The sequence below is a fragment of the Tamandua tetradactyla genome, chromosome 2 (assembly GCF_023851605.1).
Source record: "Tamandua tetradactyla isolate mTamTet1 chromosome 2, mTamTet1.pri, whole genome shotgun sequence".
Taxonomy (NCBI): Eukaryota; Metazoa; Chordata; class Mammalia; order Pilosa; family Myrmecophagidae; genus Tamandua; species Tamandua tetradactyla.
The window spans coordinates 145,839,912-145,912,000 of NC_135328.1; positions in this window are offsets into that span (position 1 = coordinate 145,839,912).

Here is a 72,089-nt window from a genome sequence, read left to right on the forward strand (position 1 = left end):
GCACTGTTACCTTAGATGTTAATCTTGGGATCAACTTGCAAGAATTTCAGATAAGCTTTATATGGAAATAAATCGAATCAAAGACCGTAGAGAACTGACATAAAAGCAAACACCTGCCTGTAGAAATTTCAAAAACCACAAACATTGTTATTAAGCATGAAAAAGGAGGATTCAATCCTAAATTGTGTGACCATGAAATGTACTGCAAATGCACCAAACCCCCCAGGGGAACACAGATCCCCAAGACTCACTCAGAACATGGCCAAAGAAGATAATGTACCAAAGAATGGAGCCATTTGTCGTAGGTAATAGATAACTATGCAATTACCATGGAGCGGATCAGGTTAAACAATGGGAATTTATTCACTCATGGTTTTGAGGCTAAAAGAAAGCCCAAGTCAGTATGTCATCAAAGTGGTACTTTTTTTGCAAAGACCAACATTTTGGGTTGCTGGTGATCCTTGCTTCTCTGTCGCATGGCAAGGCATTGGTGGAGTCTCCTCTTCCAGGTTCCTAGGATGTCCAGCCTCTTGCTTCCTGTGGGTTTCTCTCTCTGTGTCTGAATTTCACTCCATTTATAAAGGGCTAAGTAATAGTATTGTTTGAGATGGGCCATACCTTCTTAACTGAAGTAACCTCATCAAAATGTCCTACTTACAATGTATTCACACCCACAGGGGGGAAGTAAATTTAAGAACATATTTTTTGGGTGGGGTTTGTACAGTGTCAATTCACCCTCTGGACCTCTAAAAGACAAGTTCTTTCTACTTGCAAAATACATTAATTCTATCACAGCATCCCAAAACCTTAAGTCATTTCAGAAACAATGCTAAGTACAAAGTCTCATCAAAATTGGTATGCTCTGTTTTGTAGCACAATTCTCCTCCATCCATGGACCTGTGAAATCTAGAGAACAAGTTATCTGCTTCTAATATACATTGGAGGGACAGGAATTGGATAAATACTCCCATTCTCATAATGGAGAAATTGGAAGGAAATCAGGGGTTACAGGTTTTAAACAAGTCCAAAATCCAGCAGGGGATACTCCATTAGATTTCAAAGTTCGAAAATAAACTATGGAATGACTTCCAGACCTGAAGAAGTGGCAGACCACAACAGCTATGGTTTTCCTGATCCCTGGGGTGAAGGCACCACCCTCTCTAAGTATTGAGATGGTGGCCAGGCTTCCCACAGACTCTCAGACCATAGGCTCCACTCTCAGAGCCCTGGGATGATGGTTAGGCTCTCTTCAAGCCGAGGATACAGGATTAACATCCTCAGATCACTGGGGCCCATTCAGATTCTCCACAAGCACTGGGGCACAGGCAACTCCCTCTCAGAGCACTGGGGTGGCAGCACTTTTTTGGAAAAATGGGGCAGAAGTGCAACCTTCTCGAAGCATCAAGACAGACTCACACTCTCCCCATCTATAGGGTCTGGCCTAGAAATGATTTTCTATCAATTTGTCCCTTCTCTATACCTTTCGGTCCAGGCTGGCAGTCATGCTCCTCATAAAATTATACAAAAAATTTGTTGGCTTTGCACATAGTTCACAGGGGTCCAAACCAGCAGACAACAGAGCCTTCCACAGATCTTTTTTGCATAATTTGTCTCCAAACCTGAATTCCCCTGAAATGGCTGACTTGTTCCGTGTTCAGTTGTAACCTCACCTAAAGCATTAATCTCTGGGGACTTGGTTTCCAGAAGCTCAGATTTATTCAAATCATTAATTTCTGGTTTCTTTGTGACCATGAGTTTAGTTTGAAGCTTAACTCTTTCCCTCACATTTTAATATAAGCTGCAAGGAGAAGCTGGGCTGCACCTTCCACACTTACCTTAGACATCTCCACAGCTGAATATCCAAGTTCATCAGTCTCAAGTTCTGTCTTCCATCTGACATAAGAACTCAATTTCTCTGCCACATTAAAGCAAGGATTGCCTTTCTTCCAGTTTCCAAAAACACATTCATCATTTCCAACTTAGGTCACAACAGAAGTATCTTTTAGCAACCACATTTCTAAAAATGATCTCTTCAAAGCAATCTAAGCCTTTTCTAACAAGCACCTCAGAATTCTTCCAGCCTCAACCCACTGCCCAACTCCAAAGCTTTTTTAGCATTTGCAATAGTAGCACCCCTTTTTCTTGGTACCAAAATCTATTTGAGTTTCCTAAATTGTTCAAGCAAATACCATGAAATGAGTCAACTTAAATAATGGGAATGTGTCACTCATTTACATTTAAAGTAAATAAAAGTCCAAATCAAAGTGTTACCAAGGCAAAGTGTCCTGGGCTGGCTGCTAGTGATCCTGGGCTCCTCTGCCACATGGGGAAGCACATGGCAGCATCTCCTATTCTCTTTCTTCTCTCCCAGGTTCCTGTGATATCCAGCCTTTTACTTTCTGCAGTTTTCTCTGTGTGTCTGAAACTTACCCTGCTTGTAAAGGACTCCATTAATAGGATTAAGACACATCCTGATTGAGGTGGGACATGCCTTAACTGAAGTAGCCTCATTAAAAGGTCCTACTTGCAATGACTTCACTCTTAAAAGATGGGAGTAAATTTAAGTACATGTTTTTCTAGGGTACATACTGACTTAAACCACCACAATGACCTTCATAATATCAGCCCATAATATCAGCTGATTCTTCATAGAATCAGCAAAATTCATAATTGCACCACAGCAATGATTGCTGCATATATTTATTTTTTCCCTCCTCTTCATGGGAATTCTTACTGCATTTTCTATCCTTGTGCCATTGTTGTATATTGAGTGTATGAAGCCAGGTTCAATAATTGTCATTTCAGATCATGTAATATATTTGGTTCTAAGAGTGAGGATTACACATCAACCACGGATCTGAGAATCCAAACTAAAGGACTTAATTAGATGGGGATTTTAAGTGTCTACCTTGGGAATGAGATGAGTATGTTCTACTCATGAAGAAGATGAAATCTATTTTGGGAGAGAGAAGGGTAAGCTCTGACAGGGACTATCGGCTTATGAACAAAATTATTCTCTTTTCTTGAGCACACAGCTAAAAGACATCTCTCAGTTTCTCTTCTCAGATGGTTTTTTACCAACCACTGGAGCCAAAATGGGTATTTAGTGTGCCAATTCCAAGCCGGCCCATAAAACTTTTCCCTCTGCAACCTACATTTTCTTTCCCATTTCACCACTTGATTCAAATGAACCCAGATATTTTAGATGCCGTATATACAAGATTGCAGGGCCATGTTTTGTAAAAGCCTACAATTCCTGAATCTTAACTTGGAATAGAGTCTCCAGCCAATGATATATGTATGTTGGACTTTCTGTGAGAAATAAACTGCTATCTTCTTAGGGGCTGTGGTAGTTAGATTCAGTTCACCTTCAACTTGGCCAGGTGAAGGTGCCTAGTTCTATTGCTGTGGACATGAGCCAATGGCTGTGAACCTCATCTGTTGCTGATTACATCTGCAGTTGTCTAGGAGGCATGCCTGCTGCAAATAATGATGTTTGATTTAATTGGCTGGTGCTTAAATGAGAGAACTTGATGTAGCACAGCCCAAACAGTTCAGCATACCTCATTTCAGCACTGGCAGCTCAGCCTAGGCCTTTGGAAATGCAGAAAGGAATCATCCCAGGGAAAGTTGTTGGAACCCAGAGACCTGGAAAGAAGGCCAGCAGTGATTACTCTGTGCCTTCCCTTGTAGGAAAGAACCTCAAATGAAAGTTAGCTGCCTTTCCTCTGAAGGCTATATGTTATCTAAATAAATCCCCTTTTATTGAATGCCAATCCATTTCTGGTGTTTTGCATTCGGGAAGCTAGCAAACTAGAACAGGGGCATTCGATATTTTTTTGTTTGTTACCTTTTGGAGGCTTCCTTGTTTAGCAATCTCTATTTTTCATGAGCTGTTGAAGTTAACATTCAACATTTTCTATTGCTGCAATCCAAAGACTCTTTCTACTCCCCCTATTTTTACTCTTTAATACCACAAAAAAATGAAAATGGCTTTTATTTCTTACCTAAGCTAAGCAATAGATAGTGATTAATGTGACAATATTCTCCATGACATAATTCTAATAGGAACAAAAGTTTCTCTTCTGAGAGATAATTTCTAAGCATTTGAATTTAATCAGACTGTAACATATTTTTTGCCCTTTCACCATGACCACTAGCTTCTATGTGGGTGAAGTAAATTTTAGACATAAGAGAAAAAATAAAACCATGCTTGACTTGGGACAGTTAATATCATTTATTTGAGTCATAGTTTAGTAGACAACAACTAAATATGTAGAGGGCTTGAAGAAATTTAAGACTCCTATGTGATTGTAATAAACTAAACTGATAAGGTCTAGATGAGTGATGGGACCTGACCAAGGGCAGGCATAATTAGCAGTAGAGAGGCAGAGAGAGTTTCAGAAACCTTTTGAGATTGTGTGGTAGGAGAGAAGGAGGAGTTAATAGCAAATATGGGATTCAGGCTCAACCCAAGTGAACACAGGAGGAGAAAAATTTTACAAAATAATGAGTTTTAAATGTCTTCGGGATAGCCAGATGGAGCTATCTAGAGGCAGTTGTCTAGGAGAGAAGATTGGCTTAAGGATTTGAGGATCAGTAAGATGCATTAAGTAAACCATTGTACAAGTTCCTCCAGGATAATGTTATAGAATTTCAAGAGCGGGACTCAAAAGTAGCTTTCTTGGACTTATCTACAATTAAAAAATGGAAAAAAGCTCCCCCAGAAAAGACCAATATAGTTTCCCTACTTCATAATGCAATTAATTTATTAAATACTTATAAAGATCAAGTAGAATTGGTTTATGACAAATATCAGGGGTGGAGGGGTATAATATATTGAGGGAGAAATGAAAACAAAAAACAAGTGGCAATAAAAGACAAAAGGAGAAAATGGAAGCATAAGGTAGTCCCTGAGAGAAGGAAATAAACAAAAGACTATAGGGAGCAGTAGGAGAGAATTCACACTGAACAGGATGGAGTTGTTTTCAGAAAGGCAAAAGAAAATAATACTTACAGGTACAAGAATTTCGATCAGAACTGAGGCAACAGTGAGGTTAACCATGGCTACTGGATAAACAGTCTAAAAAGGAGACCTAGTTACTGCCTTCCTGTCATTCTGAGTCTCTTTAAATCACTTTGTAACACCTAATTAGCGATTTTTAAAATAAATCATGCTACTATTATAACAATCAGATTTCATGAAAATCTTCAGATGTGGAAGACTTGGGGTCTTTAATGTTGCTGAAATATATATAACTGAACGTGGTTAAAAGGGGAAATGTTAGGTTGTATATGGGTTTTGTGTTACCCAACAAACGTGGTGGGTTTTCTGCCCGATGCACTCAAGTGACCAATTCCTGAGACACAGGAGTTTCAAAAAAGAAAGGGTTTATTGCTGGGTATGAAGCAGGAGATCAGATGGCCTAGTGGCCTAAAAATTCTGTCTTCCCAAGTCTAGAGAGTTTCTAAAGTAAAAAAAACAGATAAAGGAAGTACCAGTGCTTACAATCACAAAGGGCCTTTATAATGATTATCAGAGACCAGGGCAGCTCTATCACAAGTTCAGAGATTTCAGGTATTTCCTCTTTATTCAGATATACTACAAAGGAAAAAGAATATTTATATAATGATTCAGTGATCATACTCATTCATTAAATCCTAACTCCTCGGTTACAGTAGCAAAATACAAATTTTTAAAAAACTCCATGGAACAGTACTACACAACGAACCCTGATATGGGAATCCTGTATCTTATGCATGACAGTTCCATAAACCCACAACTTCTCTAATACAGAAAAAAGAAAACAAAGAAAAAAATCAAAATATCTGTTTGCTTAGTGCAAACTCTGCTAAATATTGGATTACCTTCTGTAACCCTGATAATAATCCCATAAAATAGAAACTACCATCATCACCAACTGAGAAACCTGTGGTTTATGGCAGTGCAGTGGCTTGCCCAGGGCCAGGCAGACAGCAAACAGAGCCAGACTTGAGTTTCGGTCTGATTGACTGCAAATCCCACTAACTGCTCCCTCTTGTCTCCATCTGGCAGCTCTGAGAAAAAGTGCTTTTCATTCCCAGTGGGGTGGCATTAGAACCATTAGCACACTGCACCATTAGCCATGAAAGGTAGAAGAACTATTTAAATGTGTTCCTTAATAGAACAATGAGGAATAATCAAAGACAAAAGCACCAGTTATGGTCACTGTACTGAAATGGTGACTTATTCATTGTTCTGGGCATCTCTTTAGCCAATTGTTTCAACCATTTCAATGGAGTTTCTGGTTATGTAATATTTTCCCAAGTGTAAATGTTTGAATCCATATACATATTTGAAAAAGAGAGTTAGTTTTGTCTAGTTACCCAGGAAAATCTGGATGAGAATGCTAAAGACATGATGATCAACAGTTAAATGCAATGAACTTGCTAACATACGCATTTGGCCTTAGTGTAGTCTCTGATTCACAGTCATTTCTCAGCAAAAACTGGTGTGCATGGTGGTGAGATGGTGGCTCAGCAAGCAGAATTCTCGTCTGACATGCGGAGACCCGGGTTCGATTTCCAGTGCCCGCCCATGCAAGAAAAAAACAAAAAACAAACAAAACAAAACAAGACTGGTGTCACAGAATAAGTATAAGTCTTCAATTAACATAAATCCAATTTGTTTTCAGAAATTTTAGAATTTTTGCTGACGATGTCATTGTTTGGGAATACGGACAAACTGCTTTTTTTAATAGCATCTATCTAATTATAAGATGAAGGGATTTCTAACGTAATTCTAAGAGAAACTGATATTTAATTTGTGCTTAATGCATTCATAACTTTTGCCGTTTACTAGCTCTGTGACCTCAAACGTGGTACTGAAGCTTTATGCAATTAGTTCTACAGAATAAAATGGTGACAATAACACCTTAATGACAAATATTTTAGGAATTGAATAAAGGATATAGCAAAAGTGCTCAGTTAAGGAACTGGCACACAATAGGTACCCTATTCATATGATACTTTTTAGTTCACTCTTTATACCTTCATTGCTATTTCTCTAGTCTCTTCAAATCTTTGTGCCTCACTAAATATTTATCTCTCTCTCCACACACACATACACATACACAATTACATTAACTCATAAATAGCTACAATTGGTATTGAAAAAATGTTATCTATACTATAAAATTGTTAGGATTATCTAGAAAAATAAATAAGTTGGTAATCAATTTGAATACATTTCTTTTAAATTTAAGAAGACAGAAAATATTTTGCATGTGTCTTAAGACATTGTTGTGTAAAATGCTCGTCTCTCGGCATTTGTTATTTTCTCATCCATTCATTCAGTTCCCATTTACCAGGCACCTGCTCTGCTACTGGTGTGATAGATACAGTGGCAGATAAAAGGGTTAATCAGACAGAGTTCCTTCCCAAAAGTAATTTAAAATATAATAAAGAATGTGAGACATATTTTATACGAAATATGTAAACTTGAAGTTGGAATCCAAAAACAATTATGGGAGTAAAAAAACCATAAGGAAAAAGAAATACTACAGGAGCTCAGAGGACACACAGTCATTTGGGCAGTGGTGACCTTAGCAGGTATTACTGAAAAGTTTAAATATGAGCTGCGGTATTGAAGGGTGGATAGAAATTTGTAGGACAATGATAACACCGAGACCTAAACTCAGTCTGGCTCTGTTTGCTATCAGCCTATTCACTAATGCTCAAATGGCAAATTCTAGTTTCTGAAATCTGATCTTTTTAAAAGTGGATGACTTGGTTTTTTCCCCACCTGCAATTCAGCAACTCAAGCTCAAAGATGTGGGCTAACATCTTATCAAATTCAAGAAAACTCATTTATAACACCAAGGAAAGCTTGAAATTCAATTTTAGATAGAGTTTGTATGAGTATCTGAGATGTGAGATGTGGGTCATCCGTGTATCATTGTTGGAGAAGCATATGTCTCAACATTTTGGCAAGGAAAAGAACTTCAGACAAATGGAAATAGTCTACTGACTTTATAGAAATACATTTGCTCCTGGTAAAAATGACATGCACCTGCAAGTCTTCCTAAATACATGCAAATTTTTCATAATGGACTTGCCATCTCTCTTTTAGATTGGGAGGCAAAGTTCCTGGCTCTCTCTTAAAGCAGACACATTAAAAAGAATTCATTACACATATCGCTTTCCAAAGGGCAGTGCCTGAAACAGAGACTGGCCAGATGGGGCATTCAATCCAACCTTTCCCATCTCAGGGCCCCAGTGGGAAGCCTCGAGTGAATGGCTGCACTGCACATCCAATTATGAGCAATGTGGATAAACTCCCTTCACAATGAGACTGTTCTTTCCATTTCAAGAGCTGAGTAGAGCCAGCCAGAGAATATGGCAAGTTGGAATTTCTACCCCAGAAGATTCTCTCCATTAGAGCATGGTGGGAGAAAGAATCAAATGTTTTCTCTAGCAGCTGGCTTCTAAAATACAATCAAGTCAGCATTTATGTAATAGCATTACTACAGAAGACTGCATCTCTGCCTTTCCCCTCAGCTTCCTGGTTCAGCCACACTCAGTATCGAGCTCTTTTTAATATTTCTTGCCTGCAGCAAATCTACCTGCTTAATATTATGTTTAGCAATAATATTGCAGAGTCCATTCATTAACCCACCCATTGATGTGTGTTTTAAACAGACATTTATAATTATTAAAATGTTGGGGTGTTTTATAGATCTCAAAATTAAAATGTTGAATATAAAGAATCTTGTAGAATGATATATACAATTTAGCTATTATTTGCTTTTTTTTTCTTCAAAACATGCAAAAATACTTTTTTCATGGTCACCTATAGTTATATGAAAGTGTATGAAAAGCTAGTTTGGAATGCAGCCCACTATATTTCAATAGTAATTACAAGGAATTAGGAGTGGACTAACCAAAGAAAAATCTGGAAATAAGGGATAAATGAGATTTCAACTTTTGATGCAAGGCAACACAAAATGGCCTAACCTGCAACTGGCTTTCTTCCCGGAACTGGCTGGTGGTAGGTTCTGGAAGGTCCAAAACAAATAGAAGCAATTGTGCAGGCCTCTCACAAGATAAGGAGAAACCTCGACATGCCAACGGTGAAGTGCCTTCCGTGGATGCAGATCCCAAATCATCCGGTAGCAAAGATAAGCTGACACATTGCTCTGAGCGTGGCAAAACTTTCAGAACCTACCACCAGCTGGTCTTACACTCAAGGGTACACAAAAAGGAGGATAGATTTAAAGTTAGCGCTTTTGGCGCGAACCACCGCCAGTTCCGGGAAGAGAGAGACGGTCGCGGGTTAGGCCATTTTGTGTTGCCTTGCATCAGCCACGGCAGCCATGTTTGGCAATATTTTATGATTTCTCCATCAAATTTTATTCTGAAAAACAGGTATATATGAATTGAAAATTGCACTTAAATATGTGAAGCAAATACAATAAAAGGTTAAGAATTGTCAATTCTGGGGGAAGAAGAGCTGAGTTTTTATATCATTATTTTTAAGCTTTTCTGTAACTTTAATGTGTCAAAATTAATGTAAAAAATAGTTTGATGGTTAAAAAGTAGTCCTCAGGCAGTGGCAAGAGGATTTTGCTAGGCTTTGTTGTATCCTTTCATTACCAGATGCAACATGCTACTGACGGCAGAAATTTTTAAAAAACTCTGAGAGGGATAAAGTTGCTCAAAGGAAATATTAAGGCATTAGTGATAGAATGTAAGGAAATATGCCCAAAGTGTAAAAGAAAAAAGAGCTATCTAGTCCAAACCAGCCCTCATGGTCAAGCACCCTACTCCTACCAACTGGACCAAATTATTGAGGAATAAAATAGCAATGGGTTATTCCTATGTATTGATTATAAATTGAGGTGACTTGGTCTATCACTCATCCACAAAGAAGTGTCCTAGGATTTCATAACAACTTACAAACTTCCAGTAGGTTATGTTTTTATAATGATTTCACCATGAAGCATCTACTTTTGCTAAGGTTGGAATAAAAAGTAGATAGAATAGAAAAAATGCATTAAAATAATCTTGGTGGGAATGAGGACTGCAGTGGTTACTTTATGAAGGAGCTCTTAAAGTTTTGGACAGAATCCCTGTCCCCCTCCAAATCAAAGTGTATAAATTACTATGAAATGAAAGTGAATGCACGGGAACTCTACTGGTTATGGGTAGGCATTCCGGAAGAAAGAGTCTTGCAGTAACAGAAAAAAAAAAGACCTATCTGGTCAGTCGCTCAGTCAGTTGACAGGCAGTGATGCTTTTCATCATAGTTCCTGAGAGATTAACTGATTAAAAATTTTACAACTTTCATAAAAATCCAAGGAGAAAAAAAATATTGTATTACACTTGGGTTTCAGGCACCGGTACTGTTTCAGATTTTTAAACAGATGATGATTTGCTGACACTGAGTGCAGACAACATATATCAGTGCAAATTTACTGCTCAGTGGACAATGAGAACCAGAGATAGGGCCCTCTATCCTGCTTTGTCATCATGAGCAGTGATAGCCACAATAAACTGACTTTAAATTTAGGCGTAGACTACATTGTGAAAATGTTTTCCTTTCTTGCTGGTTTCTGCTCTTTTCTATATCTTTTGCCCTCAGTACAGAAATCTTCAAGGTTTTAGATCATATTGTAAGTACCAGATAACATCTGAAAAACAAGTGTTGAAGAGTTGATAAGATACTAATACATCCAGAGCCATTTGCACTTAAAAGGAAAGACTGATATCTTTTCTCCTCTGTTATAATTAATAAAGTTGAGATACAGACCTCTCTAGAGAGAGCCCAAAACCTAGGAAAAAAAAAGTATACTATGCACTTGACTTTCAAACTGAACCATCTCCTTTTGCCATTCTGGCTTTGGCTGCCATAATTCCTGGATGCCACGCAGCAATACAAGTTGCTGATTCAGAGCACAGATGCTGATGCCCCATCACTATTACCAAGGGAACTTGGGCAAATTATTAACCTTCTGGCTCCAGTTTCTTCATCCCTAAATACATGAAGATAATGGCAGTATCTATGTCGAAAGATTGTTGGGAGAATTAACTGAATTAATATATACAAACCACTCAGAAAAGTGCTTAGCCATCATTACTGATGGCTCCTTACTGCCTGGAGAGTTAATTTGACTGAGGCAGGAAATAACTTGGGCAATTTAGTCCTAAAAAGAAGACAGGGGTCTTGAAATGAGTCTCTTCTTTCCAGGCCTGATTTCTGGAGATACAAATGTTTACTTCCATCATTCTTCTCCACCAGATTTAGGCCCCAACATGCCAGAAGCCCCCGAATCCCATTGCTGTCACTCTCCTCACAGCATGTTGTCTCAGCCATGTGTCTGTCCTTGCCATTCTCTCTAACACTGGATTCTGTTTTCCATTTCCAGCCCTGGTGCCATTGTAATTCCTGCCAGTCCTCGTTGTTCGGTGTTGGAGTCCTGCCAATGGCTAAATCTTCTAAATCATCATCCGTATCTCCCTGGTTCCCAGGTGCCTCAAGCTAAATGAAGTATCAACTGCAAGAAAGCACAGACAAAAAAAGAAAACCGATTTGTGTAAGCCCACGAATCTATTGAGGAAGGATTTTGACTCTTTCAAGCCCTGAGAGGCCATGCACTCTGCCAAGAAATGACAGGTTCATTGCCTTTTAAATCACTAAGCCCCCTGCCTTCTTACTGCCACTAATCCTTCAAACCAGGGCATAGATTCACTTCCTCTCTGACTTCATCTTTGTGCTCCCATAGGATTCTACATATCTACCACCATAGATTTTTATCACTGACAACGTTAAACTTTTCACAGCCTTGAACTTGCAAATAGCTACAGTTAAAGAAATTTTCCCCCACTCTTTGTTTTCGGAGAAATAGCTTAATGTAAAAAAAACACTTTTCCCTATATGACCTAGAAGTCCCCTTGCTTACCTAGAACAAGACCAAATACACATTCTCTGAATTCCCATTCTTTGTATTTTACATTGTTAACTCAACTCTTTGTCCCTTCTGATCAACCAGAACATAGTGACCTCGGGCCCCTGACCTTTGAGCATCTGAAAAAGGAACAGTCCCTCCGTAAAGATCCTTCCCATAGAGTTATTTATTTGAGGGAAACATGTTTACCGTGTACCATGCCACCTCATTTCACTTTACCACCCCTGATTCTTTTTAGCCTTGTTTATTCCTCTCTATAAAAGAAATCCTCTGAGATGATTTCAAATATTAGGGTTGGGGCTTTTTCCCTGTTGCAGTAATTTCCTCTCCCTATTCTACTAATCTACTTGAATAAAGTCTTTCCTTACATAAATTTAAATTTGTTGTGTTCCTTTTTGACATCACCCTTTACTGTAACTATATGTATTATTTTCCTAGATTATAAACTCTGTAATGTCTTTTTTTACTTATAATTATTTTATGGCACTTATTACAATGTTGTGCTATAGGAAATAAAAGTTTATTTATTATTGAACGTTATCTGGCTTTGTCTTCAATGTTCTAACACTTTAATTCAGTGATATCTTTTTGATTATGAGAAAAAAAGACACAGTTTGGAACAGCAATCAACTAAAGGAAGACTAATTTACTTTAAAATGTCAGAAAATAGATCCTGCATTATATGGTAGCATCTTCTGGTACCTTGATAAACTGAAGCTGCTTCTAACAAATATATCTAGAACTAATAGTGAAAATAATTTTTGGTTAATTACATATGAGGGAAATAGCAAGTAAGCTCTTAAAAATGTTCCTATTCAGCACACATGCCGACATGATGAAGCATTTGTTTCCCATATGACAGAACTATTAGATAAAATGAGAATGATGATATTTCTATAGTCACAGAATTTTCACATAGCACATATGAGATATTTTCAAAATGTCACCTAATATAAGATATTATAATGTAAAAGCTAATAAAAATTCAATTTATTAAAAAAATATATCTTAGTTAAGAGGGAGACCCTTTAGGTAAGACCAATTATTCTAGGGAGGCAGCTTAGGAATTTCTTATCTCCTCTTACTTTGGGTATTTTTCTAACTCCTGAACCTCACTTGCCTTTACAGCTTTGTTTTTATTACCTCCTTTGCAAAGCTAAGAGTACCTTCAAATTAAATCTTGGATGCCTCCTATAATCCTGATCTCTCCTCAAAGACTCAACTCCATGCCAACTTGTGGTTTTCCAAGACAATTTAATAATGTAGTTTGACCTTTATGACCAAGGCATTTCAATGCCCTTAATCTAGGGCACAAAATTAAAGAAACTGAACTAATAAATAGTTCACTATCACATTTGATAAAAGTAAAAGAGCTAGATTATATCACATAATTGTTTAAATACTTATGACAAATCAATAAAGATCTACATACTTTTATAAAATAGCTTTCTTTTTGATAACTTGAGATGCCTTTGTTTTTAGACACAACTTTACAGACTTGGTGATATTTCTTTGGGATTTTAAACTCTAAGACATGAATACAAACATCATAGTCATTAATCATGGGTAGGAGAGAAGATTAAAACACTGTGCCAACTGTGAGTGATTAGCAGAGGCTGCCCAATGTACCACGTTAAGGAGGATTGTAATTTCAGTGTACAATCTGTACTTTGATGGTATATTGTCATGATTGATTAGTGATCACTAGAGAGGGAAAAAGGGAAAAGTAGCAAGATATGTGCAATAAATTTTAAACCTCTAGACTAGACTAATTTCTAAATGTACAATAGGTTGTTTGCTTGCAAGACAAAGACATTAATTTTCAGGAAAGTATACTGAATGAGTAAAACTGAATGCATTCACAAGGCTGAAAGAGTTCATCTTGGATATATACGTGCAATTTATAGTGCACAACATTTTAATCTCTCAGCAAGATTGCTTTACTTTAGTTATTGCATTATTCTCCAACAGATTAAATCACGGTCAGCTTTCCTTCTTAACCAAATTCCTCATCAGGATGGGAGTAAATAACTAAATGTAATGGAATACTCTTCATATTTCTGAAATGGTAGGCATAAAAACTACCCAGTAGTACTTGATGGCTGCAAATATAATGGCACTCCACCAAAGGACTGCAAACCAATAAAATAGGTAGGGAGAGTAGGGAAAAAAAACATTGCAAAACCAGTCTAGGAGGGTTTCATTTTAAAATCTGTCTTATGACTTGTAAAAATAGTAATTAAATAAAGTTGCAAAAATCCAAGGAGAATTTATTCAAGAAAAAACACTGAGTTCCACTGACCACCAATCTCACTGGAGCAGAACTTCAGTGGCCACACATGGCAAAGAATATAGACTTTACAGAATTAGTCCAAGAGAGGAAGTAAACTAACAAATGGCTGCAGCAACAACAATGACAAACAACAAACTCAGTACAGGGGTGTTCTAATTTCCATATTTGCCACACTGTATTATTTAAATTTTCTAGTATTCAACAAAAACATGCAAGGCATACAAAGAAACGGGATATGGTCCAGACAAAGGAAGAAAAGCAGTCGCTAGAAATGGGCCCTGAAAATGTCCTAATTTTGGACCTATTAGAAAAAGAATTTCAAGCAGCTACAATAAATATGCTCAAAGAACTAAAGGAAACCATTTCTAAAGATTTAAAGTATAAGAGCAATATCTAACCAATTACCAATAAAGTGAATAAAAGTATAAAAGAGATCCAAACTGAAATTCTGGAATTAAAAATTATAATAACTACTATGAAAGGACACTAAAATGTACCAGCAAAGATTTGAGCAGTTAGAAGAAAAAGTCAGCAAACTTGAAGATAGATCAATTGAGATTATTCAGCCTGAGCAACTGAAAGCAAAATGAGTGTAGACAAATAAACAAAGCCTCAGAGACTTGTAGGATAATATCAAGTGTAGTAACATACACATAATGAAAGTCTGAGAAAGCAAGGAGAGAGAAAGGGTCAGAGAGAGTATTTGAATATATAGTGAGCAAAAATTTCTCTTATTTAATGATAAACATTAATTTAAATTAATTTTATTACTTTAAATTAAATTTAAATTTAAATTTAAATAAAATGACCACCTGCATTGGTTGTTACTGGGAGGGACCCCTTTCTGAGAAAGGATTTTTCAGAAGACAAAAACAATTGATCTGCAGGGGCTTTCTAAGAAAATGGAACAATTCAAATATACCCTGCAGAATTTCAGATAAGAAACACCTGGTGATAAGAGACAGCTGAGGAGAGATTGCTTATAAGAATAGACAAGCATATCATTCTAATAAATGCCTAACTACTCCCCATACTGTAAGGCCCGCCTATGTAAAATGGAAACTTAACATCAGCCAATCAGGTCATCTTCCCCCTCGCCTTTCATAAGCCTCCCCTTTCTAGTACCTCAGCAGAACTCCTTAGCACTTTCAGTTTGTGGATGCCCAGCCTGTGAATTGTTTCTTGCCCAAATACACTTTAACAAAATTTTTAAATGCCTCAGTTAATTTCTGACATTACACACTCAAAAGAACAAAAAGCGCAAAATAGGTTAAACTTCAAGAGATCCACACCTGAAAACATCAAAGTTGATACAAAAATGATCAAATTATCAAAGACAAAGAGAATCTGGAAAGCAATGAGTGATAAGTGAGTCATCACATGAAAATGATCCTCAATAATGTTAATTGCTGAATTCTAATAAAACCTATGGAGGTCTGAAGACATTGGGAACACTGGAGTGGCAGCACTCTTCCTGAAAACAGGGCAGAAGTCCTACCCTCTCCAAGTATAAGGGCAGATTTACCCTTTCCACTTGCATGGAATGGGCCCACTCTCTTGGCCCAAGAAAATGCCTTCTCCAGAACTCAGCTTCCATGGTTCTGCCTTCGAATGTGATTTTTCCTTCAATTTGTTCTTTTTCTGTTCCTTTTAATCCAGGTTGGCAGTAGTTCCTTTTATACAGATCTCTCTCACACACACACACACAAACTTGTTGGTTCTGCATGTAGTACACTGAGGTCCAAATCATAAGCCAAAACACTTTCCACAAATCATTTCTGGATAATTGCAGTTCAAATCCTGACCTCCACAGAAATTACTGACTCATTACAAGTTCAGCTGAAACCTCACATGGGAGCACTATTCTCTGGGGCCTTGCTTTCTGGAAGCTCATAATTTTCTATGCTATTCGTTTCTGATTTCTTTGTGCCCAGGAGTTCATTTCTCAAAATAACCCTTTCCTCCTTCATTTTACTGTAAGCCACAAGGAGAAACCTGGCTGTATGCCCACATTTACCTTGGAAATCTCCTCAGCTAAAGTTCATCATTCTACCTTCCATCTGACATCAGAACTCAATTTTGCCAAGTTCTTTTCCATTTTAAAACAAAGTCCCCCTTTCTTTAAATAATACATTTATCATTTCCTTCTAATGCTTTATCAAAAATAACTTCAGCATCCATATTTCTAATGACATATGCAGAAATCTGGACCTTTTCTATCAAATACCTCACAATTCTTCCAGCCTCTACTCATTACCCAATTCCAAAGCTACATGCATATTTTTGGTATTTGCAATAACAGCATCATTTTCTTGTTAACAAAATCTATTTTACTTTCCTATGCTTCTCAAAGCAAATATCATGAAATGGATCAGGTTAAACAATGGGAATTTATCCACTCATGGGGTTAAGGCAGGGGCAAAGTTCAAATAAAGGCATCATCTAGATGATGCTTTCTCACTGAAGACTGGCATTCTGAGGATGGCTGCCAGGGTTTCCTTGGCTAATCATTCACATGACAAGGCACATGTGTCTGCTGGTCTTTTATCTCCCAAGTTCTGTTGATTTAAGCTACTGACTGCTCTCTCTATGTGACTTTCTCTTTCTCTCCATCTGAATTTCATTCTGTTCTAAAGGAATCCAGTAATAGGATTAAGGCATATCGTGATTGGGGTAGCTGATACCTTAACTGAAGTAGCCTCTTCCAAATATCTTATTTACCAACAGGAATGAATTAGGTTCAAAAAAGTGTTTTTCTGGGGTACATGCAACTTTACACTGTCACACTAGTCATTGGCCTCATTTGATTTTAATTTAAACCACTTGGAAGATTCCTTTCACAGATGAATTGGATAATGTGTAGAGGTTGGAGAGTTGTAAGGTGCTTGGGGCTTAGTTTACTTTGAAAAGACTGTTGGTAGAAATATGGATGCTAAAAGTACTTTTGATGTGACCTTAGATAGAAATGATTAATGTGTTATTCAAAACTGGAGAAAACTTGTTTTAAAGTGGCAGAGACCTTGGGGAAATTGAATTCTCATGTCAGATGGAAGACAGAACTTAAAGTAATGAACATGAAAATTTAGCTGAGGAGATTTCCCACCTAAGTGTGGAAATCACAGTCTGGTTTCTCCTTACAGCTTGTAGCAAAATGTAAAAGGAAAGAGACCAGCTAAGAACTGAATTCCTGGACACAAGGAAATGAGAATTGATGGTTTAGAAAATTCATAGCTTTCAGAAAAGAAGTCTACAGAAAATAGTACTCCATGTGAGGTTTCAACTGAATTTGGAACCAGTCAGCAATTTCTATGGAAGTCAGGAATGGAAATACAGTTATCTAAGAAGAATTTATAAAAAGTTCTTTTGTTTGATATTTGGACCCTTGTGTACTACATGCAAAAACAACAATTTTTTTTTGGTGAGATCAATATGAAAGGAACCAGCATGGACTCAAAGGAACAGAAAAGGGACAAAATGAAGGAAAAATCAGTTTGAGGGCAGAACCATGGAAACTGAGTTCTGAACTGAAGACATTCTCTTTGAACAAAGAGAGCAAGCCCAGCATGCATGTGGAAAGCATGAATCTGCCCTTTTGCTTAGAGGATGGACTTCTGCCTTGTTTTCAGAAAAAGTACTGCCACCCCATTATTCAGAGGTGGTGGAGCCTGTGTCCTGGGAGTTGCAGCCTTACCACCACCCAGATGCTTGTCTGGTGTTTACGGAGATCATGGTGACTGGGTAAGTGTTTGAAAGGTCTTCAGCACAAAACATCATTCCATAGATCACTCTTAGACCTTGAAATCTAATTGAGTATGCCCTGCGGGGTTTCAGCATTGTTTGGGATTCATGACTCCTGTTTTTGTTTCTATTTTTGTCTATGAGAAGAGAATGTTTATCCTATACCTCATTTCTCCTTTGCATAAAGGAAAGATATAATTTGTTTCTAGGTCCCACAGGCCCACAGACAGAAGGGACTTGTGCCCCAAAACAAACCTGATTTTGAAGAGGCTTTGTAGTTAGCATGTCTCTGAAATGACATAAGGATTTTGGGATATTTTGATGAGAGAGCATATCTTTTGGGGTCCAGAGAGTGAACTGTGGTGGTTTGAAGCTGTATGTACCCCAGAAAAGTATGTTCTTAAATATAATCCATTCCTATGGGTATGGAGCTATTGTAAGTAGGACCTTTTGATGAGGATACTTCAGTTATGTTGTACCCACCTCAATCAGGGTGGGTTTTAATCCTATTACTGGAGTTCTTTCTAAGAGAAAGAAATTCAGACATACAGAGAGCTAGCCAAAGAGGGAGCAGCCAGAAGCTGAAATCAATGGAGCCTGGAAGAGAAGGGAGAGACCAGGACATGCTGTCATGTGCCTTTGCCGAGTGGCAGAGGAGCCAAGGACCACCAGTAGCCAGTCCAAGAACACTGGCCTTTATGAAGAAAGCATCACCTTTCAAAATGAGAACCTGATTTTGACTTTCTTTTAGCTTCAAAACTGTGAGTGAATAAATTCCTTTTTGATCCAACCCAATCCATGGTATTTCCTTGAGCAGCCTAGGAAACTAAAACAACTAGCTTTTCAAACATACTCATGATTTTCAGCACTTCTCTACTGCTGATGGCAAGCATTAGTTTATTAACTCTAAACATATCAAATGTCTTTAAATGTACTCCTTAGAAGGAATAAAGAAAAGACTATTCTTAGAAGTACCTTGACATTTCATTTTTCCTTTCAGGTTCAGAGAACTTTGAAAATGCATCAGTTAAGTGGTAGAGTTCTCATGTCCATCTTACAATCTTCATTCTATCAAACATTAAATTTGTGCTATCTCCACATTGTACAACTACTTCAGTTGTGAAGAGGTAGTAATCAGATCCTTGACTTGATTACTCCTTAATCTTATGGTGCCCTAGCATAACTTAACTAATGATAACTGAGCCTTTTCCATAGTCTATTTATCCTGAATGTTTTCACGGAACCACACTTGCCTCCTTACCCAGCAGAGATTACATAGTTCATCTCTTCAATGTAACTTTTGCACATATACTTAACCACCTTGCCTTCCTATATCCTTGTAATCTTGTTCATTATTATCATCCCCTTTCTACAAATGAGAAACCTGAAGAACAAAGAGGGTAAGTGTTCTAGTTTGCTAGCTGCCGGAATGCAATATACCAGAAACAGAATGGCTTTTAAAAAGGGGGATTTAATAAGTTTCTAGTTTACAGTTCTAAAGCCAAGAAAATATCCCAATTAAATCAAGTCTCTAGAAATGCCCAAACAAAGGTATCCATCCAGGGAAAGATACCTTGGTTCAAGAAGGCCAATGAAGTTCAGGGTTTCTCTCTCAAGTGAGAAGGCACATGGTGAACACAGTCAGGGTTTGTCTCTCAGCTGGAAGGGCACATGGCGAATATGGCATCATCTGATGGCTTTCTGTCTTGGCTTCCGGTTTCATGAAGCTCCCCAGGAGGCGTTTTGCTTCTTCATCTCCAAAGGTCGCTGGCTTGTGGACTCTCTGCTTTGTGATGCTGCAGCATTCTCTGCTGTCTCTGAATTTCTTTTCTCCAAGATGTTTCCTCTTTCATAGGCCTCCAGTAAACCAATCAAGACCCACCCAAATGGGTCGAGATATGTCATTACCTAGTCCAGTTTAACAACCACTCTTGACTAAATCACATCATCCAGGGAGATGATCTGATTACAGTTTCAAACATACAGTATTGAATAGGGATTATTCTACCTTTATGAAATGGGATTTTGATTAAAACATGGCTTTTCTAGGGGGCATACTTCCTTTCAAACCAGCACAGAAAGAAACTTGCTAAAAGTTCAGAAAAGATAGCTTGCATAGAAGTAAAATCTGACACTTTGCTTTGCCTCCAAAACTACATACTTCACATATCAGAATTGGGGATGGGGCGATGAGAATGTAGTATATAACAAACTGAAACTAAGAGAGTAATCCTGAGTGATCCATATACTCAAAAAATGATAAAATTTTTAATATTATCATTAAACTAGACTTTTTAAAAAATGATTTATCCTTCTTTCTTGATATACTGATATCTGAAACCATGTTATATTATTTATGGAATATAGATATGACAAACATTTGAAAAAGTTGTTCTTTTTTCTATCATGAGCAGATAAATGTGAACCAAGTAATCTTATTAATTTTACATTTTTCTCTTTGTATTGGGAAAATCCTTTCTTCTGAAATCTGATCCCTTTGCATTTTTTGCAAGTCTACATTATTCTTTTTCTAAAACATCTGTCTCTAAGTTTTTTTTGATTGCCATTCTTGTAGTTTCCATTAAGCTATAGTCCTGCGTTCTACCATCAGACCCCACAGATTTCCCGAAGATTTGGTAAATTTCATATATGGTGACTGAGATTTTTGCTTTCCCAGTAGAGCTCTTTGCTTTCCCAGTAAATTTGTTTGTAGCCAAGTCCATTTCGAGTGCAACAGTGGCAAAATCTGAGTTTTAATTACAAAACTGACCACCATGCAACATCAGTTATGTGGAAGACACCAGAAATTGGCTCCCTGTCAGGTGGCAGCTGAAAAGAAATCCAAAAATCTATTTTCCTTGTTAGTCTTTTTTAAATTTGCATGTCTGTGTTTCTCTGAAGACATTGGTATCGTCTGGCATATAGGAACCACAGATGAAAATGCTACAGTTGAAATTCTCTTTTGTCATGAAAACAGCTACTAGCAAGGTCATTTCAGAAACCCTCTCCTCTTTGCTTTCACAAGGACCCCCACTTTCACAAGCCCATGTATTCATGATTATTCATAAGTTACTTGCCTCATCAAAAGCCCAGTTCCTGTTTTTTTTTTTTCACTCCTACCTTATCAGCTGGTTGAAAAAGGACAGTCAGAAAGTTCTCGCAACCCCTACCCACACATGCACAAAGTAACAGAACTCTGACCTAAAGTTACTTAACACTTAATTACAATACTAAAAAACATGCTTTCATAATATCAAGGCTGCCATTTTTGAACATATTATGAACTAGCATAACCTCTTACTGTACATGCTTGACTAAATCCTGCCCTCCAACCTTACTTCATAATATGTTATCCCTGAATCAATTGATCCCACCTCCCACCAGATTGAGGTAAAAATCCTTATCTTCCTCAGCTCTGGGAGACAGATTTGAGCCTAATCTCCTGTTTCCTGCCTGGCTGTCATGTGATAAATAAGCTTTCTGTTCTCAAAATTCTGGTATCATAGTTGTGCATTGGACAACAAGTGCTTGTTTGGTAACAATGTTGTTTGTATTTGCACCAATATTTATTCTTCTAAAAAGTAAAGCTTTAGAAAAGAAGGAAAATCAATCTCTAGCATAAAATGTTCAAATTTTATTGATTTCCATGCAAAAGCCTCTGATTATTGAATGATTTCAAGTTAATGCTTCTCCAGGATCTTTTAAATAAAGCTAAAGAAAGGAGATTACTATTTTATAGAAAAGAAAAGAAAAGCTATAGCAAAATATTAAAATGTTTGCTTTGCTAAATTCAAAATAAAATTACTTAGAATTTCAACAATGGTGCTTCTCAGAAGACATAATGGGCTTAATTATGTCTTTGTTTCTTTCTATGATCAACAATTCTTAACAGATATTAACACTTCCATTTCTATGTTAGATTTTGTTGTTTATCACAGATGAATTCTCTGGCTTGGACAAAAGTTGATAAACACTTAATTTTTTTAACTGGGAAAAAATTAGAAAAGAGATTGAATTAGACCAAATTAAAATAAGTTTAAAAATATCTAGCGGAATAAGACTTCCACATCTGGCTATGACGGAGTAAATGAGATCAGATTTACACTTTTACCATTAAAAACCTATAAAATAGACAATTTATAAAGCAATTTTTTTCAGTCATCAGCAAGAAAGCACAGGGATTGTGGTCCCCTATGAGTGGGCAGGGAAGAAAACAAGGTCAATCCAACAGTTGCCCTACCTCAGTCAGAAAGCATTTCTTATGGATTGTGCTTCAGGGAGTGGAATCCAAAGAAGATAGAGTACAGCAGTCTTTCTGAATTCTGGAGATGAAAATTGGAGGTCAAAGAAACAGAGGCTGTAACAATTTGTGAGGCAGACCACCAGAGATGAGGGAACACAGAGAGATTTTCATCGTGTTCCCTTCAATGAAACCCAAGTCTTTGGCTGAAAAGGAATCAGTATTTCCTTGGGGTAAAATCTACAGGAATACAGCTAGTGCCTGAGACCTATAACTATGAGCAATTTCTTAAGGTGACGCAGGCATGGGGAACATTTGCATTCCAGCCAATCAGAAAAAAGAGAATTCGCTAAACACTAGGAGCAATCAGTAGAAAACGCAGAGAGGTTATGCCTTACTGATAGAGCAAATTAGCTCTAGAGTTGAAGCTTAATATAAACTCCAGCCTTAGTAAAGTCTAAAAAGAAGAATGGAAAGAACTGCAAGTAGCTGAACTGTTTTCCAAAATAATTTTAAAATATTCTTTAATTGAGAATAATAAAAGCTAATGATTCAGGAACTAACATACATAATGCTCACCATTTAAAATTTTGATTTATAATTAAAAATATCAACCAATAGAAATAGACCTAAAAATGAAAGAGATGAAAGGATCAACAGGCAAAGAACTTAAAACAATTATCATTTTTAAAATAGAAATAAATGCGAACATAATGAGAAGAAAAATAAAAGCTATAAAAGCAAATCAAATTGAATTTCTATAACTTTAAAATACGTCTAAAGGAGAAGGAATTTTCTCAATCTTTAAAATAACATCAGTGAAAATGCTATAGCAAGTAAGAAAGTATTTTACTATCATACGTGATAGTAAAACACTGAATTATTTTCCCCTGTGATCAAGTACAAAACAAAAACAGCCACTGTCTTTACTTCTATTTATCAATATACTAGAGGTCTCAGTCAGTGCAATAAAGCCAAATGACTAAATAAATAAATAACTGAAGTATAGATTAGGTAGAAGGAAGTCAAGCTATCTATTTCTCAGATGACATAATACTAAGGAATCTGAAAAAAAAAGCTATAAAAGCGAATAAGTGAATTTAGAAAGATCTCAGGATATACAGTCAATGTGCAAAAACCAATTATACTTCCATGTAGCAGAAACAGACAAGTTGAAAAAATATCTTTCAAAATAACATCAAAACCATGATTTTCTTAAGGAAAATCTTAAGTAAATGGATAGCTAATTCATATTCAAGAATCAGAATCTCAATATTATTAATATATAAACTTTTCCAAAATTCACATACAGATTCAGTGAAAATCTGTTCTGTAGAAATAGACTCACTGATTATAAAAATTATTTTTATTATTATAAAAAAAGACCAAAAATACTCAAAACAATTTTGAAAAATGAAGAAAAGTAGGAGAACTTACGCTGTCTGATTTCAAATTTCAAGACTCACTACAAAGCCTCATATTATTAAGACAGCATGTTATTACTGGAAGACTCAATGTAACATAATAAAAAGTTCAATAACTGACTTCCACACACGTTGTCAATTTTTGACAAAGATGGGGAAAGACTTCTCTTTTCAGAAAATGGTGCTGAAACAATTAGACATCTTTATGGCAAAAAGAAATGAACCTTGACCCTTAACTTACATCATATAAAAAATTAACTCCAAATGGATCATCAAACTAAAGGTAACAGCTAAAAACATAAAATTTCTAGAAGAAAACAAGAGAAATTCTTTAAGACCTTGATTTGGAAAATGGGATGAAATATAAATACAGTGGAAGGCTGAACAGAAAACTAAAAGAAGCTCAGTGACTTCATGGAGAAAACCATCTTGTCAGCACTGAACTAGACAGAGAAATAAAATTTTATCATATTATGTTACCTTTATCTATGTATCGATTACTTGGAGTCATAACTAATAATCATGAAAATATTTAGTAAAGACTAATGCATTATTTATCCACGGTGATGATGACCCTTAGTGATGAATTTAAATGCAATTTTTTGGCCTAGGACCAAATCTATACCTGCCTAAAATATATATAAATGTATACAAGTTTTTTTTGTTGTTGTTGTTTAAAAAATTATAAATAAAATTATTTCACCAGAATTTTTAGACCTTCACATGATGGCCATGAAAATGTACCTCTTGAATCTTGAATTGCATAAATGCCCAATGGCCCCAGGTGCTGTATTCTAAAATCGAACAGCTTATTCGTGCTAGGACCATGCCCCCTATTGTCTGCTACCAGACGATAACTGGATATACTAAGGAATGCTCTTACCTGGAAAACAGAGGACTTCTCTGATGGGTTACTTTGGCTAGAGGATTCCCAGATGGCATAGTCAAACTTTCCTTAAAATTATGCTGCAATACAGGAGGCTTCTATCCAAACTTCCTTCCTTCTCCTCTCTTTCAGTTAGGCTCAGACCTGCATCATAATTTGGTGGCTCTCCCAGCTTCTCTTGATGTCCTCCCCATCTTCTTTCCCAGGCATTTCCTCTAAAATATTTCTTACACTTTTAGCCTTGTCTGGGGATTGCTTCTCAAGTGCCTGAACTAACTGATATTCTGCCTCTTTCTTTTTTCCTCCCTTTTACTTCTGTTATTATATAATTCAACCCTAAAGCTATTATGCGGGGAAGATAAAGAAAGAAATCCAATCACAAAGTGGCCTGCAGTGGCGTCAGAACCTAATGGAGTGTGGAATTAATCCATATGAAGTAAGCAGGGATTCCAAGTGGAAGAATGTTCTGGCACTGGTTGTTGGAGCCCAAGTGGCATGAGGAGGCTCCCATGTGGGAGGTTTATCCCAGCATAAGTCAGAGCCTAATCACAGTAAGGTGGGGCATGACATATGTGGGCAAACAAGCGCAGAGTGCCAAAGTGTAAGCAGTGGGAATGGAGGTGGGGGACCCATGCAGGTGTCAAAACTGAAGTGTGATGACATGAGCATCCTCACTGGGAAGAAGACAGTGGCAGCAATGAGGGATTGTAAATAATGAAATGTATTAAGTAAGGGTATGGGAGACAGATTTTCTCCATTGGCAATGAGGGAGTTACAAATATGGAAAGGGAGAAAACAAGAAAGAAACCTGTGACATTGGATTGGAGTTGGAATTATATATATATTATAACAAATAAAAATGCAAGTGCATTTCCTAGCTCTGTCCCCTGAGAGACTCAGCACAGCAAGTACCCTTTCCAATTGTCATAAACACACACAGCACCAAATCTTGTCTTCTAAGTACCGTTCTTCTCCTAAACATGGGTTCTTTGGAGAAATGCTGAATCCAGGGTTGGGATAGGGAAAGTACCACATGGATCTTGTACTTCTTTTCATGCAAGAAAGCAAATAAATACTCAAAAAATGATAGGGCCATGTCAGAAAGACAGAAAAGCCAACTTGAATGATTCTCACTGGCCAAATCTAAGATAACTTGAGCACAGATTTAAATAATAATAAAAGGAATAATAATACATTAAATAAAATTAGAAAAATATTTCTTTGGTAACACAAAATTACAGCAAAATAATTTAATTAACTGAAATTTGTTGAAGAATAGAATAGTCGCATAGTTTCAATGTACGGTATAATTACAAAAAGGAAAAAGATTTAAATCAAATTAAGAAAGACTAGCAGACAGCACCAAACCCAAGTAACCAAAATGGACACTACCTGAAATGAAACAAATCAAAACTGTATGTTACCTGATAGGATGGAATGAGCAGACAGCATCCTTTCTGTCATAACCTATCACAGATGACTAACACAGATCTACTCCTGAGGAAATATCAGACAAACCATATTTGACCAAGATGTTATAAAATAACTGGTGTGTAATTTTCAAAAATATCAAGGCCAAGATAGTCAAAGAAAGACTCAAGTACTTTACCATACCGAAAAAGATTAAATAGTCATGACAATTAAATGCAAAGTTTCACTTCAAGTTAGATCTTTTACTAAAAAGAACCTTATTATGAGAATGATGAAACCGAATGGGGCATGATTATTAAGCAGTAGAAACATAACATTGTCATTTGGTGATTGCATTGTGGTTATAGATGGAATGCCTTTGTCTTTAGGAAATTCACTATAAAGTTTTAAAATGTGTTGGAGTATGATATTGGCAGCATACTTTCAAATGATTCAAGAGAAAATTTATTGTCTTTTACTAGCAATATTTGAGATTATTTTATAAAAATATTAGCAATAACAGTTAAAATTATACCAGGTTTCACAAAGATTTTATTTTAAAATATTGTAAGTTAAAAATGGGTTTTATACAGCAGAGTCAGATATCATGTGAGATAGTATTTTATAAGACTTATTTTATGATAATTTCATATAAACCCAACTTTTTAAATAAATTAGACCAATTTTTCTCTTACTACACAAAAGTTATACATAGAATAATAAAATCATAAATTACTATAGCTGAAAAGTGTTTTAAAGATCTTGTAGGGTCAGAGATATAAAATGGATTTCAAATTTCATGGTGAATCCACTTAATTTATTTGGCTTCTAGGGCAATGTGTTTAGATGAACTCTGAAGCTAAATTCTGTGTCTATATGTACCAGACAAAGGTGATTAATTATTGAGTCTGTGCTCAAACAAACAATTCCTGATAGTTTTGGGCAACTAATCTCATGATGCCAGGGCCAGGCTCATCCTTGGGAGCTATGTCCCAGAATGCCAGGGCCAGGCTCATCCTTGGGAGCTATGTCCCAAATGCCAGGGCCAGGCTTACACCTGAAAATCATGTCCCACATAGTGGGAAGGTCAGAGTTTGGCTTAGAAAGAGATCACATTTGAGCAACAGCAGAGGTTCTCTGGAAATGACTCTTAGGCATTACTTATAAGTAGGTTCAGTTTTGTCATTACAAGAAATAAGTTTCATAAGGGTAAGCCCAATGTTCTACATACAATTCTTAGGACATTATCTAAATGCTTTTTCTTGATTGGGTGAGTGATTAACTGAATCACTATCATTTTTCCAATTTCTCAGGGAACATTTCATACAACCCCCATTTCATTTTAAAATAGGATTAGAGAATTTAGATAATAGCACAGTCAGGTAAAAAATTAGCCATGTTATTAAAAATCATATAGTCTTTTCAAAGGGAAATTTGACAATATATATCAAAATCTTCAAAGTTAGAAATAAGTTCTATTCCTGAAGAAGTCCAGAAATAGCGGAAGGGTTAAATAAATTATGGACTAACAACTTAATGGTAATAAAATTTAGGGTTAAGTTTGGCTTATTAAATTGAGAGCCCCTATTGTTTAAGAGAATATTAAGAATTCCTCATTTGGGAAGTTTCATAGTTGTATTTTTTCTTCAGTCCCTCAAAGACCCTGCACATATTTCTTCATTTTCTGCCCAAAATATTCTGAAATGCATCAGAATATAATATTAACTTTTACAGAACATTGAGATTTTATTCTTTATTCTATGTTCCATATTAAGTGAAGCTAAAATAGGTTGTTTAAAGAAACTGACCAGACAGGATAAATTAGAGTATGTGCTACAGAAAATTTAAATTTTGGACAGAATAAACATTTTTTGTTTGTTTGTTTCGCACAAAAGTTAAAGTATTAAAATACAAGCAATATGTTTTATTTTGTATATTGACTTACCTTAGTTTTAACCAGATCAATTTCAGTCACATCTTTAATCAGAGTCTGATTTCCTTTTCAGTGTTTTAACTGTTGCTGTATGGAGTAATTACTGACATTCATAGTTGGAAAACTGACTCTGAGTCTCAGGTTTCACAAAAATACTTAAAGTTCCAGGGAACTACCAGATTATACAAAGAGCAAAGCATTTCGGAGTTTAGAAATAACAGTTAAAGTTTACAATCTAAGCCCTAATTTTCATGTAAGCATTTTTAAATGACGCTGCTTTCATAAATAAAAAACATTAGACGGTTGTTTTATATTGACAAACTATTGCACAGGTTTTGCTCTGTTTCACCTTTACACATTTACCAGTTACATTAATTAACAGTTAAAATATAATACACACATTTTTCCTGCCTCTCTTTTAAATTCTCTCCTTATTGCAGATGAAGCTCTAACCTATAGCTGATCACATACACTTCTAAAGAAGTATTAAAGTAAAGCTGTGTGACAGACAGGTAAATTTGGCTGTTTCAATGATCTGCTTCTTTAAAAAAAGATAACTAAAACCATGACCAATAACACCATTATTTAGGATTATACCGATTTGTATCAGGATATGACATAGATACTGAGAGCATTTCAAATCTTTGGTAATTTTTATACAAATATCAAATAACATTTTACTCATACAAATTTAACTAACTACAAGATAGAAAGTCCCTTTTAACTACTGTAATACCTGTCATACTACCCAAACACCTATGCAATATGTTAAACTATTTTAGCACCTTACTTTTACAAGGTGGAAGAACAAAGTTTTAAAATAGTTTTTCCCTTAAAAGTGAGGAGAATTGTCTTCTGAAATAAAGGATGTAAGGTCAGCAAGGACATTAACAAGGATATTATCCTGATATAAAAACTTTGTTTTCTAGACAGAGTTCTCAGGTAATTAAGAAAAAATTTACATTAAGAGCAGACTAACAATCACATTAATTTAACAGACAGAAAACTAAACTTTAGTTTTATATGAATACATGGTTTGACACAAAAGCCTTTTTAATATATGTTAAACTGGCTTATTAAATTTTTGGTCCGCATTTACTATGACAGACAAAATTCACTTCTATAAACTTTCTATGACTTCCTATATTTATTCAGGACTTTGGTCAGTGTACAAACAAAATTAACTTTTAATCAGAGAATATGATCATCTTGGTATGGGAAATAATAAAGATGCTATCTCACCTTAAGTTTTTATTTATCCAGACTGCACGTAATTTGTAATCACGTCTGATTACAAATTCACAAACCGTTTTGAACATGCTTACTTCTTTCTAATAGTATTCATCAAGGGAAAAGAGACAGAGATAGTAGAAAACAATGGAAAAAGGAAGAAGTTTCTCTTTGCATTTGGAACATAGCCAGGCTTTTATAAACTTTATACTCAGAACACAAAAATGATTACAATATGATTAAAATTTGTCAGTCCAATCCAAAGCTATTTTCAAAGGTCAGAAGAGCTCCAACTTTGAAATATAATCAGCTTTTCAATATTTAAGAGATTTGTATCCAGAAAAGACTCAAATTTTTTAGCATTATTCTTAAATACTAAATAATACCAGGAATATGCTAGCTTACAAAATTAACTCATGGCTTTTTATTTTATCGGTAAGCTTGTATAAATTTAGGAAGAACATACCCAAGCAGAATAAAATTGCATTTGTTCAATTAAAAATTTACCATAAAATTCTTTTTATTGGAAGTTGAAATAATTTCTTTAGTTTTACAATATCTTAAAACTACAATTGTAAAAGTGCATTGACTATCAACTTCTGGAAAATATACTGCAATTGTTTAATTTGTACCAAGTTTAAATCCAGGAAAACTTCTCCATATCTCTCAAAGACTTTTCATTTTATTTACTGAAATGTAGTGATTAGATTTTATTCCATTACTTTTATCCCAAAGCTACTCATAATTTTTAAATGACTTAGTCACTATGGTTACCATTGCAAAGGTATTATTGAAAAAAAAATTTAATAAACGTGGCTTATTCTACATCATTTCTGCTATGACTACTACCTTTAATCTTCAGGCCCAGGAAAACTGGTTCTCAACCATGCCTCCCCCATCTTTTGTCAGGGCTGCTTTAGGAACTTAGGCCCTGGAGGCAGGGATAGGTTGCACAGAAAGAATGAAGTCCAAAAACCTGTCTCCCCAAACTGCAGTAATTCTGATAGTTTTATAGCATTAAAAGATGTGATAAGTTTTAGGATCTGAGCCCAATGGCCCCAGATGATATAATTAGAGGGGATTTAATTATTGAGCATGTGCACGGTGATTGCATGCTGAGTCAGAGAATGTGTAAGAAAGTAGCAGCCTTAAAATGATGATGGACATGATTTTTAGTATTATCATGAGGTAAAGGTGACTTATAGGTTAAAGTCTAAATCACTGCACATGACAGGCAGGACCATTTTGGTTAGATTCAGTTTCATTTATCAAGATAACTTTGGACTTGGGGTGAGTTAGTTCTGGGCTGACCCAAGGCTGTACATTAATAAACACTAGGGACTATCTTTAGTGATCACAAAGCTCTAAAGTTGAAAACCTGCATAAATGGGCATAAGTGAAGGTTAGTCACAAGGTTTTTGCAATCCCGGGACACAGGATAAAGTCTCTACAATCATTATCCGAGATCAAGACAGCTGGATTGCAATTCAAAGATTCTAAGTATTTCATTCTTTTACTCCAATATTCCAGAAAGCAAAAAGGAATATGTACCGATTCAGTAATCAAAATTATCCCTTAAATCCCAATTTCTCAGTTATAACTATAAGAATCTTGTGATCAATTAATGATTTCTGTTGTGTGGAAATACTTGCAATATTTGTCTCACACAATATTTGCCCAAATGCTGATTTGGGTTTAAGGTTACTGCTGAGATAAATATTTAGCCATCTTTCCTCAATTTAATCTTGAGGTGTATGAATGTAATGGAGAAAAAGGGTTAATCTTTGCTTTTTGCAGAAGTAGGAAAATAGAACACAAAGGGGAAAATTTATTCAAATATTTCTGATTTCTAAAATTAAAAGGCTTCTGGGCAGTCCACGGTGGCTCACTGGCAGAGTTCTCGCCTGTATGGGGGAGACCCAGGTTTGATTCCCGATGCCTGCCCATGCAAAGTAAATAAATAAATAATAAAATTAAATTAAGTGGGCATCATTAATAAGGAAAACCAAATGCCTAAGGTCTATGTATCGTTTGATTAAAATAAATCTAAGCCCATCAAAAACCATTTTCCTTCTTGATATGCACAAGAAAAATTTAGGAGTAACAGCAGCTAACAATAACCTCTCCCTGAGGATAGCACTGCCCTTACTTTGTAGAAAAGGCAACTAAATGAGTTACTTGATTTTTATTTAGTTCAATAGTGCCCCAAGACTATTTATAATCAAAGTACTGGCATACCAAGCATTCCTATAAATTAATGAAATTGAAGTCTAAATCCAGTCTGCTAAATTCCAGATTTTGAAGCCATAGATAGCAAGGATAGTTTACATAAATGCTATCATTAAGTGGGGGAAATAATTCTCAAATTCCCAAGTTCAAATACCCAAACTCCTTCAAAAGAGGGGAGAGAATCAGTGGGCTTCCTTACATCACTGGGTTGTATAAAATATGTATCTGTGTGTTTTATGTCATGATACATTCAGTAAAATATTTCTAAAAGAATTTTAAAATTTTGAAATTCAGTTGTGGTAATGAAAGTTAACTCCTGATACCTAAATAGTTATTACTGAAGAATCTAACCACCTGCGTCTAGCTCTTCGCCAAGTTGCAACCTTTTCATCCCCAAATGCTACCAAAAACCCCAAAAATTCATCTAATGTGTGTCCTTTTCAATAAATATTTTTTCTGAAGATAAACTATTTAAAATTATCATTAATGCAATCCTCACTAGGGTCACTTAAAAATATGCTAAAATTCTCTAAAAATAATAGAAATAAACATGAAAATGTTCAACAGGAAAAAATAATGGGTAAGACAAAATCAGTTTGTGGTGATGTTTTCTGTTTCTGTAACCTTTTCTTCTGAGTTTGCTTAACCTCAGATAATACAACCTGCAGGAACATAGACTTTTGTCCTTTAGACAAACTTTAAAACACCAGGAACAAAGGTCACATCCTTTGGAACTGAGATCATGAGGACAAGGAGACATTGAAAGCAAATTAAGCATGAGAGGTCTTTGAATAAGGAAGATACAGTTTAAAATCCACTCTACTACATATGGGCAACACTATCACTAAGCAAGTGGACTATAGCAAATGCCACTTTCCAGTTTGGTCCCGACCTTTGACCTCCCAATACCATAAAATTTCCCTTAACTCGCAGATTAAGAAGACATTCGAGTCTTGCCTCCTGTCTCCTTGTCTGTTGACCTCACAATAAAAATCCTTTGTTATCTCAAAATCTGATGCTGTAGTTTGGGTTTTGTGTGCATTGGGCAGCGAGCCCTTGCTTAATAACAGATGTAAGGGTCAAAACCTGGAAAATGAAATCAGCAGATTTTCATTTTTTCAAATTATTTTATGGTTTGTTAAATTTGTATCTCTCAGTGGTCACTAATTTTGAAATTTCTGTGACTTTCAATTTCTTTTTGTGGAAATCTCATTCTCCCATATATAAAGATAATGAAGACTGCCAGGAAAATATTTTCCTAATCACTAAATGTGATTTTGTGATAACGTTGATATTTATCCACATTATTGAATCTAGACACCCCAAGGCCCCCCTCCCCCAGCCCCCACTGTTTGATAGTTCAAGCACATTTGATAGACTTCCTGAAAACTGTATCATTTAGTTTTAGCAGTGCTATAATAATTCCACAATGGAAAAAGAGCTTGTGTTGGTTTTACTAAACATGTCTTTTATGTTATACTCATTTGTATAGTGACTTAAGTCTACAAAATAATTTTATTTCAATGTAGCATGTTCCATTACATAAGATCACAATTTATCTTTATAATATTTTCTTCCAATCAAAAATAGTATTCCTAAAGAGAAGTTCTAGGAAAGATCTTGCTATAAAAATATTTCTTAGGTATTAGTTTCTGGTCTGATTTTCCCCTATACCTCGTGATAGTATTTTAGTTCTATTTAAATTATGTAAATGACTGAGGCTATTTCCTGGTAAAATAGGTATTCTAAACAGGTGGTGTTAAATATGAAAGAGATAAATTTTAAACCAAAAAATTGAAGCATTGACTAATATCAACCAGAGAAGCCACCAGTGAAGGCAGATGTAACCAAAAGAGTCCAAGGATCACCAAAATAATAATAATAATAAAGATCTTTCTCTAAAGAAGTATTTGTTGATTAAAAATTATTACAAAACATAGTCTCATCCTTATCATTCTTACCCTAATCAAATGCCAAGACCTTTACATTTACTAACTGAATTACAAAGGCCTCCTTATTTATCTTATCCACATTCATTCTGTTTAGTGTTTTTTTTACTAAAAGATTTAAAGAAAGAAGTATCCTTCCTCCTGCTCAAGGCTAAATCCTGCCCCAGAGTTTGTTCATTCATTCATCTCTTCAGATAATTACCATGAACCTACTATGTGCCAGGTTTATGCCAGGCCCTTGGAAATAGTAAAGAGCAAGGATGGATAGTCACTGCCCCCACCTCCAGACACTGCCTCCACTTTCTGAAGTTTGAAGAGGGTTAGCGAAAGGAGAGCAAATGAACTCTGGAAACCTAGAGAAAGAAAGAGTAGCTGAGTTTACTGTCAGATGATTCATAAGGAATTGATTTCCAAACTGAGACTTGAAAGAATAATTGGATTTAGCCAGATGCATAAGAAGGGGGAAATCAAGGTAGAGGAAAGAACATTTTGGAAGACTAGGGGCAAAAAAAAAGGAATGTGATATTCCAAGACTTGAAATAACATGAGCATGTGTAACGGATTGAATTATGTCTCCCCAAGAGATATGCTCAAATCCTAACTCTTGACCCCACGAATTTGACCCTATTTAAAAATAAGTTCTTTGAAGATGTTATTAGCGCAGATGAGGCCAAATGGGATTAGGGTGGGCTCTAACCCAATGAATGATGTCCTTATAAGAAGAGAAAATTGGATACTGTCAGAGACAGAGGGGAGAACGGCATGTGATACCTAAGGCAGATAACACCACGGAATGCTGTCAATCCACCAGAAGCAGAACAGATTCTTCCTTATGGACTTCAGAGGAAGTGTGGCTCTGCCAACACCTTGAAATTAGACTTCTAGCTTCCAGAACCATGAGACAATAGGTTTATTTTGTTTTAAGACACTCAATTTATAGACAGTTTACATGGAAATTCTAGGAGACTTAGTATCTTGAATCATTGAAGGGAAAGTTATGGTCAGATTATTTAATACTGGTTAGGTATGAAGCTAATGGTAGTGGTTAGGGATGCAAGTAAGAGAGTCCATTTTAGAGAAAGGGTGAGTCATTTAAAAGTTTCAGTCGAGAAGCAATTCTTAGTTATCATTCTTTTTTTTAAAACTTTTTTATATCTAGTAAGTTTTCATTGAATACTGGACATTTGGAATACGATTGTTGAATTTTGTAATATTCCTGTAAAGTGCATTGGGCATTATTCTACTAGGCAGATAAGATTCTTGCAGACCAGCTTCGTTTTTTTTCAAAGCTTGTTTTTCAAGGCTTTATGGAGTTTCACCCTAATCATGAGCAGTTTAGTATTCAGCAACAAACTCAAGGAGACTACTCTGCCAATTTCTGGAGCATCTGATCTATATAGCATTCTATAATTCAACTATCTTCCCTACAAACATCTTGTCCCTTAGACTCCCTCAACTCTGATCTCTGTCTCTAAGATTCAGTGATACTACCCTGATTTGTTTAGGATTCCCCTTCATGCATCACCACTGGGAAAGTGTGCCTCCAAGAAATCCCATTTTGTTTCCCTACCCTTAAGGCTGAACTGCCTATTGTACAATGTTTAAAAATGGTCACTGCATATACGCTGGCTAATTTTCTATTTACTCATGGTGAAAGGTAAGTTAGGTCATACTTACTCCATTATCGCATCAAGCAAAGACTATGCATGTTGTTTTTATTTAGATTACATATGTATGTTGGAGGCTTCAGGAACTCTTCTTCCTCTCTTCCTCTCACTTCTCTGTACCTCTACTAGAAGCAAATAGCTCAAAATAGTCTAATAACCTCTGAGGCTTCTCTGTATTATGGTAAACCACGTGAAAAGTTTAAAATAAATGCCATAAGGCATCACAGAGAAGAAAAATTATTTAATTTACTGTCAGCAGAGAAGTATACGTATTTATAAGATAATAATAAAAGCAATTACAGAGGAGGTACTATTAAGTATTTGCTGTACACCAAGTTCTGACTAAATGCTTTTCATTTTACTTGATTTCCTTCAAAATCTTTATAAAATAGGATATGACACACTTGATTTTACTCAGTGGCTTATCCAAAGTCAAATGACCAATAAATAATAAGAAAAGTTCTGAATTTCTTTGTCTAACTCTTTCATTGTCTTCTCCAAATTCCTATCATAGATGTGTCTGTTAAAAACAGTTAAAAGTACTAGCAAAATTAAATGTTTTTTCATTATACTCTTAATCAAAGCCTATTTTTTCACATTTACCTAAGTATGTTCTTCTATTGCATTCAAAATATTTACCTTTGTCCTAAAAATAAAACTGAACTGAGAATCAATGTTCAATTAAAAAAGAAAACCTATGATCACAGTTTCAATTAAGGTTGTGACATTTAGAGCTACTATTAAGTTTATACTTAATAAAGTATTCTAAAACCAATTAGATTCTGAAACGAATTTAGAAGTTGTTTCTAAGAACTGGTAAGAGTCTAGCATTTTATGTAGAAACCTGCTATTCTGGCAATATTTGGTGTTAAGTATTTTTTTTGGAAAATGTAAGAAATTCAATATTCAGAAAGAAGTAAGCTAACTAGAATAAACTCTCAGTAATAATCATACTTGAACCATTTTTTAGATAAGCAATTCAAAGATTAATCAAGTGACAAATTGTTATAGTTTAGGAGAATATGGAATCGAACAATATCTCTTGGTCAGTAACGTAGCTTCTTTCCTCTCGAAATTTCTTAAACATTTATTGTCACATAGCAGGTTTATGGGTTAAACTACAAATGAATAATTTCTAGTGCAGATACCATAGTTTCTATGAAATCTATCAGCCAGTGACCCTGTGCTACTCACAACTAATATGTGATTCTTTTCTTTATCCATTTTTCTTTCTCCCTTCTCTCATTTCCCTTTCCTCCCATTTTCTTTTCCTCCTCCTCCTCCTCTTCCTCCTTCTCATCCTTCTTCTCCTCTTCCTTCTTCTTCTTTTTGTCTTCCCTTGTTTTTTTTTATGTAAAGCCTGAAATTCTATGTGCTGCCTTGATATTTTTGAGCCTCACATGTCCCAAAAGACCAGCTATGAGTTTCTCTGCACTTCTCAGATTTGTCTTCATCCATCAGAAAAATATCCCCACCTGGCTAGTTGCTTAATCAGCCAGACCAGCTGCACCCAACCTAATTCTCAACTTAGCAAATTTCAGCACCCTGCTAGCCTGAAGAATTATTTAAACAAGGCAGTCACATCCTCCTGCAGGAACAAAGGGTCACCCCACCCCCTTGTACTACAAAACTTGCCTTTCACAACACCTGCTGGTTCACACCTCCTCCTTCAGTCTGTGAGTATATGTGACTAACAAACTGTTGCCAATCTCATCTTGACAGTGTTGGTTGTCACGTATTCAACAATCTTGTACTATTCAAGCAGAGTCCCTGCCACACAAAGTGGTGAAGAGGTGGTCAGAACAGCTTTGCATATGTCACCCAATAAAACCTCCAGCTTTTCATTTATTCAAATTGATAGTGCTTTAAATTAAAGAGGTTGTTGATCTAATTCAACTTTAACTTAACAGGCGTTTGCATCACTTGTTGTGGCTGAGCTTCCTGTTATGGAATTCCTGGTTCTGAAACCATGACCTCCTATTTGGAAGAGAACCAGTCATGAGTCACTATCTCTACTGATGCATGTACAGAAGAAAGAATGAGTCACATGTTCCTGAACTGTTAGTCCAAGATAATGGTCTCCTAGTAATATATTCTACTCAATGTCCTAAATTTGATTAATTTGATTAGTAATTTTCCTAGAACCAATCTGGAAATGAGCAAAATTTGGGGAAGCAGAAGTACAAGGAAAACATTTTTGCCCTCTTGATGCTTATTCTATTTAATGCACATTGAAACTCCCTCATTCAAAAAGAAAGTGGCAGGTCTTCAAATGGCCTGCATAGAAGTCTTTAGGTGATCAAAAGTTTGTTCTTTGACTTGTGTCTTAGCTCATCCTCCTCCTCAAAATTAAGGCATTAGGGCTACCTGATGAATAAGGCAGGCAGCCACACTGAGAGCTCCAGAGAAGGCATTTCCTGCAGCTTCTGGACAAGCTGTTCAGTCATGAGAGGCAGTCCCTTCATTAGTGTTGTTCAAACAAGACAGAGAAGGGGTAGATTCGAGATGGCTAATATTGTGCCAGACAGCAGTGTCTCACATTTAAATTCAAAGGCTAAAAATGCCACATACTCTAATACTTTTTACCTGTGGTAAACTTAACCTAGCATGGGATTGGCCTCCAGATAGCTGTCTGGTCCCTATTCATATATTAGCAGGGTGTCCCAAAGTTAAATGAGACCTTGGGAATAATATTAAACTGTTTTCAAATGGCATTTACAAGGAGCCCTATTCCTTGATATTCTCTCCTCTGTGGAGGTTCCTCAACTACTTATATATAAAGAAGATGAAGACTGCAAAGAAGCACTTTATAAATGAACAAAAGTTTTGGCTGTGAACCCCAGGACCAAATTTCCACACAATAGGATGAACCACATGATTACACTTTCTTATACTAGAGAGACATTTAAGTAGCATCAGACAAGAACTGTATAATTGCAGATGGAGTGACAGAATGAAGAATGTGAAATGACTCTCTTATAAAAATAATAACATGATAATAGTAGTAATCATGTAACCATGAGTTTTGAGAGGGGAAAGAAATTATTGATGGAACTGTAACACATTGGCGGGGATGCAGGGTGGCCTGGAGAGGCAAGCTTCCACCAGAAGATGACAGGACCTGATCTGGCATCCTTCTTATTGTGATGGTGTTGCATAGTCATGAGGTATGTGCACAAGATATGAGGCATGAATGTGTAAATGATGATAAATCCAAATAACCTCCAGCCATTTCAGATAACTCACTATAATCTTTAAGAATGCAAATGAAAGAAAAATGATAGTTTTCAGTCAAGTGCCCACTAAATAGGCAAAATACCAGAAGACCTATGACAAATTTTATTGTATTTCAACATCACTAAGTTTTTAAAGGTTAATATTACTCCATGTGAACAAACTGAGGGTTTCCAGGAGATTATGTAACCTCCTAAATTCAGGAACTGGTAAGTCTGGAGATTATTTTACTAAAGTGAGCAGCATTACTTTGAACAAATTAACAAGGAAACCAGGGATTCTAAAAGAAAAACTGAGAACTTCAAACTTTTCTGAAATCTATGCAATCAAGAGCTGTAAAACTGTTCATACCCATTTACTCAGAAATTTTAGTAAAACTATATATAGAGAAATTTTTATCAAAGTGTTCTAGTTTGCTAGCTGCCAGAATGCAATATACCAGAAATGGAATGGCTTTTAAAAAGGAGAATTTAATGAGTTGCTAGTTTACAGTTCTAAGGCCAAGAAAATGTCCCAATTAATACAAGTCTATAGAAATGTCCAATCAAAGGCATCCAGGGAAAGATACCTTGGTTCAAGAAGGTCGATGAAGTTCAAGGTCTCTCTCTCATCCAAGAAGGCACATGGTGAACACAGTCATAGTTTCTTTCTCATTTGGAAGGGCACATGGTGAGCACAGGGTCATCTGTTAGCTTTCTCTACTGGCTTCCTGTTTTATGAAACTCCCCAGGAGGTGTCTTCCTCCTTCATCTCCAAAGTCCTGACTGATGGACTCTCTGCTTTATGGTGCTGCAGCATTCTCTGCTCTCTCTGAATTCTCATTCTCCAAAATGTTTCCTTTTTTATAGGACTTCAGAAACTAGTCAAGACCCACCCGAATGTGTGGAGACATGTCATCACCTAATCCAGTTTAACAACCACTCTCAATTACATCACATCTCCAGGGAGATGATCTAATTACAGTTTCAAACATACAATGCTGAATAGAAATTAGAAGAAATGGCTGCCTTTACAAAATGGGATTAGAATTAAAACATGGCTTTTCTAGGGTACACACATCATTTCAAACCAGCACACTAAATACATTTACTTTTGAGCTAAAGCCCTGGAGTTATACTAAAAGTCCAACAGTTGTAGCGTAAGTTAAAAAATCATAGTAAAAATATGCAGTTATCAAAGTCTATACTTATTAAGATTTTATAAAAATCAGGATCGATATTTTGATATAGTTTATAAGCAAGACAAGATACACAATTGCAATGCTGAAGATATACTATAGAGAATAAATAGACGGAGAGTGTGCACACCAACAGATAATGAGATATAATGATGAAAAACATAAAAAGATAGATGATAAAATATAAACAAGTACTGAGTGTAGGTAGTGGTATGATATATTTTATTTTCTTCATTTCCCGACTTTCCTGAAGTATATTTCTACTATATTTAACATTTTGAACTGCATATATAATTAAATGTTTAAATTTGGGTTAATACGGTTTCATTGAAAGAGGTAATTTTCTATAAATAATTTCACTTAAAATTGAAAAATTTGTCACAAGTGTAACCAGAGTCTTGCTAAGCCCTATTCCAGGTTTGGAGGTCTCATCCCTGGAAAGAATTCAGGGATGAGATAGTATTAATAGTACAGAGTGATATTTATTAAAGAAGATATACATTAAATAAATTAATGTGGATGTACTTAAAGTAGAGAATGTTTCAAGTGAAGTAGGTTAGCTTGTTTTATAAGGAGCTTTTGCAGCAGAAATTCTCCATCTTGACCTTTGAACACCAGGTGTCTTTTTTGTTTCAGGAGGAGGTAACTATCAGTGCTTGTAGAGCTCCCTCACACACTCAAAATTTGTCTTTGGATAGATGTTTAACAATTTTTATGACTTCATGCTTTTGTTGTCAACTTGCTTCAGGCCCAAGATTTTATAAGCTTCATGACTTTGGGGGTTTTAGGAATTTTAGGGGACATTTTTGTCCCATAATGTTTGCAGCTGTGCAGTAACTCTCTTGGAGCTGCATAGGAACCAGGGACCACAGCCTCAATGCCTTATTCTATCTGGCCTCAAGTCCCACTGAAAGAGTTAAATACCTTTAATCTTAAGGGGAGGTTGATGGGTGAAGGTCTGACTTTTGAAACTACTTCCTGCTTTTTCAAAGGCAGTAGACCTTACTTGCTCAGGTGTAAACTCTTTCTCTATTCTATCAAGGGTGAGGGTAGGCTGGTCTTGCTTCAGAATAGCTTCATATTCATGGCTGGCCATGAGCTTAGTGTAAAATGCTTTCAGTTTGTTGGAAACAAATTTAACAAGCAGGTTAAATATACATGGACCAAATTTAAGAATGAAGAATGAAAAAACAGGAATTAAAGGACATAGAGAAGAGAGGATTTAAATAGATTAGGCAGATGTTGAAAAGGTTTCTTGTTGCTTCCACCTTGTTGGGGTATTCCTAAAGGTTCTATGTGTTTTTTTTTTTAATTTTGCTTGAGTGGTTGACGTAAAAGCAGCACTTTTCTTGTAAGAAGAGGCAATTTCCACCCCTTGGGCTGCAGTGAGTGCATCTAAAGCTCATTTGTTTAAGAGGATATAGTGCGTGTAAGAGGACTTGTTATAGGTTGATGAGTTTTAAATTGGTTTAAAAGGTAGAAGAATGCCTCTGAAAGAGTTTAGGGGGTTCCATGGATGATGAGATCAAGGTTTTGTGCACTGCAGAGTTGGGGAGATGGATATGACTATGGACTGGCTAAGCTACAGTGTATTTAGAACCCTTAGGGCACAGCTAGCAATGGGATAGACTGGGTTCTGAATGGGTTATGTAGTTTAAGAGGCCATTTAAAGGATGTATGGATAGGACTAAAGGTGTAATTGGTGATAAAGTATAAGGAGAGAGAAAAAATTCATTGTACTTAGCTTTGTCTTCTTAACAGGCATTTTAATTTCCCCAGTGTTCGGCAGTTCTAGTTCCTCCTGGTCAGGGATCCCAGCTGGAGAGCTTGACCTTGGATACGTGGTCACATTCCAATGCGGATAGCTATTCCATGGACTGGTGTGTGGCTAAATTAGAAGCATTATGTCTTTTAATATACAGAAGTGTTTTGGGCTCAGCAACCATCCAGATCAAGCCATCATAAGGAGAAGTCACAGATGGACAGGTCTTGTTTAGATGCACTTTGACAATAAAAGTGCCTGTGGAACAGAGAGAGAATGGTTATAGAGGGTTTTAGAATTAGATAGTTGCCACCTTGTGGGGCAGGGGGAGGCATGGATAATTGACAGTTATTTCAGTTAATTAAAGTTAATGGATGAATATTCCAAGGAAAGCCAGAGCTACTTGAAGCTACAACATATTTGCATACTTAGAAGTCAGTCTGGTTGTGGAATGCTGCTATAGCATTAGCTCAATTAAGGAAGACAGATGAACTTAGAAGAAGCAGGAAAGAAGACTAGGTGTTCAAACATCAACCTTTAATGGGTACTGAATGGGAACGTGTTTTTTGTTTGTTTTGTTTTTTTGTGAGTGAAATTATTGTAAAACTTTCTCCTAAAGGGCTGCTAACAGGTGGGTGTTAGGTTTACAGTTGTACACACGCCATCTTTCCATAGAAACAGGACTTACTGCTAACAGTGTTTTCTTAGGTTTTAACTAAATCATTTTGGCAATTATTTTCCAAGAGATTTTTTCTTTTGCATCACTTATATTGTAGCATTGTTGGTTCATTTGAGAGGAAGATGTGCTTTAGGGTTCCGCTGGTTTGTTTTGTAGCACCTTCAGCAGTATGCAACAGAGCTGGTCTCATGGCTCCACTGAAGACCCAAAGTGACTGTGATTCTTTCCTGCAGGCAGAGCTACAGGAATCTGTAGTAGTAAGATGTTTTTATTCACCTTTGTAGCACACTAGAAGATGTGGCTGAACACCTTTAGGTTTGGGAAATCATGGGAGAAATGGTTCTAGCTAATAACTTAAATGAGGAGACACCATACACAGTACTAGGAGCCTGGTTTAAACATGTAAGCACTTAAGTTAAAACAGAGGTTTAATTTATATATATATATATATTTTTTTTTCATTAGGCTTATGTTAGCTAATGTGTAGAGCATAATGTATATCCTTTTGCTTTTTTATAAGTCTCTTTTTGTTGAAGATGAAGCTCTGGCTTGTAGCTGACTGCAGGCAATTTCAGGGAAGCATCAGAGTAAAACAATGTAACTGAAAAGGAAATTTGGATGTTTCTGTGACATATAACATTTTAAAAATAAGTAAAATCACAACTAGTAGCACTAATGATGTATTATTGGTTAATATTTTGTGGATTAGTAACCAACAGAAGGTAAGAAAATCTCTCAATTTTCATAAAGTAAAGTGTTTAAAGTTGTTAGGTTTGGAACAATGTTTGGTTTTTTAATTTAATTAAAATTAAGGAAAAGGCGGGTCTTTTAAAAGTGAGAAGATGATTTTTTAAACAACTAAGGACATAATAAAGTTCACAGAGTACCAGGAATTACTTTGATAAATGCAGACTTTTTGCTTTTTAAGCTGATTATTTAGAAAAAGACCTTATATAACCATTTACTAAAAGCAAACCAATAATTTAAGGAAAATTGGTTACTTTAATAGAAATTGAAATTGTGGTTTGCACATTTGATACTTGGGCTTTAAAAATTTTACTAATGGACTTATTTTTACCCAACCTTGAACATAAGAGATAAATTTCCCTTTCCTCAAAACTTCTACAACGTTTTTTGTTCACTGAGGTTTTGTCCTACATTTTATTCTTTCTTGTTCTGTACAACCAGTCACGTAAGACAAAAATTACTTTCTTCTTCCTTTCAAAAACAGATCCTTTCTATCTTTCAAGCTTAAGTTACCAGAATAATTTTGGAAATTTTCTTCAAGCAAACATTTCACAACATACAATTACCATCAAAATTAAAGTTGTCAGAGTGATGCTAAATGCTTAAAAACCTTAGTTAATGCAATTTGAAAGAGTAATATACAATTTTCTAGAAGAATTATTAATGGAACATATATGTATTAAATTGTTCTCTTAAAAAAGAATGATTTAATCTAAGAAGATATTTTGTTTTTACTGTTTTATTAAAACTTTCAAAGGCATATTAACTTTATGCATATTTCCACTGCTATGGGATACTGAATAAGGGTGAAGCTGGGAATAATCTTCACAGTTTTGTACAACAGTTATCAATTTAGTGTATTTGAGAAGAATTTTTAATGTTTTGCCATTTGCTATGTTGTTACTGCTCCTTTATGTTTCTGTTATTTATGTTTTGGTTTGGGTTTACATCTTACTGGTGGCACTGAAAATATGGCCTGGATTCTTTTGAGTGAAAAATGACACTCCTCTGGAGTGAGGATAGACCCAAGGTAAAAAATTTTTGCAAGGCAATTTTAGTTTTAGAAAGTGAGAATTGTACCCTTGTTCAGCTAAGATAATAAGTGTGGCAATGGTGTCCATGAGGGAGACTTTACTTGTAGGATGCAGATTAACAAATTATCTACATACTGAAGAAAAGACTTAAACTTCAAATGTAGAAAGGCTAAGTCCTTCGCTAGTGTATTTTTAAAGAGATGATGATCTGGGTTTGGATTGTGTCCCTGGGCTTTTGCCATTCAAAGGCAAATAGAAACTGAGAATCTGAGTGTAAAGGTATGGAGAAGAAAGCATTTTTTAAATCCAGAATTGATTATTGCATGGTGGAGCCCAGGATTCTATCAAGGAGGGTGTAAGGATTGGGTACTACAGAATGGAGGGGAATGACAAATTGGTTTATGGCCATGAAATCTTCCACTAACTGGTAGGTCCCATTTGCCTTTTTAACTGACTGGCAGAATGAGGGTATTGCAAAAGGACCTACAGGAATAAGAAGTCTTGTCTTTAAGAATTTTTGAGTCAGAGGTTGGATGCCATTAAGGTCCTCCTCCTTAAGGGGCACTGTTGGTTTTTTTCTTGGGGGGGGCAGGTTTGTAAATCCTTTATGCACTGGATTATAATAGGAGGGATACAAATTGCCTTCCTCAGAAGTTTTGATTTTTTTAGACATTGGGGTTCACCTGACTTTTTAACCCTGAGAAGATGGACTTTAGAGTGTTTTCAGTTCTAGTTAGTACCATACTTGATGCTACAGCATTTCAAACAGGGCTTACATATTTTAGTTTTGGTAGGCATTGTTATTTGAATTTGGGCACCTACTGCCTTTAGTATATTCTTTTTTAAAAGTAGAGTGGGACACTTTAGTATTTTTAAAAACTGATGACTTAAAAGAATATTACTAATTTGGCAGGGGAGAAATATGATGAAGGCTCAAGCCTCAGACTTCCCCTCTGCTCCTCCGGTGGGATAGGTCTTTAAGGAGAGAGGGCTGGATTAAGAGGTTAAGACAGATTATGTGGCTCCTGTATTAATTTAAAAATTAATGGTTTTACCTGCCATGTCTAAGAGTTACCTGAGGCTTCTTGCGATCGATGTTCTTTGGTGAGGTTCAAGGAGATACTGGCTCTGAGCTCCCTCAGTCTTGAGTCAGGATGGTCAACAGAGCTTTTGGAGAGGCCTTGTTCCCCTTTGGGGGCTCTATGCCTTCCTGGGTCCTGAGGCCAGGTCTCCCACATGTAGGCCGGGGCTCTTGGGACTCTTTTCATCCTCTGGGCTTCTTTGTTAGGGGTATTCTTGTCTCCAGGGCCCCAACTCTCCACACCGATGGCAGTTCCTGACAGCTTGTGCCCAGTGTAGCCTTGAGGTGGCTCTTTACCACTTGTAGCTAGTCTGATCTTTCTTTGTTCTCTCCTCCTCTGCACTTCTGACTTGGTTATTAAAGACAGAAAAGGCAGTATTCATAAGATCATTTATAAGCATTTGGGGACCTGAGGACATATTTTGTGACTTCCTTTTAATGTCTGGTGCTGGCTGGCCTAGAAAGTTGGTTTTTAACATAATTTGTTCTTTTAGATGGTAACCTTTTAAGTTTCCTTTATGCTTTTGTTTATAAAAAGTTGTACATATTGAGTTTTAGACCATTTCCCTTCTCTTTTGCCAAAAAGATCTCATTGGAAAATGGTGTTAAAACTAAGAGGGCTGCTCCGTGCATTTTAAATTATACTGAGGCCAAGCAACAATACAATAGAAGATAAGCTTTCTCTTTTTGTAGCTTATTAGTTGGTAGGCTATTTCAGTTTTTCAAGTCGCATCTTAGAAAGGCTTTCAACTGGGATATTGAATACACTGCCCATACTCTGTAGAAAAGAGACATGGGAGGTTACTCACTCACTGAGGCCCAGTATCCTGTTTGTCCATCAGCTGAGGGGATCCCCTGTAACCCCTTCGTATGGCTGGGCATACCTGCAAGGAGCAAACCTGAGACTCATGAGATGGGTGGTCTGCAGGCATGCCCTAACTCCCGAGACAGACTCAGATGGCGGGTGACCTGGACTTTTCACCCATGGACTCTGAGCCTTCTCTTTCATCTTCTAGGCACAGAGAAAGAATGTCCCATGACCTGATTTAAAAACAACTATAAGCAGCTTTGAGAGAATAGGGGTTCTTGCAAAATTTATACAAAGGCCATATGCAAAGAAGGTGGACAAGAATATCCTGGAGAATTTCCTCTTGGGAAAAGGAGTGGAATAGGAGGGGTCAAAGCCAGTAATGAACATCTCTTGAGGGGCTATAAGGATGGTCCTCTAGGAAATCCACAACCTTCTCACTAAATGGTGTCTCCCCATCAAAAATCTTCATGCAAGCCCAGCACTGAGTCTGCAAAAAGGACAAAGAACAGCAGAGAAGATGAAGGAGAAAAAATACCTGGACTTAGCAGTCAGAAGCAAAGGGAGGAGAGAAGGGCAAAAGAAAGAAAAAAATGTGTCCAAAGTGGGAAAGGAAAGGATTTAGATGAGGAATTCATGGGATGAGCAGCCCACCCAGATGGGAGGAAGACAGAGGCCAATTAGAGTAACAAGGATAAGGACAATGGCAGCCGGGAAAATGTAGATAAGGAGAAAAGGCCAAGCAAAGGGGCAAGAATTAGTGTTGAGGGGCATGACTTACGATGTGCAGATTCCATTGATTGGTACCTGTATTTGTTAGGGTTCTCTAGAGAAACAGAATCAACAGGGAGCACTCGCAAATATAAAATTCATAAAAGTGTCTCACATGACCATGGGAATGCAGAGTCCAAAATCTGCAAGGCAGGCTGTGAAGCAATGATTCTGATGGAGGGTCTGGACAAACTCCACAGGAGAGTCTCACCAGCCAAAGCAGGAATAGAGCCTGTCTCTTCTGAATCTTCCTTAAAAGGCTTCGCATGATTAGATTAAGCATCACTCATTGCAGAAGACACCCCCCTTTGGCTGATTACAAATGGAATCAGCTGTGGATGCAGCTGACGTGATCATGATCTAATTCTATGAAATGTCCTCATTGCAACAGACAGGCCAGCACTTGCCCAACCAGACAAACAGGTACCACAACTTGGCTAAGTTGACACATGAACCTAACCATGACAGTACCTTAAGCGGAAAATGACTCTCCTGGCTGGTTCATCAAATAACTCTCCAGAGCCCTGCCAGGAGAGTCATTTTCCATGTAAGGCTGACAACAGAGTTAGCTGAGCCCCATTCTAGGTTCAGGGGTCTCGTTGCCAGAAAAAATTCAGGGACAAGATAGCAGCAGTAGTAAGTAGTGAACTTTAGAGAGGGAGTACACATTGAAGAAATTTGTGGAGATGTGCTCAAGACTGAGATATGCCTCAAGTGGAGTGAGTTAGCTTGTTTTATAGCAAAAATTCTCCATTTCAATCTTGGAACACCAAGTGTATTCTTTGTTTCAAGAGGAGGTAACTATCAGTGCTTGTGGATCTCCATCACATACTCAAAATTTGTTTTGGGACAGATGTTTAACAATTTTTATGACCCCATGCTTTTGTTATTGACTAAAAGTCCACTTTGGGCCAATAATTATACAAAGCTTTATGATTTGGGGGGCTTTGGGGGAAATTTTTGTCCCATAATGTTTGCAGTTGTGCATTAACTCTTTTGGAGCTACATAGGAACCAGGGACAACAGCCTCGATGCCATATTCTACCCTGCCTTTACACAAGCATTGCTAAAGGGAGCCAACTACGTAAAGTCAATATTTCCTTTGGCTATGGTATGCCAAAACAAAAATCCTCCAAAATGTAGGTGTCAGGAAAATACCTCTTTCTTTTTGGAAGAAAGAAAACAGTCATCAATAAGGAATTTTTGACTTGTCACATAATTTCACTGCATTTCTCTACTCTTGTACATGTTTGCTTCTACATAAAGTCTAGAAGCAAGTGTTCTAACTGCAAAAAAGTTTAAAAGCTCAAGAAAACTGGGGTAGATTGTGTTTTTATTTGTGTCAAAGACTAACATAAAGGGTCATCCCTCAGGGGACATTTTGATGATTATCAAAAGCAAACCCTGAGGAAATTCCTCTAGAAAGAACTTCCAGACACACAATCTGACATTCTCAATGAATTTATAAAGAAAAACACATGCAAATAATGGGGAAGGTACATAATTATGCTTTTTGGCAATTTCTTTGAAATTTACTCTAAATATCAACACTAATATTTAGTTTACTTCACTAGTTTCACTAGAGATATGTTTGTAATATGGACAACATAATGACCTAAATCTGACTTGTTCTCTATTTAAATTTGACTGTTGCCAGTATAACCATTTTTCAGATCCTACTTCTGCATAAGGTCCTCTCATATGCTCCTAGATTAATTAAACCATCCTTCCCTGTTCTATATTGCACTTTTTAAATCCTCTGTCATTATACTTACCATGGTTTGCTTCTTTCTCTTTTAGCTCATTAGTATGTGTCCAGGGGCCATCTCTGGTCAATCTGTGGCCGCTACAGCTGTGAGCAATGGATCTAGTTCCCTATAGTGTTTATTCAGTTGATCCCATCTTAACACATACTTACAGCTTAGACTGTATGCCCATCTGTCCCTAATGGCGGCCTGACTAAATTGTAGGAACCCAACCACGTTCAATGTGAAATAATTACAATAATCATAAAACCCATTATTTTCTTAGTTCTTTCTAATTTAGATTATATTATATACTTTGATTCTTTATCTACTTAATGCTCTTTTGACTTAATAGAATAGGTATGATTGGCCTAATCTTACGGATGCACACAAAAAGGATCATAACATTGAAGTGACTTGTACAAATTTACAAAGCAAGTAATTGCAGAACTGGTGCTTGTGGTTTGGGCTTAGGATTTCTTTCTATTTACATGTAACTCCTGTAAAGATTTAGTAAATCAGCTATTTGAAGGAATCAGTGCCAGATAAGTACTTGGAAAATGCATTTTCTAGCAGAAGTAGTAAAAATGTGCTAACTTATGATTAGGAAATAAGATTTATTTCAACTTTCATACCAATATGGTTGACAATTGAATTTCACCCCATATTAAAAATAAAAATAGGCCTTCAAAAAAGTGTCTAAAATGGTGGAACGTTTAACATATGGTTTGTCCTTCTGTGTATGTAGACATCTCTAATGCAAATCTGTAGAACAGTTATTAGCAATATCAAGGAGGCTTTAATGTATGTAACCAGGATACTTAGCCTGATTTATCTGTAAGAGGTAATTTTAAGAAGAAACAGAGGCTGGGCAACTGCTGAAATCTGAGTGTATTGACTCAGTAAGTTCCTACTATATTTATATATAAATGATAAATGGAGGGTGAGTAGAAAAATTGACCACATCATTTTGTTCAGGTTTGTTCAATGATTCATAAATAAGTACTTAATCAATTTGGGGTACTGTTCCTGTTCTGTTTAATTTATGTGAACAAGACATGGAGTAAGAGAGGGGATCTCTTCTCAGTTTAAACTGGGAAGCCATGCACAACAAAAAAGAGAGAGAGAATGAGATGAAGGAAGGCAGGAAAAAAAGAAAGAAGAAAGGAAGACTGCTCCAGGTTCAAGTCTATCATTGCTGATATCCTTTTACTCCCAAACTATTTGTGACACGATAACTATCAAGCCTCAGCTGCAGACCTGTTTTATTTAAGAATTTATTTATTTATTTAAGAAATATGCAATGGAGTTTGAATTTTATGGCACAAAGGGAAAAAGTAAAATAACCAATATTTTCAGAATTTAATAACAAAATGCAAATTGCTGAAAATAAAAAAGAGATTTTTCAAATGAAGCCTGAAAAGAAAAAGTTTAATTTTATTGCCAGCTGTATTTCTTTTTTTATTAATTTATTTATTAATTAAAAAAATAACAAATGAAATAAAAATTAACATAGATAATCAGTAATTCACAATATCATCACTTAGTTGCATATTCATCATTTCTTAGAACATTTGCATCCATTCAGAAAAAGAAATAAAAAGACAGTAGAAAAAGAAATAAAACAAAAACAGAGAAAAAAAAAACTTATACCTACCATACCCCTTACCCCTCACTTTCACTGATCACTAACATTTCAAACTAAATTTATTTTAACATTTGTTCCCCCTATTATTTATTTTTATTCTATATATTTATTGGTCTGTCAACAAGGTAGATAAAAGGAGCATCAGACACAAGGTTTTCACAATCACACAGTCACATTGTGAAAGCTATATCATTGATCAATCATCATCAAGAAACATGGCTACTGGAACACAGCTCTACATTTTCAGGCATTACCCTCTAGCTTCTCCCTTACATCTTGAATAACAAGGTGATATCTACTCAATGCATAAGAATAACCTCCAGGATAACCTCTCGACTCTGTTTGGAATCTCTCAGCCATTGACACTTTGTCTCATTTCACTCTTCTTCCTTTTGGTCGGGAAGGTTTTCTCAATCCCTTGATGCTCATTCTAGGATTTCTGTCCCACGTTGCCAGGAAGGTCCACACCCCTGGGAGTCATGTCCCATGCAGAGAGGGGGAGGGTGGTGAGATTGCTTGTTGTGTTGGCTGGAGAGAGAGGCCACATCTGAGCAACAAAAGGGGCTCTCTCAGGGGTGACTCTTAGGCCTAAATTTTAAGTAGACTTGACCTATCCTTTGTGGGGTTAAGTTTCATATGAACAAACCCCAAGACTAGGGGGTCAGCTTATAGGCCAGCTGTATTTCAATTTTTATTTTAAAAGACATTCAGATGAGTTTACTAACTTAATTTTTATGATAACAAAGCATGGACTTCGATTTCAAAGTCCTTTCTCTATGTCAGAGCATATTATCCCAAAATGCTTTAATGATTATTTAATAAGGATAAATGTAAATCCCTACACATTGTTCCAAAAGTAAATTATACATGTTCAGGGAAAAGGGAAAATTGTTTCTCTAGAGGGTAAAATAATCTTTAATAGTTAGATGTTACAAGGAGGCAGACTTCAGTTTAATATAAGGCAGAACTACTAAATTACAGGGTCCAACAAAGAAATGAGCTCATTTGTGAAATAGTGTGGCTCCAATTCCCTGGAAATGTTCAAGCATTGGCTTAATGGTGATATTTTGAAAGTCATAGAAGCCCTCTTTTATTTGATGATCTCTTCTAACTCTAAGGTTCTGTACTTATCATTCTCTACAAAGGAACTAGTGCACTAATCTTAAATCACATAGATACAGGTTTTATCTGGGTTTTTATTCTTGCTCCACTACTAATGAGATGCATGTTGTGAAAAAGCCACATTACACTCTCCTTACTGCTTTTCTCCATTTATGAAATGGGTCTACTAATACCCTAGTAAATATAAGTATTAAATGAGATTGCATATGTATTATATATATAAAAGATTATCTTGACCTAATAACTATCAACAAACAAGACTTGCAAGTAATCAATAGTGTTCAAGTTTATTATAATGAACTATTGCAGAGAAGATACAGCGAAGAAATGGTCTTGCCATATTGGGTAGTAAATAAAGGGGTCAGGATAGTGCATTAGAGTCATTCTCCTAGCAGGTGTGCAGTTGTCTGATGGTGCCTCTCTGAAAGTTTCCTGACTGTGGAAGTCTCTAAGCTGCACAGCTGAAAAGGGAAATCACTAATAAGGTATGAATCCTTCAAACACTTGTGACACCCTATTCGACTCAGCTATTCTTATATGGCTCTGTTGGTTAACAAGGAAACCTGAGTGGTAATAATATACAATACATGTCTTATTTACAAATGTGAAGGCTTTAGTCAAAGCTCGCTGGGAGAAAGTCTATACCACAGAGCCTTCTGCCCAGGTTCCTTATTGTTGACTGGGGATGTTAACAATATGGATGTTAAGCAGATGTTAAGCAGGAAAAGTGTTTAATATTCTCCTATTTAGGCACAAAGGGAAAGCTTGTATCCATTTCTTTAGTAGACATAAGAGTATTTAGTTTTCTACCCTTACATTATAATCTCTCATTTTTGGGCAAACCCATTCCTTCTATTCTGATTTCTGAGTTAATTGTGTATTTCAAATTCATATTTATAATACAATTGAGGATTTTGACCAATCATTGAGAAGCTCCATTCACAACTCTCTGTCAATCACAACCTTAATGATTGCTAAATGTGGCTTCGAGAAATGTGGCTTTCCAAAATGGCACATAATAAAACCACCCACCTACCCCATCATTCATTTACCTCTGCTCCCATGAATCACAGTGAAACTCAACTCTTCTTAAATGCCACTGTAAAAAACTCTACTAAGTCACTTTTATCTCTTATTCTTTTTTATTCTTATATAAAGTTATAATCATATATTTAGGTATAACCTGTATTAAATTGACTTGTAATAATTTAAACTAATTTAGTCCTTCTAGAAACTACTTTAAAACCCCTAATTTGAAAATTTCTAATCAGAGTTACTGCATATATAAAGTACTATATATGTACAGTATAGAACATACAGCAGGTACTCAAAAACTTTAATTATATTATTATATTCCCACCCTGAACATATCCAGAACACAGAAAATGCCAGCCTTGAATCCTCTAACAAATCAAGACTTTACTCCTTAATACAAGGATCACGTATCATTCTTTGTGTTCTACCATGGAACACATTCCTCTACAAGTATAATAAGATCTAATAAATATTTTTTAATGAAAGAATGAATGATTAAATAAATGAAGTGGATATGCTACAAATTTGGTTTTAAAGACTGGTTTAGCTCAAGTCTATTGCTTGGGTGCTTCTCAACTCTTCTTCAAGCCCACTCCAAGTTTCTCTCTCACATAGAATGTAGTCAGCTTCTTGGATTGACCCTAAGCTTGACTTCTTCCTGTTGGTAAAAGCACTGAGTCTGATAAGGCAGGAGTCCTATGTGTACCCTTGTTGGGGACCAGAGGCTAACCTAAGATGGCGATTAAGCCAACATGGCCACCCTGGCTGATGCAATAGCACCTGCACATTACAACAGGGTTCTTCACGGAAATAGGTTCGCACCAAAGTCTACTTCTGCTCCTCCGCCCTGGCAACAAGTGCCACCAATCAACCAGCCAACCCTTCCCGCCCACGCGAACTTCCTCCTATCATAATACTCCACATACCCTACTCCTTCCCCCTATACACCCAGTTCGCTTAATAAAATTTGCAGCTTGATCAGAATCCTGTCTTGCTGTCCTTTTTGCGTCTCTCTGCCCCATCGCCATTCTTCCCTCAGCAGGTGCCGGACCCCGTTGACTGTCCTGAGGGTCGGGACATATCCTGTGGCACATTGTCTTGTGTCATGACTGTGCTCTGATTCTTTTAGTATGTTGTTGAACTCTGTATCAATGTCTGCCTTTTAAAGAAGATAAAATTGAGTATAAAACACATTCAGACAAATGCTTCTCATGTCAATATGGGGATTAACACAATAAGAAAATTTAAACTTTTTCTTTTATTCACATCAAAGTCCCTCTTTGGGATACAGACACTGAGAAAACCAGAACAAAACAAACAATCTCAATCAAATAATAAATCAAGAAGAGCATAAAGATTGTAAAAGAAAGAACGAAGACTCATAACATGCATGTGACTGAACTATAGCCAATATTTAAGCAATCACAATAATATTAATGTTGAATATTTAACCAAAACTTATTCTAGGACCTATCAGGAGAACAAGGGGAGAGAAAATTTGCTGGAGAGAGGGGCACATAAAATCAAAATGAGATTTTCTTCAGTAGATAATGACTTAGTTTGCCTGGCAAATTCCATACAATCAGTTGGCTTAACTGTAGAAATTTTTTGACTTACAGTTTAAAAGGCTAGAAAAGTCTAAAATCAAGGCATCAACAAGGAAATGCTTGGTCCCCAAATTCAGTAGCATTCTTTTTTTTTTTTTTATCGGGGCATCACTCTGGACAAACCAACAAAATCTCATGTCCTACCCGAGATTCCAAGTACTTATGGTGTTCAATCAAACATTGAACATTATAGAGTGTATAATAATAGTGACTAAATGTACAATTTTAAAAATGTTTTGCATGAGGAAGAACAAAGGAATGTCATTATTGCAGGGTGCTGAAAATAGACGGTACTTAATATTTTAAAATGTCACCTTATGTGTGAGATTAAAGCAAAAAATGTTTATTTGTTACAAAATTTATATTTTGACTAGTGCATTTCCTAATATAACTTATGTAGCTAGTTTGATCAGTGGCATTCTTATGCTGACTTGTTGCAATCCTTCCTTGGAATTGGGTGGCTTAAATCTCTGCCTCCTGTCACACAGTCATCTCTTTCTCTGTTGTTTGGTTTCTGTTGATTTCCAGCTTCTCCCTGTGGGTTTCTCTGACTAACTGCTTCCTAATTTCTTCTACTTATAAAGAACTTCAGTAATAAGGTTTAAGGCTCACCCTAATTCAGTTGGATCACTCCTTAACTAAAAATATCATCATCAAAAGGTCTTATTTACAATAGGTCCACACCCAAGGAATGCGAATAAAGATTAAAAACATATCTTTTGAGGTGAGGCATAACTTAATCTGCCAAATGCATAAAATGGGAAGATCAAGAAGTAGCAGTCTAGGCACAAATAAGTTTATTAGAAAAGTGTGGGGAAAATCCAAACCAAATTAGTAAGCCTTCAAAATGTTTGTGGGAATTGAAAGAGAGAAGGCATGGAGCATATGAGACTGCTGTTTTTCTTTTTTAGTCGGTGCTAACATTGGGCATTTAAAACTACACACACGTAATGCTTTCATAAAAATTAAATTTAAATTTAAAAATTGAGGCCTATCACTGTGGATTCAAAGACAAAATATAAATTAATGTCAAACTGGGACTGAGACAATGTAAAGCTGCCTGATTTTATTCTTAAATTTTTTTTTAAACAAATACCTAACTTCTGCTGAATATTTAAGGAAGTCTTGGAAATAACCTCTTTAGAGTTCATCCCAGAAAGACACTCTTTCATTATCATTGAACCTACACCACAGAATTAAGTTTGAAGTATAGTCAATCATTCTACTTGTCCATTTCCCCTTTGGCAGGTATGCATAGATAAATAAGATTCACTGTTGACACCAATTGCAGAAGTGAGGTGACAATTTTCCTCTCCTAAAAATTTATCAAACAACAAAACAATCCACAAAGTTAGCAGAAACATATTGAAAGCTATTACTCTGAAGATGCCAAATTTACCCAATTCTAAATCCCAGAGAATGTTGTTCTGCAAGGGTTTACTGCAATTAGCAGGAGAGGTTTATCATTGTTACCTCCAAATATTGAGAAAATATTTTTCTTAAAAAATTTATTAGAAATAGTGTTTCAATTTTCATTAATATAGCATATTCAGTCCTATCATTAATATTATCCAGAATTGATTATAGAAGTCTTTGTCTTTGAACATCTTGGCAAAATACACTGTGCATTAGAATTGAAAAGGAGTTGTTGAAAACATTTGCAGAAAAATAAATTATTTTAATTTTAGAGCTAAAATGTTCTCATCTGTGTTTGTGTGCTTGTGTAAACATAAGCAGCTTCAGCAGCAAATTAGAAGTAATTTATTTTCCCTCTTATGGCTGAGAAGCTCTCCCTCAGTCAAAAATGTTTGTCACTGTGATAGAAGTTGTTCTTAATATAACACGAATATGTATTTCAGCCCACTATCTTACTTGAAACCCTAGTGAATATCAATTATTTGGCAGATTGGAGTTATTATATGTCACATTTTCATAGATACTATTGCATAAATACATCTGAGACTGTTGATGAAGAAGCGGGGAAAGGGTGAAATAGAGATAGAAATACTTATCTCTATATTTTCCTAACAAAATCTAAAATTAATTAAAATTCTATCCTCCCAATCAGTATAAGTACACTCTCTGGCTTAACCAATCTCAAAATTGCATTTCTACATATGTAATAGTATCTAAAATTTTTGTTACACTTATTCTTTTAACACAAAATAAATTTTGTTTGTATTTTTCAAGAATTCATTAGGTTACCAGCAATTTTTTCCCATTACTTTTTGTCTGCATTACCTTCCACTTCCATCTCTATTTTCTCTGGGTTTATAACTTTCTGAAATACCTCTTTATTGGGATTTTTAAGAGCATAGTATATAGACAGTGAGCTCTCCTACTTTCTTAATGTATGTAAATGTTATTTATGGATCATTTAGCTGCATATGGAACTCTAGTTTGACCTGAATGTTCAGTTAGATCTTTGAAGGTATTGCACATTTATCCTCTAACTTCTTTTGCTGCTATTGAGAAATGATCTATCATTTTAATCATTGTCACTTTGTAGGTGAAATAAGTCTTTTTCCTGGTAGTTTTAATGATGTTAATTAACAAATACTTATGTTTTATTCCCAGTAGTCTTCTAAGAACTTCACAAATAGTAATTTATTATTTAATGCTCATAAGCAGCCTATGAGTAGGTACTTTAAAATCTGCAGTTTGCATATGAGTTAACTGAGCTACAGAAATATTAAGCCACTTGCCCACTAAGTTATTAATGGAACTTGGATTTGAATCCAGGTATTTCTATTTCATAGTCCATGTGCCTAATAAATATGCTATATTTGTTGTGTTGAAATTTTTTTCCTAGGAATGAATTTCTAAGGAATGAATACCATTTTCTTCAGGGATTTCATGGTATTCCTGGCTCATTTTTAATGAAGTGGACCTGACTCTGTTCCTATACAATGCATAGTGGTACTCTCTTCCCCAGACTTTTGAGAGTTTAACTCCTGGATTTTGCTATCATTTTCCACTCCTAAAACAACTGGGTCTGTGACTTCTGCCCATTCTCATGGTTGTGAGTTATCTTTCTCCTTAAGTATACAAAGGGAAACTTCTTACAAGGCAATCGTTGACTAAAATGTTTGTCACATTTTCTTATTTTTTAAATTGTATTTTAATTAAAAAAATATTTTACATGTATCTTATATTGCCACTTGATCATAGTGTCTGAAGGTGAATTTCCACATAAACTTATTCTGCCTTAATGATGAAAAACCTGTATTACTTTTTAAATGTGAAAAACCAATGAACTTGTATCCAAAACTACCATTTATTCTGTACACAGAAAGAAAAATGCAATTTATAGTAAACTGAAAAGAGAAGAACTAGTACGAAAAGCACCAAAAAAGCTAAGCTACATGCCAGGAGGTATAGCAAAACACTGGAAAATATACTAGCAGCCACAGAAACTCAAGACAATTTTTAATTAGTAAAAGTTCTTGATGCCTAAAATTTGAGAGAAACAGATATATATCTTTATATATATATATATATATATAAAAGCATCAAGGAGGCATGGCAGGATGGTAGCATAGGGAGGTGTGGGATTTAGTTTATCCTTTAGGGCATTGAGTATATAGCCAGGAACTATTTTTGGAACAGCTTTTGGGGAAACTTCCATATATATCATTACCAGCCTGGAACAGGTGGAAAAGCAGAAATAACAGTACAGAACTATAAATAAATTCTTCCACACTATGAAGGCTGAGGGCCCTCCTCTACTGTCCAAGCAGGCTGTCTCAGAGTCTCTCCTCAGTGAAAAACAGAAGTGATTTCTATTAGGAGCAAGGGAAGGAGACCTCAACCAACCTCCCATTGTAGATTTCATCAACAAATTTGGAGTGTTGAATACAAGATTCAAGCACAAATAAAACTATGAGGAAAACACTCAAGAAACCCAGAGGTCTCTTCCCAGCAACAGAAAGGTGGGGCTTAAGAAAAAAGATGCTTCTGGAGTTGACTGAGTTCAGAATACTGGAAAAATGCTATGCCTCAAGAAAAGGGGCACATACAGCCTAATATCAACTCTGGCTTTTGACTGGCAAATTTGGGGTTCTAGGGACTAACTTGGCTCTGAAAAGGATTTTTTTTTCTTTTCTTTGTCTTCATTAAAGAAAGTAAAAGTCATTCTCAGTTTTTAGCATTCTCTCCAGCAAGAGTGGAGTTAAGGATTGACTGAGAGGCAAAGTAACTAATAAGGTAAAGAAGATAGCTCCATAAAGGACATACCTTCCCCAAGGATGAAGTTGGGGGGCAGGGCTTAGCATAAAGGGTGCTCCCATTAAGAGAATTTAGACCCCAAGGACAGGACATCAGCAACAGTTTCAATCTACAGAAACTGGAAGCCAACCTGTCTCAAGTATGCAACAGTTTTACCCTAGAAAAGTGGAACCCAGCTTGTCTCAAACATGTCAGTGAAGGAAAGCAGGTTCCTGAAAAGACCTTTAACTTTACCAGCCTACAACACAGACCCCATGAGCTGGAAAAGAGAAGCAGTTTAACCTGACTTGCAGCCTCAGTCTCTGTCTAAACCATGCCCCTGGCAAGTACAAAGTATGCTGAGAATTAAAGGCAAAGTACCACTTTAACAGTGAGCTGACAAGTCACATTTGCTGGGCAAGACAGGAAAATCAAAGAATTAAGAGGCTTTACAGGAAAGACTGGCAGCCTGCTGGATCTCATACTCATGGAACCACAGAGCCAAATACACCCCTTCCTGAGTCCTGAGCCTGGCTTGCCTGGGAAAGCCTGATTGGGGCTGTCCATCTGGCAAGGCATGAATGAGTAAAAGCAAAAGTTGAAAAATTCTGATCAGCTAAATAGAAGTTATGCTAGAGATCAAGAATAAGTTGAACTGAAAGTCAAAGAACAGAGGGAGAACAAGGCCAACCAACAAAAAATCCTATGTGAAAGAGAGCAAATGATATCCAGAATAAACTAATAAAGGCAATCAGATGCCTAGGCATCAACAAAAAACCACAAGTATGGTCCAGTCAAAAGAAAAAACTAACACTTCAAATGAGATACAAAAGTTAAAACAACTAATTAAAAATGTTCAAACAAATCTTCTGAATTGAAGGAAAATGTGAGAAGAGATGAAGGCTATAAGGAAGACACTGTGTGACCATAAAGAACAATTCAAACGCTTGCAAAAATAAATAAAAGAGCTCAATGCAATGGTGGTGCAGAAGACAGAATTCTCACCTGCCATGCTGGAGACCCAGGTTCAATTCCTGGAGCCTGCCCATGCCAATAAATAAATAAATGAACTTATGGGAATGGAAAACATAACAGAAGAGATGAAAACACACAGTGGACACATACAACAGCATATCTTAAGAGGTAGAAGAAAGAATTAGTGAACTAGAGGACAAGACATTAGAAGTTCTACACATAAAAGAACAGATAGAGAAAATAATGTAAAAATATGAGCACAGTCTCAAGAAATTGAGTGGCTACATGAATGTATGTGTTATGTGTATCCCAGAGGAGAAAAGAAGAAAAAGGGGCAGAAAAAATATGATAGAGATAAACACTGAAAATTTCCCAACTCTTATGAAAGACATAAAATTACAGGTCCAAGAAGCACAGCATGCCCCAAACAGAATAGGTTCAATAGACCTACTATAACAGACTAATCAAATTGTCAGTGGTAAAAATTCTGAAAGCAACAAGAGAAAAGACGTCCATCACATACAAGGAAAGTTCAATAAGGCTATGTTTGGATTTTTCAGATGAAACCATGGAGGTGAGAAGGCAGTGATGTGATATATTTAAGATGCTGAAAGAGAAAAATGTCCAACCAAGAATTTTATATTTGACAAAACTGTACTTGAAAATGAAGGAGATAGAGGGCAGGCCACAGTGGCTCAGGAGGCAGAATTCTCACCTGCCATGCTGGAGACCCAGGTTTGATTCCCGGTGTTAGCCCAAGCAAAAAAAAAAAAAAAAAAAAAAAAAAATGAGGCTAATAGAGCAGCTAGAAGTAAAAACCTAAAGTTGTAGAATTGTAACCCATACCAAATTCTGAAATCTGTTCTTCAACTACTTGTGCTATGCTTTTAAATTTATTGCTTTTTTGTGTGTATGTTACTTTTTGCAAAAAAAAAAAACAAAAATCAATTGTGATGATATAAAAATATTTATTTCATCTAGCCTCCTATATTCTGGTGCAGCTAAAAGGAAAAATCTGAGATGATGATATAGCAGCACATGACAAACTCTGGGGTCTGTCTTGTAACTACTGTTTGAAGAGTGCTTTGAAAACTATTGCTTTTTTCTTTCTTTGCTTCATACAGATGTTATATTATACAATAAAAAATGTTTAAAAAAAGAAGGAGAGTTTAAAATATCTTCAGACAAACAGACACTAGAAGAGCTTTTGAAGAAGAGACATGCTGTATAAGAAACACTAAAGGGAACACTTTTCTGTCCATAAAGACAGGAGAGAGGGGTTTGGAGAAAAATGCAGAAATGAAGACTAACAGAAAGGGTAGCTAATAGGGTAGAAATAGAGAAAAATATGATACGACATATAAAATCCAAAGGACAAAATGGTTGAAGAAAGTGCTGACTTTATAGTAGTAACATTAAATGTTACTAGATTAAAATCCCCAATCAAAAGACATAGACTGGCAGAAACAAACAAACCAAACCAGGATCCACCTATATGCTGTCTACAAGAGATTCACTTTAGACCCAAGGACAAAAATAGGTTGAAAGTGAAATGATATTCCACACAAACAACAACCAGAAAAAAGGGGTGGTAGCTACACTATTATAAGACAAACTAGAATGCAAATGTAAAACAATTGAAACAGACAAGGAAGGACACTAAGCATTAATAAAAGGGACAATTCAACAAGAAAAATTTACTATCATAAGTATTTATGCACCAAACCAGGGTGTCTTGAAAAACATGAGGCAAACACTGAAAAACTAATGGAGAAATAGACACCTTCACAGTAATAGTTGGAGACTTCAATACACCATTCTCATCAATGGACAGAATATCTAGACAGAGAATCAATAAGGAAAGAAAGATCTTGAATAATGTGAAAAATGAATCAGGATGAAAGGATTTACAGAACATTATACCCCACAACAAAAGTTATATACATTTTTTCAAGTGTCCATGGATCATTTTTCAGGATAGGACACATCATGGGTCAAAAGCAGGTCTCAATAAATTTAAAAAGACTGAAATTATAGAAAACACTCTCAGGTCATAATGGAATGATGTTGGAAATCAGTAACTGGTGAAAGACAGGAAACTCACAATGTTATGGAGGCTGAACAAGACGGTCTTAAAAAAACCAATGAGTCAAAGAAAACATTACAAAAAAAGTCAATAAATATCTTGAGGCAAATGAAATTGAGAAGACAAACTATGAAAACTTATAGAATGTAGCAAAGACAGTGATGAGAGGGAAATTCATTGCCTTCAATTTCTATATTACATAAGAATAAAGAGCAAAAATCAAGAAAGTAATTGCTCACTTGTAGGAACTAGAAAAAAAGCAGCAAACTAAACTCAAAGCATACAGAAGGAAATAAACAAAGATTAGAGATGAAATTAAGATCATGGAAATAGTGGAGAAAATCAACAAAACCACCAGTTGGTTCTTTGAGAAAAATCAGTAAAATCAGTGGGCACTTAGCTAGGCTAACAAATAAAAAAGAAGAGTGTGCAAATAAATAAAATCATAACTGCCAATGCTTCAGAAATAAAGAAGATTATGAGAGGATGCTATGAACAACTATAGGCTTCAAACTAGATAACATAGACAAAATGGACAAATTTCTAGAAAAGCAATTAAAAAATACATTAACAAATCAATTGCAAATAAAGAGATTGAATCAGTCATCAAAAAACTCCTACAGAAGAAAAGTCCAGGAACCCATGGCTTTGCGTGAGACTTCTGTCAAAGCATTCAAGAAAGTATTAGTACCAATTCTGCCAAACTCCACCAAAAAATTGAAGAAGAGGGAAAACTACCTAATTCATTCTAGGAAGCCAACATCATACTAATATGAAAGCCAGACAAAAATTGCATGTCGTTAAGATGTTAATTCTATGGAAATTTATTTATATATACAGTGCAATACCAATTAAAATACTCAACAAATTACATGGCAGAAATAGAAAAAACAATGATCAAATTTACTTGGAAGGTCATGATTCCACAAATAGCCAAAAAGATCTTGAGAAAGAAAAATGAAGTGGGAGATCTCATACTACTTGACTTTAAAGCATATAACAAAGCTACAGTGGTCAAAATAGTATGGTACTAGAATAGAGATAAATATGCTGACCAATGGAATCAAGTTGAGTGTTCATAAATAGACCTTCTCACCTATGGACAATTGATCTTTGATAAGGCACTCAAGTCAACTCAAGTGGGATGGAACAGTCTCTTCAAAAAATAGTGCTTGGAGAACTGGATACCTATATTGGAAAGAATGAAAGAGGGCTCCTATCTCACACCTTATACAAAAATGAACTTTAAATGTATAAAAGACCTCAGCATTAGAGCTAAGAATATAAAACTTTTAGAAGTAAATTTAGGAAAATATCTTTAAACTTTTATGGTAGGAGATGGTTTTCTAGACCTTATACCCAAAGTGCAGGCAATGATAGAAGAAATAGATAAATAAGATCCCCTCAAAACTGAATACTTTTGCACATCAAAGGACTTTGCCAGGAATATAAAAAGGTACCCTATACAATGGAAGAAAATATTTGGAAACCACATGTCAGATAAGGATTTAATATACAGAATATATAAAGAGTTCCTACAGCTCAACAGCAAAAAGACAAATAACCCAATTAAAACTGGGCAAAGCACATGGATAGACACTTTTCCAAAGAGGAAATCCAAATGGCTCAAATGCATATGAAAAGATCCTCATCTTTACTAGGTGTAAGGGAAATGAAAATCAAAACCAAAATGAGATATAATTTCACACCTACTAGAATGGCCAGTATCAAAAAACCTGAAAACTACAAATGCTGGAGAGGATGTGGAGAAATAATTGCACTTATTCACCATTGATGGGAACATAGTATAGAATTGCTATAGGATCCAGCAATCCCATTACCAGGTATATACCCAGAAGAACTGAAAGCAGGGACATGAATGGACATTTGCACACCAAAGTTTATATTGGCATTATTCATTATTGCCAGGATGTGGAAACAGTCAAATGTCCATCAACTTATGGGTGGATAAAAAAACTGTGGTATATACATATGATGGAATATTACACAGCTGTAAGATGGAATAAAGTCATGACACATGCAACAACATGGATGAACCTTGAGGACATTATGTTGAACGAAATTAACCAGGAACAAAAGAACAAATACTATATGGTTTTACTAATATGAGGTAACTATAATGAGCAAACTCTGAGAGTTAAAGTTCAGAACACAGGTTATTAGGAGATAGGAAGAGGGTAGAAATTGGACATTTGATGCTGAAGGAGTTCAGAACATTCAACAGGATTGAGTGTAAAGATTTAGAAATAGACAGCACAATACTGCGTGATGGTACCACAGTTTTGTAACTATAATGAACAAAGCTAAACGTGAGTATGTTGAAAAGTGGAGGTTATATACATGTAATAACACCAGAAGGAAAGTTAAATGACAAAACTGGGACTTTATAACTTAACAAAAACCATAGTGGACAATGATGGTGATTAAATACAAATATAAGAAAGTTTTTACTTGAGGGAGAACATATGAATGTCAAAATTGCAAGGTGCTAAAAATGGGACAAGATATGGAAAAATACATTTAATGCAAACTAGGGTCTCTAATTAGCAATAGCATTGTAACATTCTTTTGTTAATTGTAACAAAGGCAATGTATCAAAACTAAATGTCAATAATAGGGGGATATGAGGGAGGGATATAGGGCTCTTGCTGCTGTTGTTTCTTCTTTCTTTTCCTCTTCTTTCTTTGTGGAGAAAATGGAAAAGTTCTCATATAGACTGTGGTAGTGATTATACTGGGAGGCATTGATTGTACCCTTAGGATGGATTGTATGGAGGGTAAATAAAACTGTTGAATAAATAAACAGAAAGTTACAAGTGCCTGAGAAGATGTGGAGAAAGATGTACTTATTCACTGTTTATAGGGATGTTGAGTAGTGCAGACCCTCTGGAGGGCAGGGTGGTGCCTCCACAGGAGTATAAGTATGGAGTTGCTATATGATCCTGCAAGCCTGTTAGTAGGTATATACTTGGAAAAACTGAAGACAGGGACATGAATGAACGTTTGCACACTGATGTTTATGGTGGCATTATTCATGATTTACAATGGATAGAGATGGCCTAAAGGCACATTGACTGATGAACAGAAGGGTGACTTATGATGTATACATATGATTGAATATTGATTGGATGCAGGAAGGAATGAAGTTATGAGGCATGCAACTAGGTGAATAAACATTGAAGACATTATGTTGAGCGAAATAAGCCAGAAACAAAAGGACAAATAGTATATGGTCTCACTAATATAAACTAACTATAATGAGCAAACCTGAGAATTGAATTTGAGAGCCTTGGTTATCAGGGCATAGGAAGTGGGCAAAGATTGCACAATTGATGGTTAAAGAATGTGGAATGTGCATAAAACTCATTGTAAAGGTACCTAAATTGTAAGCTCTTACAGCAGTCACATCTATTTCTGAGTTGTAACTGTTATTTCTAAATTCTGAGATGCTGTGCTCTTTTGTGTATAGACTGGTAGTTCCCTGAACTTTGGATATCTGTGTGGCACCTGAGTCTCAGAGTTAAGAGTTTTGTAGCTCTGAAAGTCAGCCTTACTTCATACAGCAACTGTTAAGGAAGTTGAAAAAAAGATCAGACTTGAATTAGAAATTTGAATGAAGTGAACCTGGTTAGGACTAAAGTAAATCAGAATACAGGGTAAATTATGATATTGTCTGTATTTTAAAACCTCAACTTCCGTGTAAAACCAAATGAAAAAATGTTTGTTTGGTCCAAAGTTTAAGTTTCCTGTAGCACACTATCTAACATAACATGTATGTTCAGTTTATTTAGATAACGTAATTACATAGAACCTAGAAAAGGGAATGAGATCTTGTTATTCTATAAAGGTTAATGTAATGTCCCAATATACTCCAAATATTTGGGGCAGAAAATAAAAATATATTTGCCAAGTTCCTTTGAGGGGTTTGGGAAAATGTGAAACTATTAAACTTCCACAGTTTGGGAATTACTTTCAAGCATTAGGGACTCCCAATTTAAAAAGCCAAGCCCTCAATCTTGAGTCTTGTCCTTATGAAACTTATTTCTGCAATGGTGAAGCTGATGGTTAAGCTAACAGTGAAGCATACTTATAATTATGCCTAAGAATCACCCCCAGAGAACCACTTTTGTTGCTCAGATGTGGTCTCTGTCTCTAAGCCAGCAGAGCAAATAAACTCACTACCTTTCCCTCTACAGGGAACATAACTCCCAAGGGTGTAAGTCTCCTTGACAACATGGGATATGACTCCAGGGATGAACCCAACCTTAGCATCATGAGATTGAGAACGCCTATATGACCAAAATGGGGAAAAGAAATGAAGCAACATAAAATTTCAGTGGATATGAGATTTTGAATAGAGTTGAAAGGTTATTATGGAGATTTACTCTTACGCAAACTTCAGATATTGCAAATTGCCACAGTATGCCAAGCCCCAACCAACAGTATTCCACAGAACCCTAAAGAATACCCTGCATTCTATCCAGGACTTTATAAGTGCTTTTCTTGAAGAGTCTATATTTTTAGAAATGTAAATTCTCCAGATTGTTATTCTGCCAGGTAAGCCCTGACACCCAGAGATTCTGATCTCTCCAAGAACATCAACCAGTTTTTATCCCTCTACCCCATAAGGTCAACACCCCTTTCCAGCATGAAGAAGTTAAAATGGCCATTTCCCAGATACTCCTGAAGACTGAGAGAATGATCAAATGAGAGGGAGGAGGTATGACTGAGAAATTAGGATTTAACAAGTGATTGTGACTACTGACTCATTACAGTGATTTTTCTTTTTAGATTATAGTATCTTAGAATAGCTAGAAGAAAATTCCTGAACTTTTTAACTGTAATCCAGTAGCCTTGATCTTTGATAATGATTGTGTAACTATATAGCTTTTATCATATGACCATGGGATTGTAAAAACACTCCTTTTATCCGGTTTATGAGTAGATAAGTAATAAAGACAAAAATAATAGGATTGGGAAAAGGAGTATGAAATGTTTGGAATTTTCTTTTTCTTTTTCTTTTAATTTTAATTGTTTTTACCTGGGTAGGCACCAGGAATCGAACCTGGGTCTCCAGCATGACAGGCAAGCATTCTGTTCCCTGAGCCACCATCGCACTGCCCTATTTCTGTTTTTGAGTAATAAAAATGCTCCAAAATTGTGGTGATAAATGTACAACTATATGATGATACTGTGAGCCACTGATTATATACTTTGGGTGGATTACATGGGGTGTGAATATGTCTCAAAAGTGCACTAAAAACAACAACAAGGACCATCATTAATATTTAGTATATTATGTAGTTGCTTCCAACAATATATATTATATAAATACTAATTTAAATCCAAGGTTCTCAGGTCTCTATCATCACACACACCAATGCATCACAGATCAGTGGATAAAAATGTGTGGAACTAAAACTAACATATGAGGAAATTATATGTAAACTACCTCTTGGTTTAGGTGAAAAACTGTCAATAGTGAATGACAGCCATGTAGGGCAAATAAACTCCTAAAGTGAGCATTACCTATAAGAGGTATCATGGAGAACAGAAGAAAGGTTTTGAGTTCCACTGCTTCACATTGACATTTTTCACTGAGACACTGTATTATACTATCACTTTATTGAAAGCTCCATGTTGGTAGAATTCTGTATTCCAATTCTCCACTCTATTATCAAAGCTTCCAAGGCCTAATGTGAGATAAGTAATTGGTTATTGAATCAATCAATCAACCAATCCATGATCACTGTGAACATATTTTTGCTTCTAGTGAGAGATTTAGACTTCATTTCTGCCTTGTCCTGTGCCCTTTGCAGTCTTGGTGGACTCTACTTTCTTTGCCTGTTACATTCTTCTTTTCAACTCTCACATCTCTAACTTCACAGACCAAATGTCACAATCCTCATAGATGGCTTCTCTGATTCTCCTATTTAAAAAGATCACCCGTCCCCCTCCCTTATTCTTTATTACAGGTTCTCATTTATTTGCTTCAAATAGTTAACAAAATTTATAGTTATTTTATTTAGCTACCTTTGTTTTGTCAGCCTTGCCCCTATAATTATAAGTGCCATTAGTACAATGACATGTCTACATTCAACACAATGTCATCCGTTTGGTTCTAGCACAATCCCAATCATTTGCTCAATGAATAAGTATAAATATTTTAAAAGGCTTTAGAAATTAATACTAGAATGAAAAGTCATCTGCTAAAGAAATGGCAAGACTATCTAACAGCACGTAATGGGGTTTGATAGCTACTTGTTTTATAACTTTAGCAGTCAGGAAGCTGAGAACCAAGCTTAATGTTCAGCCCTAAAGGTAATATTAACTCTCACAAACCCAGTATATAGGCTTTTTTCATTTTTATGTTGTTTCACTTTTTAAATTTTCCCTTTTTAAATTTTGTTTTTACTTTTTCTTTTAACTTTTTATTGTATTATATATATTTTTTGTTTTTACTTTTTCTTTTAACTTTTTATTGTATTATATATATATATACACACATACATATATTTGTATATATGCATACAAAGCAAAGAAAGGAAAAAGCAATAGTTTTCAAATCACTCTTTAGTAAGCAGTTACAGGACAGGTCCCAGAGTTTGTCATGGGCTACCATACCATCATCTCAGATTTTTCCTTCTAGCTGCTCCAGAATATAGGAAATTAGAAGGAATAATTTTTTTTTACCACAATCAACTCTTTATTTCTTTTTTTGTGAAAAATACCATATACACACAAAAAAGCAATAAATTTCATAACACAGTGCAACAATTAGTTGTAGAACAGATTTCAGAATTTGGTTTGGGTTACAATTCTACAATTTTAGGTTTTTACTTCTAGCTGCTCTAAAATACTGGAGACTAAAAGAAACATCAATTTAATGATTCAGCAATCATATTCATTTGTTAAATCTGACCTTCTCTGTAAAACTCCACTATCACCTTTAATCTTTCTATCCCACTCTTTAGGGGTATTTGGGCTATGGCCATTCTAACTTTCACATGTTGGAAGGGGCTGTCCCTTATTTCATTTTATTCTGAGAAAGAAATGGTTAGCTATAGGTGTAAAATAAATTATTGCCACTGTGAAGGATGGCACTTGTCTTCAGGAAAGAAAGAAGGAATCTTGTCAGCACACTAATGACAGACTCCCTAGCAAAGATATTAATTGCATTTGTAGTTGAAGATTCTCACCTGTAGCATGCTTTTGACAGGGTATACCTGATCTATGTAGGTTGGCATATGGTAAACATGGATTTATGGGGAAAGTGTCATGGATGCTTTGCAACTGAGTAAAAATATAGAGGCGTTTCATGTTGAAAATGACTGCCTTCTGTGACAGTGTTCTAATAATATACATTACTTAGAGACCGTATTGTTAATCTGAGCCAGCACCTATCCAATGTAGAAATAAAGAACCCAGAAAGCTGTACTGATGGGCCTACATCACTTACTGCTTTACAGGTGCTTTGCAATTACATGGGTTCTTTAACCTATTAGTAAAGTCTGACATAGGTAATATCTCTGTTTTATGTCAACTTGATTGGACAATCCCAATTTTCTTGAGTAACTAAATGAAATACCAAGCAAGAAGGCTGGACCCTAATTTTGTAACAATACCTACTGCACAAACTTACCCTAACCTTCTTCCATAAAATATTTTATCATATGCAGGGCACAGTACTACTAATTCCCAAAGAAAAATGTCAAACCCAATCCAAGAACTCCCAACAGGGAACCAGAAATCCAATGTTGATTCTACTGAGGAGCAATCAAAGTGTTTGAAATGCACAGTTCTGTGACAGGGAGTTCCTGAGAAATCTCTCATCAGACTAGTCAGTAGTGTGCAAAGACACATCTCTGAAATACCCCTTGCAGCATGCTCTTCAAAAAACTTTACATTTTATGAATGTACCTTGTTAAAATCTTCCCTCCCTGTGTTTTATTGTTCATTATTTGTTTCTTGCTCTGTATTCATATGTATTAAGTACTTTATTGAGATATATTTAGCCTACAACTTATTGCACATTCTCAAAGCATAAAATTTGGTAATTTTTTATGCGTATGTGCATATATACATATATAACATGTCCTGAAGCCATTGTGATGTTTAATTTTCTATGTCACTTTGTCTAGGTAATGGTGTCCAGTTGTTGGTCAAATACTAATCACTGTGGAGGTATTACATAGATAGGATTAGAATCTGCAATCAGTTGGTTTTAAATAGAGGAGATTAATCTCTACATTTTGGGTGGAACTCCTCCAATCAGTTGGAGGTTTTAAAGCAAGAACTGAAGGTTGCAACAATATGAAAGAATTCTACCTAAAGACTATACCATCCACTCCTTGCTGAATTTCCAAGCCTAAGAAATTCAGACTCAAGAGTTCAATTTCTCTCAGTCAGTTTCCTGGAGAACCCTGACTGATACAGTTATCAACACAATCAAGATAATAAATTTATCCATCATTCTCCCAAATATCTTCATCTTATTTGCAATCCTTTCTGTCTCTCAGAACTAATCCTTCTGCCCAAGGCAACCATAGGTATACTTTTTTGTAACTCAGTTGCCATAAGCCAACCTAGATAATTAGGAACATCCCTCTAAAATCATTCCATTGGTAAGGATTCTCCAACCATTAAATACCATTATTGAATTTGCCATTAGCAGGAAGGATTCCATTACAGTTTTTACAAGGAGATTAAACCACCACACCTACTATGTTTTCCAGATGCACTTCTCTCCCCCAGTAGCAGGAGAGAATTACTACAAGTACAAGGTAATTGATCAGCAATCCATTTACTTCCTGTTCCTATACACATTTTTATTTTATTTGAAACCACCTCAAATGTGTTTCATGCAAAGACATGATATAAAAACATGTAATTATATGTCCTAATATAGCTATAGTCCAGCAGGAAATGAAATATTTCACAAGATTAAATAAAATATTACAATGCTTTCATGAAGTTTGATATTTGATACGAGTCTAGTCTCTCACTCATGTCTTGACAATGTTTTGTCTCTAATAAATGAATCATATTGCTCTCTTGTCTACTCAACCACAGAGCTGCCAGTCAGACCATCAGTGTATATTAAGAAACAGCATCTATATATAGTAAAGTCATGTATATCACTTTATGAAAATGAAGACAAAACTGGAGATTACCTAAAATATCATAAAATTTTAATTTGAGTATTTTTAATATGAAAGTTATTATCAGCAAAGGAATAAATGGATATATAGATAGTTTTAATTTCCAAAGACTATTAACAGATACATTTTGACTAATTAACAACAGGGTGTAATTTAGTGAATCTCTACAAAAACTGACTAAAAAATGCTTACTGAGAAAACAAATCAATTTTGACTTTTTTCTTCAAGAAACTATTATTTTAGTATCTACCATCATTACCGAAAAACATTTATTGTTTATCCATGATGCAAACCCCCTGTTCAACCCTGAAGCAGTAAAATTCTTTGAGAATTTCGTTCCATATGAATTTAATGTGGTGTTTTGAAGACAGAACATCCTTATACAACAGAAACCATTCATGGTATATAATAACTTCCAAAGGGATCCTGCAGGCAATAAATATTTTAGGAGTTCAGAGAAATGTTATGTTAAGGTGAGCTGAGAATCTAGAAAAAGTTTCAATGAGCTTCTGCAGTTAAGCTGTTCCTTAAAGGGCTTAGATAAAAGGAAAAAATATATATGTGAAGCAAAGTTCCAATTAGAATACATCAATGAAATGGCAATGTATAAAAAAAAATAGAAAATCTACTTGACTGTGAATATTAAAGTTTTATTTGAAGAAAAGTGGGATGCTGGTTCATATATTTGGGAATTAGAGAAGCTATAAACTGAAGATTCTGGGAGGCTTTACCAAAAAGATTCAGTGTTTAGATCGTTTCTTTCTTGAGATGATGGGAAGCTTTTATAGTTGATGAAATGCTGATTAGTGTCAGAAAACATGTTAGGAAGGTCTACCATTTAGAAGTATTGAGAAGTACAGAGTAAATTAGAATCAGAAGAGACTTCAATCCAGAAAGTACAATAAGAGAGTGACAAAGTTGTCAAGACAGTGGTAATAATACAGAATATGCAGTGGGGAAAAAAAAAAACAAAATGACACAATAGTTTTTCTATGTCTTCCCCTCTTAACGCAATCTAATATGCATTCATTCAAGTATATGTATTGAGTGACCCAGCCATGTGCCCACCATTATGTTGGGTCCTCATCAAATGAAAACAAGTAAAGTATAACCACTCTTTGTAGCAGACTGACATATATGAGGACAACAGGTGCTAGAGAGCTAACCTGGAGTCAAAGACATTGGTTAGGAAGCTTTTCTACAACCCATTGAGGCATGATGAAATAATGGGAGCTGAAATGGACATGAGGATGGTCTGAGAAATGTTTAGGAAGTAAATATTGGAAGGACATGATTAACTACGACTTGTAGAAGTATAGATAATTTATGAGACAAGAGATGAAGACAGAGGAAAAAGGGCCTATATTATGAGAACAGTTCATTAAAAAAGTAGGTCAGAATAGGATCAAGAACACAAGTAAATCAGTTGTTTTTGAATAAGAAGATATATTTCACCCACAGAATCTGTAGATACAAAAAAGAGAGAAGGATATGAATTCAGATATATTTGTAAGTGGAGAGAATTCATTCTTGATACCCATTATTTTCTAAATGATGCAGGAGGTAAACTTGTCTGCTAAGAGAATAGGATTGGGACTTTAGAAGCTTGAGCAAAGTGGTGAACATATATATTGAGTTGCTAGGCAATTCTGACGACCTAGTTGAGATCAAGAATCATACTTTAGAAATGAGGCTAATTTGTAATGCTGTGTGCTTCTGTTTCCAGAATCGAGAAGCCCAGATATATGTGTATATAAATTAGATTGTATCATTGGTCCATGATGGGGATTTTGCTGAGTGTGCCCAGCAAAGGGTTGAGGATGCTAGGGGATCAAGCATATTGAGGAGCGATTAGTTCAGATATTCAGCTATAGAGTTTGGGATAAGTTGGAAATGGAGAATGCCATGTCGTAGTTTCCAGACTTTTGGATGGATCCCAGCACTGAAAAGACATGATAGAGGAGCACGGGTGGTAGTAGTGAGGACATAAAAGTGGCAGAATGATTAGAATTTAGGTCACATAGATGTATATAGGGAGCTTGGGATTTTTGAGGTTAGGAGAATTCTGTGAAATTGATGAAAAAGGTTTACAGGTGACTGGGCCACCTACATTGACATCAAAATCTCCTATGATTTTAGCAGAAGTTAGAGTTGACAGGATGGTTGTGAGCCAAATGTGATGGTATTTGACAACTTGAAGGGAGAGAATGGAAGCAAGTAGATGAAAACAGGCATTATGTGCAGAGG